Source organism: Petromyzon marinus, chromosome 22 (assembly GCF_048934315.1).
Source record: "Petromyzon marinus isolate PM22_M1 ecotype Great Lakes invasive population chromosome 22, UKy_Petmar_22M1.pri1.0, whole genome shotgun sequence".
In the NCBI taxonomy this organism is placed as follows: domain Eukaryota; kingdom Metazoa; phylum Chordata; class Hyperoartia; order Petromyzontiformes; family Petromyzontidae; genus Petromyzon; species Petromyzon marinus.
The window spans coordinates 11248638-11309585 of NC_133688.1; the positions used below are offsets into that span (position 1 = coordinate 11248638).

The 60948-nt window shown below is 44.2% G+C and overlaps 1 protein-coding gene across 1 annotated transcript; it reads left to right on the top strand.

The window, feature by feature from the left end:
* Nucleotides 1-9396: 9396 nt before the first annotated feature.
* On the top strand, nucleotides 9397-60037 carry LOC116945012 (ER degradation-enhancing alpha-mannosidase-like protein 3). Its single transcript, XM_032959062.2, has 20 exons — nucleotides 9397-9738; nucleotides 20384-20429; nucleotides 28097-28197; nucleotides 32716-32755; nucleotides 34127-34239; nucleotides 35842-35995; nucleotides 37038-37172; nucleotides 38039-38144; nucleotides 39744-39841; nucleotides 41121-41246; nucleotides 41860-41943; nucleotides 42655-42738; nucleotides 43972-44096; nucleotides 45359-45524; nucleotides 45991-46145; nucleotides 48520-48685; nucleotides 49471-49659; nucleotides 50406-50571; nucleotides 53050-53232; nucleotides 53350-60037. Exons 1-20 carry the CDS (start codon nucleotides 9632-9634, stop codon nucleotides 53874-53876), a joined length of 2871 nt encoding a protein of 956 aa, XP_032814953.1. The 5' UTR covers nucleotides 9397-9631; the 3' UTR covers nucleotides 53877-60037.
* Nucleotides 60038-60948: the final 911 nt, after the last annotated feature.

Consider the following 60948-nt stretch of genomic DNA (forward strand, 5'->3'; position numbering starts at 1 on the left):
AGATGTATGTAAAATTAATCTCAAAATTACGAAGTAACTAAAGGCTGAATATATGTTGCAGATGTATGTATGTTCAAATTATTTCACACCATTCGTAGCTAACCAAGCTTATCGGAGGTGTGATTCACACGGCAGCTGTCGCGTGTACGGCATTAGCAAAATACCAAACAAGTATATCATCCTGAATGATCAATTGTATATCTTTTTGGTGTAAATCTAGAAATTGCTTGACTTACTTCATTGAAAGCTGTACATTCAATCTCATTCATGTGTTAATTTTAGCATATCACTGTTTCCGGATGTATAAAATGAGTACCATTATATGGAAAATCAATAGCGGTTGTTGTTGGATCAACATTGTCCCCGATGAAGGATTGTGCCATTTCCACCACTGGCAAGGACTGCCGAAAGGGATGAGCACTTTGTGTTTTATGAAATAGCTTCCATGCATCTCCCCACATTAAAAAAATAATAATAATTTATAGTCCATCAGCTGCAAGGTTTTGCCAGACTAAAAAATATCCAAAGCCTTTGTTTCAGCACGCTAGAGGGAAAGCATTCTCGACTTTTCGGATATTTATTTTATTATCGGTAATGCTCCTTTAATTAATGCAGAATGCACCCGATCTCGTGAGATTTCGGAAACTAAGCAAGGTCGAACCTGGATAGTGCCTGGATGTGTGACCACCAAGTACACACAAGTCGTCGTTATAGGCTGTAGGGCTGGGGGTACGTGGTGGTGACGGGGGTGCAGCAAAATCTAAGATTCTGACTTTATACGTGTTTGTACGTATGTATATGTATGTTGAACTTCTTTCGCACCGTACGTATCAAAACCGTGCTGAATCGGAGGTGCGGGGGAAGGACAACAAACTATATTACAAAAAAACAGTTCTAAATAAATCAGTTGTCAATTTAGGTTTAAAAGTGCATAGCTCCAGTGGCTTCCTAGTATCGCAAGGAAGAGTGTTCCAGACAGCCGCAAGAAGCGCATTATGAAAGTGCGCGACGCAGTGACCGTCTTTGTTCGATGTTTATCCAAAACCCGGCTGCAAGTGTCATCGGCACAACTGACAAACAACTTCCACGACTGACACGGCGTCACGAGGCCCTTATGAAGCAGTGAATTGACAAACACGGCTGCGCGTACGCGTACAATCCTTCAGAAAAGCGCGTAATAATGACTTTCCAACTTCGAGCTGTCTGCTATTTACCCTGCTGTCCCACCACTCTCTCCAGCAGCAAAGTGCCCCAAGATGATCTTGCAGAGCGTGGCCGTACTGCCACCCACAGCAGCGCCGCAGGGCAGCCTTCCACTATTGGAGCCACACGCACATCTCCCGAGCGAGGGCCCGTCCAGCCAGCCCCTGAAAGGCCCTGAGCCAGGTCGCGCGTGGACCGTGGCCCCCGGAGGGAACCAGGGCATGGCCGGGTGGGGCCCCTTTGCCGTTGTCTCTACGCTGCTGCTGCTGCTTTTGTTCGTCGTCCTCGCCGTGGTCGTATTGATCGCAGTGTCGTGTTCCAGGAGTGGCACCTGCAGCAGGGACGTGAACGTGACATCTCTGGAAGGGGGGCCCTCCTTTGAGGCACAGCATTATGGCTTTGGTGTGTAATGAGATCAGTGCTGGGTTAAGGAATTTATATTTCACTGGCATAACATAGCGTTGAGCCCCCTGTGTGATGCTTGACTGGGAAAGTTTGATCGATGAGTAAACAACATTTGGCACAGGGCCTTAACCTTAACCCTAAGATATGGGTCACTAGGTTTCCATTTAGTTGAAGGAGAAAAAAAGTTCACCTTATGTGCATCAAAATTACTCTACATTTATTTTAATAAGTTCAGCAGCTTGTGCTTTTCCACAACATAATTATTTAAACACAATACTGTTTATGATGGGATAGAATGTATGACGTGTGCCTTTCATTTGAGATTTGTTCACTGCGTGCTAAATGCATTTATTTGGCGACTATATTTTATTATATATTTTAGTTTGTTTGGAGGATAACTTTTTTTAGAGGCCCGCTTTATACATTCTATTTTCTGGACGGACATGTTAAACATTTGATCGATTTTCCAGACAACTGAATTCGAATGAATGGCAAATTCGAGAGTATTTTTTTTAAATTGAAAATCCATTTGATGCCTGCAATATCCTGCATACCTGAACATAAAACTGCCAATAGAGGGCCCTCTTGAAGCTGTAACCTCTTAGCAGCTGTATCAATTACACTTCTGTTAACTCAGCATTGAACGTGATCAATATTTAATTTTCCATTAAAGAAAAGCAATGTTCAAAGCGTGGCCTTTTATACATACATCTGGGGATAACTGTCAGCTTCAGTAAAGCCACGCTGTTTGCACCCATCGTTTCATCGGGATGGGAAATGTAAATTGTGTAAATCCAGAATTATGCTGAAATGTTGTATATTGCATAACAGTTGCCATCAACGTGAAATCAAATGCGGCTCATATATATGTAAGACAGACCGACAGTGTGCATTTCATTCCTTCGAAAACGTAATGTATTTGTTGCCCCAATAAAAACTATATTTCGTATGTTATCCACTAATTGCCCATGACAAGCACCATACTTATGTTATTAAAGGTACTGTATAGTGTATACAACAGGTCAAGTATTCAATTATGTAATACGCTTTGAGTCAATTGAGGCAGCATTTATGGATATTGCATAGGGATTTTCAGAAATAAAATATGTCGTGATGCAAGTTAAAGTAAACTTTTAGGGCCAGATTCAGATGTATTTTGATTATATATTTTTTTTATTGCGTATCACTTTTGTAACACTTGAATGGGAAAGGTTCCAATGGCACCGTGATAGGGTAATTTAAAAAAAGATATTGTTGTGTTAATTGCAGAGATGGTACGGCCTACACTGTAATTTATTTTTGACATCGCTATAATAATAGGTTCAAAAAAGATTAGGCTGCTCAACCATTAGTGGTACTGTTTCATCATAATGCCACAGTCTTAAAAAAATGTTTTAAATATATATAATTTAGGGTTAAGGCTTCAACGGTATTCCAATCATCCTATTATCCCTCCTGACTTAACAAATTAAATATGACCTGTAAAAATATACACAGGAAAGACAATGGTGTCTGTACTATGAAAAGACCCGGCTCTGCCTTTGCAATGTCGAGTTTCCACCACTGGCTTATGACCAGGATCGCAAATGAGCATCACCCAGTAATCACCATCCCTGCTTCCCCCAACGATTTTGCAAATTGCCACAATTTGCTGTCGTTTTTTTTGTCACTTTCATATTGTTTAATACGTTCTAAACAGCAATACTTGTTTTATTGACCCATTGTGACATGATGGGCTGAATCAACTGTAATGTAATGCCACGGCCATGGAGCTGCCTTGAAAAATAACAACCGTCGTTCGTCACTACGTGGCGGCGACGTCACCATGGCGTTTATGCTCAAAGGCTACCTGGGAGGAGGTCACGGGGCAATCCCAGGTGCCATGCGTTGACTGGCATGGCTGACAGATGCACCACCTGTACTCACTCCCCACTGTGCCAACTTGCTGTGTTTAATCCTGCCGGCGCTCCGCTCTTTGTGAGCGTCGCTCCTCTGCCCTCGGTTGCTGCTGAAGGGCGACTGCCTCTAACTGCCCAGTAGCGTCCTTCACGAGCCTCTTCCACAGAGGCCGATCTTGACACCGCTGGTACCAGTCATCGGCAAGTCCACTCAGCTCCACATCCTCCTGTACCACATCACTCCGTTTCTTCTCTAGCCCGTGCCGCGCATGTTTAGCCCCCTCTATCCGGCCAAAGAGATGCTGAGAAAGAATCAGAATATTTATTTATACTGGAGGAAATCCGATGCGCTAAGAAGCTCTTTTTTTCAAATGTCTCTCACCACACACACAGGGGATTAACCCCGAGGTTTTCTTCTCAGTCAGCTTCGCGTGCAAACTCAGCCAAGGGTTTTCAAGAGGGGAGAGAGTTGGCCAAAGTCCGATGTGAGTCAGGGAGCCCACAGCCATGTGCTTGATATGTGCGTTTTGAGCGAGATCACCTACAAGAGATTCCGGATGACAGTAAATAGAATACGCAGCACGAGCAGATAGCGACTACGGAGATAGAAACGCAACATTCCCGACCCAACTCTTTCTATGCAAGTGGTGAGGAATAGAATATGTAGTGAGACAGGAGATGGCTTCAGCCATGAGCTTGTGCCAACCCAGACCGGCTTGGCAATAACAACACCAAACACCGTCCACCAATCAGAATCCGCAGGTGGCGGCAGTTATGACGAAATCTGAAAGGATTTAACGGGCAGCAGTGGAAAAGGGGGATCGGTTTAGTTTGATACAAGAGCTGTATTCAGTCTGCCCTCGAGGCTTGAGCGGGTAATCTCGTATTGTGTTCTCTCTCGCTCTCGCCTGCCCGTCCATGTCCGCGAGGGCCGGTCGTGACCCCAGTGTTTCATTTCAGACGCGACACCTCGTAAGCGAAGAGGAGGAAATCGCTCGTATTGTCCGTGGGGTTCATAGGCATTTCGTGTGCCTTGTAGTGCCTGTGACTGTGCCAATACAAACATTCAAAGCGCACGAGCGAGTGGTGTCTTTGTTATTTTAGTTCGAATCCCGCTTACGGCTAACGCCAGCGACGATTTATTTGAACCGGTTCTGGACCTCGCCTAGGTCGACTCAGCCTTAAATGAGCACTCGGGTGTGTCAGCATCGCCACTCGGGAGACAAATGCAGTAGGGCGTGGTGCTGGCCAAGCACACCCTCGTGTGCCGCGCCGGCCCTTATAGGTGCTCTCTAACAGCAGTCTGTTAAGGCTGTACGGGGGATCTTTGTTCGTGGAGCAAGGGCCTGTCGGCTTGGCCACGTGTGGTCATCAAAGCCGCGGATGCCAAGGTCCACCATGTGTATAGGACACGCGATTGGGGCGACGTGCCACGAATACAGGACGCAGTGGGGGGGTTGCATAGACTGTCATTGTGCGCGCGGCAGTGAGATCCGTCAAGAGGAGGAACATTGTTGTTATTTGATTTGGAGCTTTCGTGACTGCAGGAATTATTTCGATAAAGTCACGTAGGTATAAAATAAAATAAATTCAATCACGACGTTTCGGAAGCAACACAAGCGCCCGTCATCAGGTGGAAACAGCCACAGCAAGAAACAAATGGCTGTAGTGGGCAGGGATTCATTTTTGGTTCTTTCGGTAAAGTCACGTAGAAAGAAATTAAATTAAATAATAGAATACGACGTTTCGATTGCAACTCAAGCAATCGTCATCAGGTACGAAGGAATGTGAAAACAAACCTAGTAAACTTAGAAATATAATGCGATACAACACGGAGAGTCGGCTAACATAACAGTCAACACCCTACGTGGTTGATAACGTTCTTCCAAAGATTGCTACATTTTAGAGAAAGACAAAACACAGACACGGAGACACATAGACAGACACATAAGCAGAGAGACAACCAGGTATGGTGTTGATTGTTATGTTAGCCGACTCTCTGTGTTGTATTGCATAACATTTCTAAGTTTACTAGGTTTGTTTTCTCATTCATTCGTACCTGATGACGATTGCTTGTGTTGCAATCGAAACGTCGTATTCTACGATTTAATTTTTTCTACGTGACTTTACCGAAAGAACCAAAAAGTAATTGTTGTTACTGTTGTTGCTGGAGCAGGCACTTTGCATTCTGGGAAAGAGCGCGCTGTATCTTGGGTTGGAGACACACTGAATTGTGGGGTGGTGACTGCATGGCTGGGTAAAACCCGGGGTGAGCGCGGACTGCAATGCCACTTTAACAGCTGTGGGGCAATAACCCCGCTTGGTGCGGAGACGTGGCATCCCAATACCAGGCCGGTCCATTTGTGTCAGTCAGAATCATCATTAGACTGGAGTAATCCGATGAGCTATAAAGCTCTTTTTTCCACAGATTTCCAGGAGGCCCGGGTCAGAAAGTTACAACAAACAATACAAAAATACATCTTGACTTAAAGCTTTCTTTGGGTATTTCGGTAAAGTCACGTAGATAGGTTCAAATTTATAAAAGTAAAATAAACAAAAAACTACGACTTTTCGATCACAACACAAGCGATCGTCATCACGAGGAAAAAAGATGATGACGATCGCTTGTGTTGTGATCGAAACGTCGCAGTTTTTTGTTGATTTTATTTTTATTAATTTGAACCAATCTACGTGACTTTACTCAAAGACTCAAAGAATACAAAAATACGATAGGAGTGAAAAGTACGGTCTAGGAAAGGTAAGCAAATCACAAACAAAAAGAAAGTTAAACTAAATATTTTTTTTATTTTACCATGTAAAGCCCACTGAGCTGTTAGATTATTTTTCAAACGCGACCTGGCCTCAAATGGGAGCTCATTGAAGTGGCTACAGAAGCCAAATAATATAAACGTAAGTTGATTCAAAATGTGGAGGGAAAACCCGGAGGACCCGAAGGAAAATCCACACGACCACGGAATATACACCAGGCGTCTGGATTAGGATCGATTACACGACCTCCTGTATACCAGGCGAGGTAGTTAACATTTCGTCACCATAAGTCGGTGGAACGAGACGTTCCGAACCCCCATCCCGCTCGGGAGTTATGTGATAAACTCACCCAAAATATCATTAATAATAAAACATGTCTTTAATAAACATAAGTTCACCTTTGTGCGTGTGGGATACATTTTAGGCTTACAATTTTAAACCTATAAAAAATGTCTTTGGCCATTATCCCCCCGGGGTCGATAAAATAATTTGCACTTTGTCCTTTTAATAGACTCGCCCATGGGCATAGGAATGTGAAATGTCCACCAGTGGCACGTGGCTGTAGCCATGAGATGATCACCAAATGTCTCAATGGCATTTGAGTCGAAAATCACATTGGCTTTGACTATTTCAGAGCATTTAAAACGTCGGAGGGTGAGAAAGTGCTTAATCCTCAGCGACCGAATATAAGCGCACGTTTCCTCCTCTGGCAAAACCTAAGAATTGTAAAGCAGTGGCGAAGTCCCCGGTTCAGAAACCTCGGACGTGGCCAATTCAAGAAGAGATATTCACCTTCGAGAAGATAGCTTCTCCTTTCGGAAAGAGAATGTCTTCCTCTTCCAGAAGGTTCAAAACAAAAACTTCAACACATTCGTCAATGAACGTTGGTGGTGTGGTCTTGCAATAACAACACAAATACAGCTTGTCCGAACATTAATATACCAAAAATAACGTTGAATAGTGTTTTTATTCGAGATACTGACATACATTTTATATGAAAATATGTAATAGACTTATACGGGGGTTTATTTTTTTAATTTAAATGTGTTATGGTATTACTCTTTGGTTCTTTCGGTAAAGTCACGTAGAAAGGAATTAAATAAAATAATAATAGTATACGACGTTTCGATTGCAACACAAGCAACCATCGTCAGGTACAAATGAATGAGAAAACAAACAGTAAGCATGGAAATACAATGCAATATAACACAGACAGTCGGCCAACACAACAGTCAACACCCCACCTGGTTGATTACGTTCCTCCAAAGATTGCTAAATTTGAGACAAAACAGTTTATGCTTTCGCATAAACTGCGTTGCGACGTCATTTTATGTCTGTTGAAGGCGAACGACACGGCAATCTGTTTCTCTCGACGAGCTCTACACGATGCGCCAATCGAAGTTTAAAAGTTGTGTTTCTTCTGCGCATTTGTCCTCGCTGCTGCGCTTGGACATGACAACAGAACGATCCGCGCCAGGCGGGTCCCGGCGTTTATGTGCGCGGTGGGACGGAGTCGCCAAAAATAAATTAATTTATTACGATTTTGACCTCCGTTTATTTGTGACCCCGGGGTCCCACCATAAGGTTCATGTGGTCCATCATTCACTATAATTAATCTAATTCGGCATTCAAACTCTGAGAACAAATTGTCCAAGATTGCTGTAGGGATGGATGATGACACAGCATCAACAACAATACGATGCTGAAGTTCTTCAATGTCTGTTGGTTTGTTAGTGTAAGACTTTAACTTATTTAAAAACCCAGAGATGAAAAAATATAAATTGGTATTCAGTCGGGTGAACGGGCGGACTTGTCATATCGGAAAAAATGGGGTTACTCCTGAAACCTTAAAGTCTACTGCATATATTAATATCAAATGTATGTCACTATATTTAATAACAATACATCTATTCACTTTTTTGATATATTCATTTTCGTACACCGTGTACAGTACAGTGATTCGCTTAGCGCTCACTTATCCAGGAGCGCATCTTGAGCACAAAGAGAGAGAGAGGTCTGCCCGTATCACCAAATAAATGTTTTGAATGATCCAGAAGAGAACGTTCTCCATCCAAATGCACATCAATAAAGGTCGTTTCCCAAAACGTCGCCTATCATATATTTCCTCCTTTTTTTAAGGCCACAGCGTTAATGACGAATCCGTTGTACGTTCTTTTTGTGTGATTTGTGATTGTGCACCCCGCTGATGATGCAGTGGCATCATCAACTTAACCAAATTAAATAAACTCAAACTCAAAAAGCTACCATCGCCGTACAACCTTCCTCTAGGGTTGTTAAAACGACGACCGTTAAACCGTTAACCGATTTCAGAATTAATAACCGGTTCCCAAAGTCAGAAACCGGTAATCGTTTCCAGTGGAATGTTCAACGTACGAAAAAATCCGTTACGTTTATTGAAAAGTTCCTCGATATGTGTACAAAAAACCGGTAACCCGTTTTTACCGGGGTTACCAGTAATGCAAAGGAACAATTTTAACAAACCTCATTTCCCCCCATAAAGAGGTTTTTGGGTTAGATCCCGTAAATACAAATGTGTCGTCAAACCCACCACCACCTGACAGCCATTTACTAAGGTTTGCCACGTCAACACAAAGTACCAATTCGTGACTAGTTCAATACACGGTTGTGTTGGAGAGTAAACTCTCAACAATTCGAGTACGACGTTTCGCCGGTAATTGCAACCAGCATCATCAGGCGACAGACAGAATTGTTAAATAAATCCTCCTGTTTCGGTCTTAAATAGAGGTAGGGGATAAATGTTATGTCGTCACTTGTGAGCCAATGAGGTGCGAAGAGAATAGGTGCAAGTGGGGTAATGTATTAACGTAAAATTACAATTAGTCTCTAAAATTTGTGTTTAACTATTTGTCGTCCCCCTTCTCAAAGACAACTTCCAGAAGAAACCTTCCTCTTCCAGAAGACATCTTCCTTCTTCCAGGGAAGAAACTTTAATATTCAAGAAGACACCTTTCTTCATCTTCCAGAAGATACCTTTCGTCGTCTTCTTCCAGAAGACAACTTTCTCTTCCAGAAGACATCTTCCTTCTTCCAGGGAAGAAACTTCCATCTTCCAGAAGACACTTTACATCTTCCCGAAGACAACTTCTGCCATCAAGAAAACGCGCTCGACGTCACCGGCAGCGATGGCGCCTCGGTGGCAGGAGTGGCCCTAAAGCCCTCTCCAATCGCCTTTTCAGTTTTTTTTAATATACGTCGGGGCGTGTGCTATCTTTGTTGTCGTTTGTAAATAGCCGCGTGTAAGACAACTCTCTGTAAATACGCGCCGATTTATATTCGCACGACTCGTCGAGTGCGCTCCCGATTTTTTGTTTTAAATGGGAGGCCTTTCCTTCTTGAGAGTCGCTCTACTGCCGCTACTGCTCGCCATCGTCACGTCGGCGGCCGGTGCCACCCTGCAGAGACACGAGCGGCGCCTCCTCAGGTACCAACGTGGAACTCGTTGCTATCGCCGCCGTTTCACGACCACAACAAGCAACCACTCGCAACACACACCACCACCACCCCGCTCTCCTCCTCCTTCTCTTGGCAGGTGCCACTTTTTGACGAGCCGAGTCGCTCGGTCTCCTTGCAGCACCGGCAAGCGAGCGGTGGTGGTGGTGGTGTTCAGTCTCGGGCGATGATGTCGTTCGCCGTTGCGATCCGACCGTGCCGGGTGTGTGCCACCGTGCAGTAACACACGGCGATACGGTTATAGGTGAAGCAAAAGGTGCGGCCCTGCCACGGTGGCTAGGAGATGTTAACTTCCTCGCCTGGTATACAGGAGGTGGTGGGCTCGATCCCGACCCTGGCGCCTGCTGCTGCTGTATATTTGGAGTTTGCGTGTCTCTCTCTCATCATCATCATCACGGTGGCTAGGAGATGTTAACTGCCTCGCCGGGTATACAGGAGGTGGTGGGCTCGATACCGACCCTGGCGCCTGCTGCTGCTGTATATGGCTAGGAGATGTTAACTGCCTCGCCGGGTATACAGGAGGTGGTGGGCTCGATACCGACCCTGGCGCCTGCTGCTGTATATTTGGAGTTTGCGGCGTCTCTATCATCACGGTGGCTAGGAGATGTTAACTGCCTCGCCTGGTATACAGGAGGTGGTGGGTTCGATCCCGACCCTGGCGCCTGCTGCAGCTGCTGTATATTTGGAGTTTGCGTGTCTATCATCATCATCACGGTGGCTAGGAGATGTTAACTACCTCGCCTGGTATACTGGAGGTGGTGGGTTCGATCCCGACCCTGGCGCCTGCTGCTGTATATTTGGAGTTTGCGGCGTCTCTCGCCCCGTGGTCGCGTGGACTTTTCTCCGGGTCCTCCGGTTTTTCCCCTCCGCATTTAGAATGAACATCACCACGCGTTTAAGAGTATTCGGCTGCTATACATTTCCGCACGATACGCCCCTTCGTTGAGCTATTAATTGTGGCCAGGTCGCTTCTGAAATAGAGTGATGAAGCTCAGTGGGCCTTACCTGGTAAAATAAATAAAAAGTTTAGTTTCTCACGCCACTGCTGTGGCGAAAGGACATCCTTCACGCGAGCGAAGTGGAGACGGTATTTTTGGCCCGCACTTCCACGTTGAGCAGAGACGCGTCTGAAGATACAGTATTGGCTTACCCACGCTTTATGCCATCACCAGCAAATTGCCAATCTGTTGGTGTTAAACATTTCTGCTGCTGATGAGGCTGGGTGAACAGAGGTGCGTGAATTTTTGTTAGAACCTTGCCCCGTTTCCACTGCCGCTCTGAGGAGATCGAATGGAATCGGAGACCCTGTGTATTGCAAGTTCAGTATGATAACCATTAACACCATGAATATACACATTTAACAGTTGTCCAACTAAAATAATAGGAATCCATTGTGGAGAAAAAACAACAAGTCTCCCACAAATCTCAAAACTTTGTTGAAAAAAAATTACCTAGCGAGTTACATCAGAATCGGTCTTGAACCTTCCCTTCATCAACTTCCACTTACCAGCGTGATGACATTTGTTCCATAATTCACCGTCACCGAAACAAGACGTGGCGATGACTTCATCCAGCTGTACGTAATGTCATTCAATTCATTAATGCTATTGCCACTCACCACCAACACCTTAACTGCACTACCACAGTTGTCACCATTATATCACCATATCGCCAAGTACATCGTCCACACCGCCATGAACATTACAGGACCAGCACTGTACGACCTTTAACATGTCATAATGCCACCACCATCGTCGTCGTCATCGTACTTATGACACCACCACAATACGGTTAATGTTGCCACAACGACCATCGACGACTGGCAGCTGTCGTCACCATGAAGACAATTGTCACCGAGCCCATAACTATTGTGTTCTGACATGTCATGTGTGATCTTTGTAGATCATGTATGATCTCTTGTACTTTAATTGTGTTATGTCTAAACGTGTTTGCGACTCACCGTGTATTACATGTTTGCGTTGTGCTTTAGAATATGTACCCAAAGATGTAGATAATCCGGTGCCTATAACCACACTGTTCCCAACTTTCGCGGAAGGTACTACACATTGGTATTATTAATACAATGTTGCCACTGCCTTCAAATCTTTAGACATTTTTGAAAGCAAATTTTAGTTCTCTTGTGTCGAGCAGGGTCTGTACGTGTTTCATTCCATCAGCGGTCTTATGCCAATACGCCAGTCTATTCTCAATTCTCTTTCATTGGAAGAGTATGCAGGTGTCATGGTAACATTTTCTGCCTGCATTAACTGCTATAGATCCACATCTAAACAAAGGTGACCTCTTAAGTACCGTGTTGCACGAGAACCTCACGCCTGTAGCGTAACGTATTGAGCGACCGAAATATGAAATTGATTCTCCATGAGTATAGTTATTACCAGTGTAGCTCCTGGTCTTTGGGGTTAATGTGACTGCGTTATGTTAGTACTAAGCTTGGAAATGATTGGGGAGCACCGTTCATTTTAATTAAAGTAATGTGTATAATATTTACTTAAAAGTTAACGTTTTCTCACTGTAACATACGTATGCAAATGAAATAGACAGATGATGTGTGAAATTTCCAACAAAGGCACTTGATGATTTACTATTGGCACAACGTAGCTAAATGGAATGTATTTTAGAAAACAAATAATTAACTTACTTTTTCTTTAACTCCAATTAAATATATTTTATTATAATTATAAAGCCAACAAATCCAGAAATGTAACCACAGTGATGATAAAATAATGTGATAACTACAGTATAACTGCTTTACAATATGGTTATGTGATTTTATTTATATTTTATTCATCATATACTGTACTGATGACTGAGATTAAATATCCGCATTTAGTTAATCAACTGGTAGGATAAGCATCACCTGAGCTTTCAAGACAATGATAGAAGCCTACATTAGTGTTTAGAGTTCACACAATTGTTTCGGCAGCGGCTTAAGAAATGTTGCCATAAGAGGTGTGAATGGAATCCAAAGTGCTGTAAAAAAGAGACAAACCTGGAGTATAATAGTTAGCACAGTGTAGTCTTTAACTAGGAGCACTAAATTTTGATTTAAAGCTTTTGTGACTGCAGAAATTCATATTCTTAGCTCTTTCGGTAAAGTCACGTTGAAGGGAAACAAAATAATAAAAAAATATATAAAACGTCGTGAGAATTTTTATTGTTTTATATTTTATTATTTTATTGTTTCCCTTCAACGTGACTTTACCGAAAGAGCTAAGAATAGGAGCACTAAGTTTGATTCCTAGTCGAGGAAGTCTGCCAACTCGAACAGTATTATTTATCCACTGTTGTCTTTAAATATACTGTTGGTTAGCGGGTATAAAGTACTGATTGCAAGCGGGAATAATGTGCATGTCCCCTCTTTGGATATTTTTATATGAAAGACTTGGCTGAATGTTGTATAAGTTAGTGATGCCCGATGATTATAGTTGTGTGAGGAACGCGTCTTAAGCCTTCAGCAATAACATTGAGATCCGAGCAAATGTGTTCAAGCAAGCCTGTTGCAATGCATAAGCAAATTCTTATTTTGCTTGGCGTTGGTTCATTCAGCAGCGCATATCGATGCCAAGTGAGAACATGATGGCCAATTTTCCACCTTAAGCCGTTTTGGGGAAAAAAAGATTTGCTCACAAAATATCACATGCATATGATAACACACATCACACACTCATCACATACCGTGTGTGTACTACAGTACATGCCACGCATACGCCACACACAACACATTCCAGCTCTCAACAAGACCCCACTACAGTATGGACTTGACCACATTGCGACGCTTGGCGTTTGGTTACAAAAAAAATCAATACGGCCGAGAGAAGTAATGCAAGGTAGTGATATCAACATACTTTAACTATTTAGCTAAGGTGTCATTCATCACATAGCCAACCCAAACGAATACATGTAGTGTCGTAGGTCACTTCTTCCTTCTCGAGGCTTGTGTGTGTTTGTGGGTGGCGTGCGGCGCACACACACTCAGTCGGAGCTGAGGTAGTCGCAGGGGGCACTGTCCTTCTTTATTGTCTCTTGTTCACGCCACCAACTCCAGCCGCCTCTCTCTTTCTCACGACCACGCTGCCGTACGACCCGGCCCAGACATGAACCTGTCCGCGTTGCACCGACAGCTTCGACCGAGACAGCCAACTACTGTCCGGCCGCGCAATGATCGGGTGAAGGCGGCAGCGGCGAAGGCGGTGACGACGACGGCAACGACGAGACGAGTCTACTCCCAGAACCGGCAGCCCGGATCTCTCACTCTCCCTTCTCGAACCCACCAGAGGGCTCCAGGGGCCTCCCCACGAGGTCTACCCTGACCCTTGCCCCAGTTCCTCCACCTTGCCGGCACACCCGTTTATATGCTCAACGGCGTGTCTACCTGCAGTTGCAGCTGCTGTACAGCAGTATGCGTTGTGTCACTACACATACAAGAGGAGAATGGGATGTACATGTCTTAAGTAGTGTGTGTGTTCCAGGTTTGAAGTGATGCATGAACTTGACTCTTATGCCCATGATACATACATTCAATAAAACGTAAAAGTATGCATTACATATTCTTTGGGTCTTTCGGTCAAGGCACGTTGATAGGTTCAAAGAAAATAGCAAAATAACCTATCTATGTGACTTTACCGAAAGACCCAAAGAATATGAATTTCTGCAGTCACTAAAGCTTTAAGTCAAGTATGCATTACAGTTCAGGTATTTATTGATTTATGAACGTTTAGTTTATGAAACTTTCCCGTGAACGCAATGAACAAATGCACACGTTTCGGTGAACAGGGAAATCGCATTTCCACGTTTAACGAAATTTCTTGTGGCATTCGCCATGACATAAAAAAATTGAAGCACCCCGGAGGCTGCGTCATCCATCCGCGACAGCGTCGCGGTGTCCCAACAGTGCAACAGTCACGCTGCCACATCACCGTTACTGTCGTTCCAACATGCAGCAGATCTTTTGGCGAGTTCCCTGAATTTTGTTTTGCTTAAAATTGATTATTATTACATATTTTTTAAAAATATTTGTTCTTTATTGGTTTTTTTTGTAATGTTTAACGTGATATCGGTGTTTATTTTTAGGTTAGGAGTAGAATTGGAATTATTGTCCAAAGCACATGCCTGGTTTTTTAAATAAAATTAATGGGAAAAAGCCATTCCGATTTACGAAATTTTATTTCACTCGTGTTTTTGAAGAACGCATCCCTTTCGTACATTGAGGGGCACCTGCATTGTAATGGTATGCGAATGCGCCTCGTGGAAAATAGAACAAACAATGTAATATACAAGGCAGATGATACAAATGACGCCTTGTGGAAAATTTTACTTTGATTCTTGATGTTTTATGAACGAATCACCTGCGAGGTGGGGGAGATCACGTCCTTGTGGTGCTTGTGTCTTGTGCTTGCACTGCAACCCTGAGGTTAGGATGCCAGGCTCTGCTGCAGCATGAGAGGCTGCCAAGTTACTCTGCAATGAACGTGGTATGTGCCACGTATGTTTTGCCACGTAAATAACTTGAGCTTCAGGAAGTTGCGCATTGAGAGTTTGTTTTGACTCGGGCCGGTACGCAGTACCTTTGACCCGCCCATACTGAACGTCTGTGAAAAAGAGCTTCCTAGCTAATCATATTCCTCCTGCAGTCTAATTAAAGATTCTCAATCTGAAAATAAAATTCAATGCAGTGAATATATGAACCTTATGGCGGGACCCCGGGGTCCCATAAACCCCCGGCTCTCGCATAAACTGCTTTGCGACGTCATTTTATGTCTGTTGAAGGCGAACGATACGGCAATCTATTCCTCTCGACGAGCTCTACACGATGCGGTAATCAAAGTTTCAAAGTTTTGTTTCTTCTGCGCATTCGTCCTCGCTGCGCTTGGACGACATGACAACAGAACGATCCGCACCAGGTGGGTCGCGGTGCTTATGTGCGCGGTAGGACGGACTCGCCAAAAATAAGTAAATAAATTGCTATTTTGACTTCCGTTTATTCGGGACCTGTGGGGATCCCGCCATGAAGTTCATATCTCTGCCAGAAAGTGACTCCCCTGCCATATTTACACTTAGTGTTTTCTTCTGTCTCAAATGAGCCCCCAGAGTTTATCCCCCATCTTTGTTGGCAGCCCTAAATCAGTAATGGAATTCCACATTCTTATAAGTGGGGCCTAGGTATATCCTAGGGTGACCACTGTAGGCTTTCCACAGAGTGTTGCTTATGTTGTTGACTCCAGAGCGATAATGAATCAAGTTTCCCTTCAACTGGTATTTGAACAGCAACTTTTCGAGTTGGGCGGCAATGGAATGTCAACACATATGAAAATGGCTAAACATCCCAGTGCAGGACGCCACTGATAAAGCCCATTGAGACTCATTGATGCTTTACTCACTGAGGAAAGCCTCTCTTTTATCTGCATACAGTTTGTCGTTTATACTTTTCACATTGCCTGCATTTGATACCTTATTCAGTCCGCCTCAGTTAATGGATACGCGTCTCAACAGTTGTGACACAGTGCCTGTGCCGGATTGATGATGCATGATTGTGGTGTCTAGTGACGAGGAGACCAAGAGTGTGATGCTTAAACCCTACTCCTCGTAGGGGTCGAGAAAAAAACAAAACCTCCCTTTGATTTACAACTGATGGCACGTGAGTGTGAATGTTTGAATGATTTTAAACATAGTCAGGCTTGACCTTGGTTGAACCAAGGCTCGCTGTAAATACTAAATCCTCCATGAGTTTGTAAGCTGTTATCAGCTGTATATTTACTTGCTTTTTTGACAGTGAATGCGAAATGAGTAGCGTGCATTTTCAGTTGTCTGAAGTGTCCACGATCTACAGAACTACACTATTAATTTGTGGTCATGCTATCTACACCAATGCAAAGTATTGAAAAACCCCTATAAAACACTTATTAATGTCTCACTGATATTTTGAGGTATTTATTGTATAATGTGCCATGTCTTACGCTTGTTTATGTTCGATAAATAACAACCAATGCGAAAATGCTCATGGAAAAATCACAACTTCTGCATTTTAATTATAAGTGAGGGTTTCTGGTATGGTAAGTACTGATCAATTTTATGTGAACACTATCAGATGACAATGCACTTTTTCAATATATCTAAACTGTTAGTGGATTATTTTATACTGAACAAGAGAAGCGGTGCTTGCTCGTGTAGTGTAATAACACCGGCTGGTGACCAGCCGGTGTTATTAGCGGCAACTATGGTGTACAAAAAGTGCACATGCCTGTGAGCATATACACGGGTGTGTTGGCAGGGCGGAGGAACTGGGGCACGGGCCATAGAGGGCCCCATTTGGGAGCCCCTGCAACCTGCTAGTGTGTTCGAGAAGGGAGGCACGGCCATGGCGGAGCCAGGCCACGCTGGTAGGATGCTGGTTTGGGATTGGATCATCTCCGTTGTTGCTGTTGTCTCGTCGCCGTTTTCGCTCGACATTGCAATGCTAGATAGCCTGTTAACTGTCTCATTGCCGCCGATGCAAGACAGCTAGTGTTGTGTCATAGGCTAGCGAGTACAGAGTGTGTACAAGCGAGATTGTGTGTTAATAAAAAAAGGTGCCTCTACAAATATCGTCTCTGAAGTCGTGCACTACAACTGGTGTCAGAAGTGTTGAACCGTCATGTCGAAATCGTCAAAGAAAAGAAATCCACCTGTAGTGTCGTCGGAGGACAAGGACGACGAGGTGATCATCCCTCTGACAGCCCTGGGATCCGGGACCCGAGTTATAAGTCCCGCGGGCGCAGGAGTGGTGGCTGCCGAACTGTGAGAGTGTGGCGCCGATCCTCCGCAGTCACGCGCCGAGGATGGGTGGCGAGAGGTGGCCAGCAGCCTCGACCTGCTCCTCGTCACTGTCACCCAGCTGGTCACGCAGCTCTCCGCGTTCATGCCTGCCGGCCAAGAGATGGCACGGGAGTCGCGGGGCTCGACGGAGTGGCCGCCTGCAGTAGCGGTTCCTGCCTGTCATTTCGCCTGCTGAGGGCGCAGCGCGGCCGACACCCACCATTTTTAGTGCGGCGCGGGACGACAAAAAAGGCGCACCGCCTCTGGCAGCGCTCAAAGGAGCCACATACCTACCCCGGCGACTACCTCCCGTCCAGGAATTTGTGGCGGCGGGAGGGGATTGGACTGCTTGTTGGGGATTGGACTGCTTTTTGACGCCGCTTCGAGGCGGTTTGGTTGTCCGTCGGTTGGACGGAAGAGGAGGCCCTGCGGGCCCTACTGACGGCCCTCGATGATAATGAATTTGCGGCATTCCGGGCCATCCCGGGAAGTGATCGGGCTACCCTCCAGCGGGCATACGCCCAGATAGCGGCTGTCTTCGACCCGCCGTACAACGCCCACAGAAGGTTCTTGCAGCGGGGGCGAGGGGAGGCCGAGACGACTCTCGCTTTTCGCAGCGCACTGTTGACGGCGGATCCTCATATGGACCGGCCGGCACCTGACTCGTTGGCAGTGGAAAGATTGCTGTCGTTGGCGCAGGAGTTGGGTGTCGTCCTAACGATTACTGAGGGCAAGGTGCTGACATCCTTGAGGGTGGCCCGGTGGATTCAAGCGCATTAGAACATGCAACAATGGCCCAAGGTGGCGGCTTGGACGGTGGACGCCGAAGGGGCAGAGGGGCCCACGTGGCGGGATCTGGAGCTGGCGATGGCGTTGTGGGGCCAGGACCTGAGCGGAAGGGACGTCAGGGTACGGCCTCCGGATTGGAGTTTGGGAGAGGTAGTGTCTCCTCCGTCTTGGAGGCCAGCGGGCACCTGTTTTAGATGTGGCTGGCCAGGCCATGCCGCAAGAGGATGCTGGGGTGTCATCAGCATGTCGGTGACACCTCCGATGCCCTCCACCCTACCGGCAACCGCTCCCCAAGCCCCACAGGTTCGGAGCCTCTAATGCCCAGAAAATCTTCCGAGGCCGCCTCATGCGAGGGACCAGAGGCTGGAGCCTGGTCGAGCTTTTCTGTTGAATCCAGGGAGGGGCCGCGCCGTTTAGGACATTTGTGCTAATCCCCGGAGCCCCATGAAATGCAAGATCCTGCCAAAGGCGGGGGACCGGCGTCAAGGACCCGGCCCAAGTGAGGTTCGTTCCGGTGAACGGACTCTCCCTTGTGCTGTGCATTTTAAGTCAAAATCGTGATGAGGATAATAGGCGCCGAGAGGGGGTCGTATAATGTTGTGGTTGTTGTCCGACGGTTTTGTCTGCGCCACGCACCGAGTTGTGCTCTGGTGGATCGGCCACTGCTGCTTGTCTGTTTGCGGGGGGCGTCGCGACTGCATTGTTGTTCACACGTTCGTCGGTTCTGGGATTTTGCTCTTCCTGTCCACCCCGTTGATGTTGCTGTATATCAGCCGGGATGGCTGTTTTTTTAACAAGGGGGGGGGGGAGGGGGTGATGTAATGTAATAGCGCCGGCTGGTGACCAGCAGCGGCAACTGCCGAGTACAAACAGTACACACGCCGGTGAGCATATGCACGAGTGTGTCGGCAGGGCGGAGGAACTGAGGCAAGAGCCATGGAGGGCCCCATTTGGGAGCCCCTAGAACGTGCTAGTGGGTTCGAGAAGGGAGGCGCAGCCATGGCGGATCCAGGCCACGCTGGTAGGATAAAAGGAGCCAATAGCGGGAGCTCGAGGCTGCAGGTTTGGGATTGGATAGTCTCGTCGTTGCTGTTGTCTTCGCTTGACATTGCGCTGCTAGATAGCCTGTTAACTGTCTCAGTCAGCGCCTCCGATGCTAGATGGCTAGTGTTGTGTCATAGGCAAGGGAGTACAGTGTGTGCAGGCGAGATCGTGTGTGTTAATAAAGAAGGTGCCTCTACAAATATTGTCTCTGAAGTCGTGCACTACACTCGTGTAGTGAAGTTGAGGAAGTGCTGACAAACTGCCTTCAGTAACAGTTAACCTGGCTGATAGTTTGCATATTTGTCTATCGTGGGTACGGGCACACTGAATGTGTTACCTGTGTAAATTGTGACAATAAATTAGTTGATTAACATGAAGCCAACTATTTGTCTAGATTATTGTTTGTAATTATATTTTGAGTTTGTATTATTTTGTTTCTAGGTTAAAATAGCAGTGGTGTTAAACTTGACAAGAATTATAAAAAAATAATTCAGTTTTATTTGTGAATGTAAAAGCTATTGTGCAGGCGTTACAGGCACACCTTTCATTACTTGGAGCATCTTATGTATGTATGTTGAACTTATTTTGCATCATTCTTAGCCAACCATGCTAATCGGAGGTGCGCATCAATCGATTGATCACATATGTGTTGTGATGGCGTGGGTTCCCTTGCCGTATTAAAGCTGCGTGGGTGTGTTGGTTGAATGCTGCTTGAAAGAGGAAAGCTGCCACATTCGTAATATAATCAAGCACCGTGCACACGTCTTGTGTGTTTTAAACAACTTTACGCAGACTTGCAAATGCTTGCACATAGAGTTTGTAAGCTGGTGGGCTTGTAGCAGGATAAGCAAATGTAGCAAAATGAGGTGTACTACACTTGCTGAATTTTCACGAGTGGCTTCCTTGAAAGTGTTTTGTTGGAGTGTTTTTGTTAACCATTTATTTACTTGTTTGTTTTAATTATGTTGCAGGGACCAAGTTTTGGAGATGTTTGACCATGCCTATGGCAGCTACATGGTAAGACGCCACAACTATAATGTACTACTATAATGATCCAAGAATGTCTGTGTGCCACGCGTGACGTCACTCCACGTCGACCAGCCCCCCTCATTAATAATCATGAACAGGTGACGTCTTCCAAATGGACACCCCCCTCCATTAATAATAATTAGCGGATGACGTCACTCCACTAGGGGGGGCGAGGCGCCTCCCCCCTCCTCGGCGTCAACTTACAACCCTCACTACAAAGGCAGAACTCTCACGTCACGTGACCTCCGTAACGCTATTGAGACGTAGAAGTAAAAAGGACATCATGATGAACAAGGGATTATAACCTTTACATGAAATAAGTCTGTGTCACCGCAGCCTTACATATTGCACACGCATGGATGCAATGAATATCACGTCGCGATCTGCTTTTCGCTTGCAAGTTTCAGATTTACTGCAATATACACCCGTCCGGGCAAAAGGCTAGTAAACATTTACATGTATAAGACCATAAGCACTAGCAGGCAGGTCATACGTACGTATTCTTAATTCTTATTTTACAGAATATGAAATCGGCGTTGTGCATTTTCAATGTGTCTTGAGGCAAATTTAATGACAACCTATTTGGCCTTTATTATCTGCTTTTACCAGAGAATAAAAAAAGATTAAAGTTTTATGAAATCTAAATTAAATGGATAAGTTATTTGTAAACATGTTATTTTAAAATCCATGGTAATTGTTTTTTTCTCTGCAAGATAACCTCGCATGAAGACCACGTTATAATCTGTGGTTAATGTGTAACCCCCTAGATTTTGAACACAATGTCATCGTTATGGTTAAGTTAGAATTTCTGTCTTTGCTTTGGTCCTTTTCCCCATTGTGTTGTGTTCCCTTTTGAAACTGTAACAACCTTACTTGCTGCCGGTTCCTTTATGATTGTTGAATGCATCATGAGTATCGAACGTGCATGCAATTTTTTTCAGGCACATTCCATTCTATGCAATAATATATGCCAAGGTGAACTAATTTGAGTTCCTTAGTATGATGTGAAAATACACAACCTTTTAGAGTGCAGCAGATGGCTTGTAACTTATATGCACAGCAGCTTGATTTAACCACTAGCTAGGCCTTTACACAGTATTTACAATTCTGTGCATTTGTATACAATTTAAACGTTTTTTCAAATATAATGAAATTCATAGATAATCTGTGCTCCATTGAGCAATGGACCAGTATTTACATTCATTGTTGACACTCGGGTGGTAGTGGAAATTCTTATTTGTCCATCGGGACAACCAACGTGGACTTCCCACGGAGTAGTGTTCGTCTTTTTTGACCCCTAAGGAAAGATAAGGTTATTCGACATCACACTGGGATTTTCAGCATAGGAATAGTATTTCTGCCAAAGTGCATTGGGGCTAATATGAGGGACAACACTCTTTTGAAAAGCTGAATATCATCTCTGGATCATGAAGTTGGTCCTCTTTTGTTTTACTTGTACCGATGGTTAATCAAATTTTACACAGAAGATGCGATGCATGTATTGTGAGCATGAGAATCGATGTTAAGCTGAACTGATACATCGTTACGTGCCCACTCGTAAATACTGTTGCTTATTTTATTGACACTTCAGGAATGATAGGCTTAGTCGACAACAGGCTGAGAATTTTACATCTGCCTGCAAGTGGAAAGGACTGAACATCTGTTGAAATTGAATCTCCAACTCGGATCATTTAAATGGCTCACTCGCAAGTCTAGTGACCGCCCTCGCTGTCCAATCACAGAGGAACCAGAATTTAAAAAATAATGAAAACCTATTTTGGTGTTCATGCAGAAGTCACGCGTTCCGGTTTGACTTGTTGCTGCGGCGGTGGCTGCACACGTGTGCTTGCGTCAATTGTATTTCAAAGTGCACATGTCTTGTCATGCTGCCCGCGTGTGCACCGGTTTTTTGTACGCGATCTGTTTTACAACGCGAGCCTCTGGCACGTGACTCCGCAACCCACGGGGAACACGGACGAACGCGCAGCGCCTATCGCAGTCGACAAAAGCCACCAAAACCGTATAGCTCGCTAATATTACCTTTTAATAACAACATGCTCGCATTTTACATTGCAGTATTCCTAACTCATTGTCAGAACCAAATGCATTCAAATGGGATCTTTGTCTTTGCTATCGCTGCGTTGATATAAGATGTTGTCGTTTAGAGGCTGAATTTGCTTCCCAGGATGTGTTTGCTCCTTTGCATTATAACAAAGTGGAAGCTAATGTCATGCTGCCTGACTCACTTATAGTTAGGACAACAGCCGTCTTCTTTTTTTTTTATATAGGAGCCCTTGAGAGCAGGTACAACAATAGATATTTCAATATCGCACCGCTAGAATCCAGAAAGTGAAAGTCTCCCTGCTCGATTACACAACAAACAGGTATTCACTTATTTTAGTGGTTCTGTGCCAGGTTTTGAAATTCCGCATTTCCATGGTGGGGGCAATCCCTTATTTGGACAGTTATTCTTGCTTGTCAAATAGACTGTGGTGTGCATTTTGATTACCCTAGGATGATTATAGGTTTAGTCGACCCCTGGCCATCGTGAACTCTTTACCTTTTGACAGTGCCACCGAGTATAGTCTTAAGATAAATATTTGTCTTGACATGTCAAGTATGTCAGCTGAAAAATAATCTTACATGTGCAATGATGCCATCCTTCTCAGATAAACTAACATAACTAACATAAAGCATTAATAGTTTTTTTTTGGTATTGCGGCAATGTGGGTAGAGCGCTCAACTGGGAAATGGAAATTCGCAAGTTAAAGTCTCAGGGTTGATAACTTGGTAACGTGAATAGTGGTTGGCCCATGTAGTGAATGGTTCCCACCATAGGAATGTGGAATGTCCACGTCTGGTTTCCAATAGAAGATGGGCAAAGGCGCGTTGGTTATTTGAGCAAAGATACAATTTTAATTTACTTTTTGCGTGACAGACCAACACATGGGAATTGTGGTCATTAAGATGAGCCACTTTGGCAATTAACTTGCACAGTTCATTGATCATGATCTGCATGGTGAGTGCTGTATTAAGGGGGTGGCTGGACTATTGCCAACCCCCCCCCCCCCCGTTTGTCTCCACCCACGTGCCTCCATTTAACTTTATGCCAATTCTTTAATCACGTGATGTAACAGAAAAATTGCAGCTGTCGCTGCTGCAGATGGAAGCATAAATATAAAATTTGGCCTTGACAGCAGTTGAAATGACGGGAAGATTTAATGGCAGGGAGCACTTAGTTGGCACTGTTGAGCTCCTTGGTTCAAATGCAGAGTTGCTCATGATTTAACGAGGTTTCAGGTGTTGGGAATTTATGGTTTCAGCCCAATAGTAAAATACTACAAAAAAAGTAAAAACTTTTAAAATTTTAATCTAGTTTTTTCCATTTAATATGGCCTACTCAAACTCTGGATCCAAAAAAATATATTTTGGTGGAATTGACGTGCAACGAGAGCACGTTTTAGTAGAGCATACAGACAGCCGTGTTCCATGTGCGGGAGGCCTCTCGACCGACTGAAGTATTTCTTGTCAATGTCGTTCAAGGCGCTGCTTTCTCCAAAGATTTCCGCAATTGAAATGTCTTCCCGTGACAGCGCTTTGATATTATGACTGGAATATTATTGAGTCTAAATAAAGATATTGTTTTATGGCAGAATGACTACTTACCTTTTTATGGCATCGCCACAGCTTTTACTTAGGCATTCAACCTCGGTGACTGTTCTCCATGGTTCAGGGGCTCCATCCACCCTTGATTTTCGCTGCTGCCTATCAAATAGATGAATAAGTTGTGTGCCTGGAGAATGTGTTGAGAACAAGTCTGAGTACTACAGTTTTTTGTAAAGATGGTCTGATTTAGGGTAGGCTTTTTTAAGGTTTTTGAGGCAAGAGTGCGTGTCTTTGACAATCGTTTTTGGGTTTTTTTTTAATCTCCACTCGGAGGAGTTTGTGTAATGTGTGAGTACGTGCATGACCTTCAGGAATAGCTCTAAAGAATGGAACAGTGCGCTTTGTTTGCCTAATGTGTGACTGCCTTGTTGGCAGTGCCACATCATCGTAAAATACCCGCGCACTGTAACCATTGCACATAGTTGCGCATAGATTACACGTGTGCACTATTATGACATCTTAACGATTGCAAATTAACTTTATTGCCATACTGTTATAATGTACTGTATATTTAAAAGAGAGGACATGACCCTTAAAACACAAATGTCTCTCATCTCGTAGATGCTTACGTGAACTGTGTCCCGAGGCTTTCTTGGCGCAAGTTTGAATTTTTGTGAATGAGGAAAAAAAGGTCACGATCACGTGCTCATCGAGTCAGCGCCAGCACAACAAACGGTGGACCACAATCGTGAACTCGTGTCCACTGGGCGTTCGTTGTCTCCGAGGGCACGGATGGGGGGCGCATTCTCTTGTTGAGCTCTTGAAGCCGGCAACTTGTACATCCATTTTGCAGTTAATGCTCAATTCATATTTGCAAGGACTAAAGCGTGTATTGACGTTTGTTTAAAGCAATTTTTTTACATATTAGAATTTTTTTTGCTGTATACAAGAACGAAGGCCCGTTAAAACGTTGGGTGACAAAACACAACCGTGTGCGAATATCTGACAGGCCTCTGTGCGCAACGCGTTTTGATTGATATGGGGGAACGGTCAGCCCAGGGAGAAACCAATATTTATTTTAGTGATCCAATAGGCAGGAGTGTGTTTGTTATTCTTATACTTTAGTCATTATCGCACAGACTAATACTGTAAAACCTTTTCCACCGAGGCAGGCCTATGACAACAAAAATCCAGTAATAAATATCCGATTGTTTATTATTAAAAATATAGAGCTGCACCTCAGCTGCTGTAAAAAAAAAACGATAACTGAGTTATCAGCTCGTGTAAATACTTTTTAGCTCATGCTTCTCAAGCACTACCAACGCTGTTCCCTAAACCTTATTAGAAGTTACATCATTATTACCCACCCACCAGTTAAAGCGTTGTTGAACGTTCCCCCAGATGGATCGATACTCCCAGCTGCAGATGTTGCCCTTCACTCCTATAATTATCGAATGACAATCTTTGTTAACTAGCCATTTGTAGTTGATACAATGTCACAAAGCTGTGCTTAAGGCATTTGAGTCCTGTATTTTCCAAAAATTATCTGAACAACATTTAAAAATCAATTGTATGGCTTGGTGGCCCATTTGTTAGTGCTCCACCTGTAACCAAAAGGCCATGAGCTCAAAGCAGTGTCAGAAGTTGACTGGGCCTGTCATCCTTCTGAGGTCAATACATTAAGCACTGTTTCTGAGAAGTAATGCGTAATCGCCCTATGGATAGAATTATCCCTGTCATAGGAGCTTGGAATTCTTCAATCTGATCATGGTTTTAAATCATGCCCAGTCTGAATGTGGAGGGGATGAATCGTGGCATTCCTACCTGTTACCTTAACTATATCATGGCTGTGGAAAAGACTGGAGCAGTTTCATGGAAGAGGTTACATCTGGCACAACGGTGATCGAGGTTGGGATGACCCTTTGTCTCTCCGGCTTGACGGTTTTCTCGTCATTGCATTTGATGTGTCTCAGCTGGCCAATGCTTCTCCCACATTGTCAAACCGTACACTGTGAGCATGGTGTTGCATCTTTTGTACATCAGCAATGCGTTATAGATACATTCACGATGTGGCAGGTCATTAACCCCATGAGCAATGGTGTGTTTAATCTTGGCAGAAGTTCCCATTATGCCTTTAGATTAATTTGAATTTACGCTATGTGAATTAAAATTCATCCTTACGCAATTCGTAAAGGTAAAGGATATTAAACAAATGTTAAACAGAATGCCGATTTTATATTCATGTAGCTTAGCATTTACCGTTTAATTGTTTATGAGAGCAGCTGCTCTCTGAAAACATTGAATTTCATTGGCGTAAATGCATAATACAACGCAAGACAGATTCAACAGCCAGTCTGTTTTTAGGAGCAAATTATACATGTGTATCACTGCTCAATGGGCGCCGCAGTGGCGAGATGTTAACTACCTTGCCTTGGTATGCAGGAGGTCGTTGGTTAGATCCGATCCTGACACCTGTATATTTGCAGTTTGCGTGTCTCTCTCCCCGTGGTCGCGTGGATTTTTCTCTGGTTCCTCCGTTTTTTCCCTCCACATTTAGAAACATACGTTTAGAGTATTTGGCTGCTATAAATTTCCACACGATAAGCCACTTAATTGAGCAATAATTTATGGCCAGGTCGCTTCTGAAAAAGAACTGTGGGCCTTACCTGTTAAAATAAAAAAGTTTAGGTCAGAATGAGCAGTGTGCAGAGTTCATTTAATTTGAGGTAGAAATTCAACTTTGCAACAGTGCCCCATCTTATATTCAAACTGCACACTGTTCATCCAGCAGAGCTGAATGAACACGAGTCTCTTTTTAGTGCTTTTTTTTTTAGTTCCGCATCAGCACAGACCAGCGAATAAGCTGATCTGTGCTGATCTGATTTTTTTCGTAGAAAATAGTTTTGCATCTTTTTAGACTCGGATATCAAGTAAAAAAAAATCCTTTCACGTAGACCAGGGGTCGGGCAACCAAAATAACAAGAAGAGCAATTTTTGTTTCTAATTCGGTGAAAAGAAATAGCTCAGTATTTCAAAAGCCGCAATGCCATGTGAATAACGTCACGAAGCAGCAGTCCTTAAAGAGCCGCATGCGGCTCCGGAGCCACCGCAGGTTTCTGACTCCTCACATAGAATGATCCCTGTCATAGGAGCTTGGAATTCAGATTTGCACCATCTTAGAAAAATCCATACCCATTTGCCCGTTACTTCCCCTGCAATCTGCAACTGTCTTTTGTGGATTAATGGAATCACTCGGGACTCTCCTCCCACAATCTGTCACACACCGCGCCGTCGTGAACATTGTTTTTTTGTTCGCGATTTACGGGACTAACCCCCACGATGCACTGCGGATTACGGGAACCGTAATATGGTCCTCTCCACCCCTCCCCCCCCATATCACCGTGAGTTTTATCAGTCCAGCTGTATCCACGTTTGGTGTTCTGAGAAGTGCAGGTGAGGCATACCTTTGTATGGTGACCCATTTAGTCACCGTATGTACCTCATTGTAATGCATTGGTCTCAGAGTACAGTTGCTATTGTATACAGCTCATTTAAAATAACAATGGCCACCATTCTTGCGACTCACCAATCCACCCAACACCTGCACACGAGCTGATTTAATCACTGCATCAACATCTTCTTCATTACGATCATCCTAACGATGATTACTCGTTTGACAATTCAAAACTATTTGTGAACGTTCTTAACATTGCTTACTATTATCTGTCCCATAGACTAGTCAATGTTTGTTACAATTGCCCAAAACATTGGCCTACTATATGTTGTCCATTACTTTGCAGTGTTCATTAATGATGTGGTCATTGTTTTTATTGATCTGTGATGGCTCGATTGATTAACATGCACACTCTGACCCAGCACACAGTGGGTGCAAATTTGCAAATGCAGTCTTGGGGTCTTTAACACCCCGAATTATTGGGACATTTCTCACCACTCAAGGTAAGGTGCGTTGAATAGAGAGTGACGGGAGTTGAGTCGTCATTTCGACTCCCGAGGCGTGCGTGCAATTTAACGTGTCGTCTGGTGTGCAGAGGTACGCGTACCCGGCCGACGAGCTGATGCCCCTCAGCTGTCGCGGCCGCGAGAGGGGCAAGGAGCCCAGCCGGGGGGATGTGGACGACGCCCTGGGGAAGTACGTGCCTCAGTGTCGTCGTTGTTCTCTGTGCATTTTGGTTTTTAGGTTCCAAGATTTGTGTAAATGGATTAGATGCTATTTACTTGGTAGCAAACATCTGCGTTTGTCCGTTGACATGCTAAAAATGTGTCCATGTCTGGGGCTGCTCCATGTGCCTGCAGAGTGCACCTTGCCCTGGTACAAGTGCCGTCATGACATCACTGCCACTTTGTGCCAAATAGCAGCTGCTGTTATGTTTGTGCAGGGAGTGGCTGGCATAATGGTTATCAAAGTTCCAGCCACCTGTGTTAGATTCTCAGCAGTGCACATCACCTGTGCGGTCTGAACCTGGTTTAGTCAGTTTATTTTGGGTAAGTTCCATAGAGCTAAGCAGCTTTCTATGGTGACCTTCCCACAGTTAACTCAGCCTTGTTTGAGTGCTTGCCATGGTGTGTAAATGTCACCATTGAGTTGCTAGTGTCACCAGCCCTTCGTGTGCCATGCTGGCCCTAGACGATAGGCACTCATGGCACGTGACGCTTGAGTGTTGTCTGCCGAACAGGTATCTTTAATTTGTGCATTGAGCTAACATGGAGATATCAATTTGAATTGTTGTAGTTTTATTGGAACTTGGTGTGTGTGCTTGCTTTGATATAGATGGGTCCATGGCCTTGGTTAAGGCTAGAGGCATGGAGAACAGAGGGCATCTGTGGGGGGCAGGGGCGGAGCCACAGGGGGGCCTGCGGGGGGCTTAGCCCCCCCTGAAATTTTGGGAAAGTCGGTAATCGGGATAACCGTATAGCCGGCTGCTGCAAAATGCTGCAGGCTGCCACCTTGTGCTGCCCTGCAGGCTGCTTGAGCGGCAGCCTTTTGAACTTATCGAACTTATTAGCCACATCAGCGGCTCCGACCTTTTAATAAACTCCGCGTTCAAGTCCAATAAAATTAGTTTTATACATTTGTGGCGCCCATTGGAAAATATGAACATACTGAGATATCTCAGAATATTGAAGTCAGCCCCCCAAAGTCCAAAATCCTGGCTCCTGCCCCTGGTGGGGGGTGGAGATAGGGGCACGGAAGATAGGCAGACAAGTGTGAATTACATCTTAAAAGAAAGACAGAAAACCCCGTAGACTGTTGAAGCAGTAATATAATCGTACGCTAAGCATCAATTATCGTTATTTTAAGCCACTAAAGTGTGCAATATACAGTGAGGGAAAAAAGTATTTGATCCCCTGCTGATTTTGTACGTTTGCCCACTGACAAAGAAATGATCAGTCTATAATTTTAATGATAGGTTTATTTGAACAGTGAGAGACAGAATAACAACAAAAAAATCCAGAAAAACGCATGTCAAAAATGTTATAAATTAATTTGCATTTTAATGAGGGAAATATGTATTTGACTCCCTCTCAATCAGACAGATTTCTGGCTCCCAGGTGTCTTTTATACAGGTAACGAGCTGAGATTAGGAGCACACTCTTAAAGCGAGTGCTCCTAATCTCAGCTTGTTACCTGTATAAAAGACACCTGTCCACAGAAGCAATCAATCAATCAGATTCCAAACTCTCCACCATGGCCAAGACCAAAGAGCTCTCCAAGGATGTCAGGGACAAGATTGTGGACCTACACAAGGCTGGAATTGGCTACAAGACCATTGCCAAGCATCTTGGTGAGAAGGTGACAACAGTTGGTGCGATTATTCGCAAATGGAAGAAACACAAAAGAACTGTCAATCTCCCTCGGCTTGGGGCTCCATGCAAGATCTCACCTCGTGGAGTTGCAATGATCATCAGAACGGTGAGGAATCAGCCGAGAACTACACGGGATGATCTTGTCAATGATCTCAAGGCAGCTGGGACCATAGTCACCAAGAAAACAATTGGTAACACACTACGCCGTGAAGGACTGAAATCCTGCAGCGCCCGCAAGGTCCCCCTGCTCAAGAAAGCACATATACATGCCCGTCTGAAGTTTGCCAATGAACATCTGAATGATTCAGAGGATAACTGGGTGAAAGTGTTGTGGTCAGATGAGACCAAAATGGAGCTCTTTGGCATCAACTCAACTTGCCGTGTTTGGAGGTGGAGGAATGCTGCCTATGACCCCAAGAACACCATCCCCACCGTCAAACATGGAGGTGGAAACATTATGGTTTGGGGGTGTTTTTCTGCTAAGGGGACAGGACAACTTCACCGCATCAAAGGGACGATGGACGGGACCATGTACAGTCAAATCTTGGGTGAGAACTTCCTTCCCTCAGCCAGGGCATTGAAAATGGGTCGTGGATGGGTATTCCAGCATGACAATGACCCAAAACACACGGCCAAGGCAACAAAGCAGTGGCTCAAGAAAAAAGCACATTAAGGTCCTGGAGTGGCCTAGCCAGTCTCCAGACTTTAATCCCATAGCAAATCTGTGGAGGGAGCTGAAGGTTCGAGTTGCCAAACGTCAGCCTCAAAACCTTAATGACTTGGAGAAGATCTGCAAAGAGGAATGGGACAAAATCCCTCCTGAGATGTGTGCAAACCTGGTGGCCAACTACAAGAAACGTCTGACCTCTGATTGCCAACAAGGGTTTTGCCACCAAGTACTAAGTCATGTTTTGCAGGGGGGTCAAATACTTATTTCCCTCATTAAAATGCAAATCAATGTATAACATTTTTGACATGCGTTTTTCTGGATTTTTTTGTTGTTATTCTGTCTCTCACTGTTCAACTAAACCTACCATTAAAATGATAAACTGATCATTTCTTTATCAGTGGGCAAACGTAATTAAGTGATTATTTTAAGCACAGAACTGCAAGTGAACGTGCTTTTTGGCGAGACGTGCATTCTCGAATCCTCACAAGTATTTACGTGCAGTGCAGTTGTGACAAGACTGCAGTTCAATGCTTGGAATTACCAAAAATCCTGTCAAAGGTGTAGTGGTATGAGTTTTTTTAAATGTTTATATTGGGCAGATTTAGTTGTCTGACTGTTGTATCGATGTAATTACACATTCATCAGTGATGCAATGCATTTCCTATTGTGCCAGGACTGTTATTCAATGAATTGGAAAACCTAAGGATCAGACAATTTGTTCAATTTGTTGCAAAAAACGGATGTGAAATTGGCCAAACAACCTGATGCAAGACCTTCCAGAATAAAGGCTTTAGACTCCGTAAGGATAACTAAATAGACAGATACAACAATGACATTACAATTGGGCAGGAATTTATGCAATAAAAATATTCATTTATCATTCATCCATAACCCCGGGAGGTTGACGTTTCTTCCGTAATGTGTCCTCGTGAAGTTCTCAGAATGCCATACGTGTCACGCTGGCTCGAGAGGTAAAGACATTGCACGAGACAAGTTAATGATCCTCCATGAGCAAGTCCTCATTGTCAATCTTTAAACATTGTCGTGTTCTAGATTAACCCCGAACGTGCATGTCTCTGAACCCTTGTCGGAAGGCCAGACGACAGCGGTTAATTTACATTCGTGTGGTCATCTGACCCAATCAGCACTTTAGGTGTATGTATACGTAGCCAACCATGCTAATCGGAGGTGCGGGGGAAGGACAACAAACTAAACAGAAAAAAAGTCTTTATAAAGAAATGAGTTTTCAATCTAGATTAAAAAAAGTGCCATCGCTCCATTGGCTTCCTAATATCGGAAGGAAGAGAGTTCCAGATGGACGCAGAATTGCATCTGAATGCGCACGATGCAGTGACCATCTTTTTTCGATGGCGAGCCAAAAGCCGCTGCGAGGATGACCAGAGTACGCGTGATTGTTTGTTCTTTGACGAGATCAAAAAAGTATTGTGATTCATTTGTGGCAAGCACTTTGTGTTATGAGTGCTACCTTATAATGACTTTGTTTGGCAAACCGGACGCTGTCGGGTCTTTGTATCTCTTTGTTTGCTCTTTCATCATCATCATCATCATACATTTTCTATCCCCTGCTCGATGAAGGCCTCTGCACACAGTTGCCTTGCCCGCATTCATGCAATGTGAACATCCGTGTCACTCATGTTTGTCAATGTATCTTATAGGCATATTTAGAGCAGCCATTCGTCAGCAGTCACTGGCATCACAGAGTAGTTGCCAGGAGCCATGTCATATTTTGGACAATATTTTTTGTTTGCACTGACGGGACCCCCATATTTGGAGGGAGTGATCTTGCCAACAGCGCCTGGTAAACCATAAGTATTTGTTTAGCATGCCTGACTCAACAGAGACACAGAAGAGACAGAGTTTTCATGCTTATACAATTGCTTATTATATATTGGTCTTGAAGGACCATAAACATACATGTGATTTGTATGTGAAGATATAGAATGAAGGCTAATTGATTTATTGAGAAATTTTATATATATGATGTATAACAGTCCCATATCAATTGATATTCTACAGTTAAATTTATGATGTTGGACATGCATATTAAGTACAATAGTTGGAAGTAATGGAGGTGCATGACTTAAAAATCAATAGCTCAATTTTCACACTCTATTAACACTTTGTAATTGAATGGTATTTTCATCCCTGCAGGTTTTCCCTGACGCTTATTGACTCTTTGGATACCCTTGTGGTAGGTGAAATCAAATTTTTATACTCGCTGGGCGTTGTTTTTATTCGGTTATTTATTGCGTAGCTTCGTGCTTGTTGACAAAGCTGTAATCACTGCCGTGCACCTGTACATTTGCCTAATTAACCATGTGTGCATTGTCAAAAAAAAGAGATAATGCATTATATTGACACCAGATTAACATAAAACGTACTGTGGTGTGAGCTTTGTGCTTCATATCTACTATGTACACAGCTGAACTGAAGGTCTGATAAAACGTCTTTTTCATGCGTGTCTAAACAAACGTGTGTGTTGATTGTAGCATGCTCCTGTTTTATTCTGGGTTTGTTTGGCGCTATGCTTTCATCATAGCTCTTTGGAGACAGGTTTCGTGGATTTGCATGGTTATCTTTTCTGTGGATTCCTAATCCTCTGGGAGTGTGAGCAGAACGTAGGCTCGTGACTCGTCCGTGTGAAACTTTTAATTGTTTATGTATGGGTTTTTTTTCTGGGCACTCCACTTTCCTCCGACATGCAAAACGCTGAATTCACGAGGAATTGGCCAAATTTCATGTTGTGATACCCTCCTGAAAATGAGTGGACACTCAACGAGGCTTTTCAGTAGAGCTGGGCTATCCGATTATGGAAGTAAATTATCACTCTCCCAATGATCGGTTTGATTACCTGGCCGACATCATCACACATTGTCGTAAAAATAGCCTCACCTTTGTTCCCACCATGTCCCCACTGGATGGGAGGTGACGGGCGGTGGCTTGTGACGTCACTGGTATCATCAGCTCGTCACAGTGATGGGCGTGTCTTATAGGGGTTTCCTGCCTTCAGGAGGCATGATGCAGGGGTGTCTACCAACTTTAAGAGGCACAGAAACAGTAGTCTATTACAATCTTTAATTCATCAATCGACTTAACTGACCAATCGTCGCAGCTATACTTTCTCGGATAAATAACGCACCATTCAATTGTACATAAAGGTTTTTTGGATGAGATCCCGTAAATATAAATGTGTCGTTATACCTGCCACCACCCAACAAAACCGATTGGTAAGGTTTGTCACGTAAAGAAAACGTGACGAATAGTTACTAGTTCAGAAAACTGGTGTATTGGAGGGTAAACCCACAACATTTACAATTTTAGTATGACGTTTCACTGGTGAATACAACCAGATTTATCAGGCGATAGCCAGAATTTGAACGACACATTTATATTTACAGGATCTGACCCAACAAAATCTTTATCATGGATAATATTGGTTGCAAAAGCGTATGTGTTAAATATTTGTTTGTATTTCACCACACTGGAAGCCGTCCCAACAACGGCCCTGGCTTACGGATGTCAGTGCTTAGCGGTGGCGTGTTTCTGCGGCGCGACCCTGCAGGTGCTGAACCGTCTCGATGAGTTTGAGGACGCGGTGCGCATGGTCGTGCTGGACACGCGGCTCGACCACGACGTCGTCGTCTCCGTCTTCGAGACCAACATTCGCGTGCTCGGGTATGCTCTGCCCTCCCCGCCGACGCAAACGCGAAACAACATGTATATGCATGCGTCGCGAGAGCGACGGACAAAAGGGGGAAACAATCTTCCAATATGAACATCCCGTTCGTTTGCTTTTAGGTTGGACAACTGTTTGTGACACATTGTTTCTTTACTAAGAGTGTTTGTTTTGACAGCTTTGATTACTGGACATCTGTGAAAAAGAGCTTTATAGCACATCGGATTTCTCCAGTATAAATACATTTTCTGATTATTGTTATTTAAAAGTTTTTCTGGCATGGTGTGTGATTATTTTGGTTCCTGGATATTGTTTCGGGGGGTGGTTGGGCGATTAAACTCCTCAAACCTGCAGTATGTGCAATGTTCACTCGAGAACCCCACCCACAGTTACATCAACCACCCATTTTTCAAATATTCATCCCTGTTGTGACAGTTTTGAGTATCATATCAGAAACAACACTCGAGGTGACATTACTGAGCGGTCATACGGCCTAGCGGTAGCGGGCTTGCTGCTTGTTGCAGAGGTTCATGGTTCGAATCCAGTGGCCGCCCTGGTTATTACTGCGGGTGTAAATTAACAAAAAAATATGCACTGTCTGTATATCTGCTTCACAGTGCGTGTCAAAGTTCCCCTGGTGTCATTCGCAGGTGTGGGCTATTGTGTGCTAGCGTCAAGGGTCCGAATTTTCCAAATTCTGCAAATTGCCTCAAATTACGCAATTGGGATTATTATATGGAACAATCATCTTCCCCTACTAGCAGACTAATGCCCAGGTCACTTTTACAAAATGAGAGCATTTTTTTTTTTTAGAAATTAGTTTCCAAACCATTTCTACGTTCATTTTTATAAGCAGGCTATCTTCTCGATAGGACAACCACAATGTCACGAGATGTGTTTCTGTTGAATTTAATTATAGTGATTTGAATGTATGAAGTAGTTAATTAATTTGTCATTCAAGATCGTGATTTTGACACTTCTAATTCAGCGTCGTCATGGAGGCAGGATTGGTGAATAGCAGAGAGCATCGTGTTTGTGTGCACCATGCTAGATCACGGTGCACTATGTGGCATTCTGTCCTGTTTATGCTTAAGTTTCACACTATACTCTTCTGTGTGTATGGCTCTTCAGATCCGTCAGTTTTCTCTGACATGCAAAACACTTATTAGGAATTGGACAAACATCCCAATGCAAGACCGTATTAAAGAGTGTTGCATTTTTGCTCGGTGAGGCTTTCCTAGATTAAGTGCTATCATACAGGGTGATTAATTTATAAACACCCTTCAAAAATAATTGGAAGAAATTACTGATTAAATAATATTTACATTTCTCCTGGAATAGATGTTATATGTACCAAAGATCCGCGAATCTTCATCACTACGACTGCCGTTGAACTTCTTTCGCACCTCCGATTCGCAGAGTTGCCTACGTACTGTGCGAAAGAAATTCAACAAGCATACATGATACATATGGAGCCGTTGCTTTCACGACATTCAATCACCTGTTGAGAAGGAAGCAGTGACGTTTGAAATACGGGGTGGGGGGGGTATCTATAAATGGATCGCCCTGAATTGCTATTTACGTTTTGTGTTGTGCGCCAGCGGGCTGCTGGGCGGGCATGTGATGGCTATGATGCTGCAGGAGAAGGGCGAGCGCATGCAGTGGTATAGCGGGGAGCTGCTGCACATGGCAAAGGAGGTTGGCTACCGCCTGCTGCCGGCTTTCAACACCTCTAGTGGCCTGCCCTACCCACGAGTGAGTACTTCTTCGCCCCCCCCTCCGCGCCACCTCCCCCGCACCCCCACAACTTTCCTCTGCCTACTCACTTGATGCCTCGGCCACACCATCTGACCGTTTGCTCCACTGCTGAAGACAGCACCCTCTAGTGGTCATGTCGGTAGACCATTCAAAATCGGGGACGTTACATCACTTGCTTGTACTCAAACTGTAAGTGTTGTGGATTCACTCTTCAACACACCGGTGGGCTAAAGTAGTGAATTATTTGTCTTTTGTCAACGTGACACTTTTTTTTTTGCTGATTGGCCGTGTCGGGTGGTGGAGGGTTGCGAAACATTTATAAATAAACGCGATCTAACCCAAAAACCTTTATTATGTATTATTACTTGCTATGTATTTAGATTTTATTTATTTCAGCAGGAAGGGCCCAATAAGCGTCCTGTATATGCAGACTTAGAGATGCGATTCCCTACTGCAGTAGACTCGCACGTCTGTAACTCAGTCTTTTGAGGATTTATTTTGCGCAACTAATTGGCTTATTCTTACACGTTTTGTCCAGTTCCTGGTAAAAGTGAGTGTCGTCATGCTTAAAGACCCCAACCCAAAGCACAAGCAGCCCTGATGTTGAAGCTGCGTACCTAGGCTGCACGTGCTGGTATGTCCGACATTAATTTGCAGCTTCGTACATAATAAAACAACAGTTAATCTTATCACGGGTGCTCCATTACAGCACTCCAATTATATTGCTGTAGCGTTATGAAGGAGCACCTGACTGATTTTAAAGCTTCGTGAACACAGGAGCTCAGTGGTGGGATTCACTCGGTGCACTTACATGAGCTCAGCATAACAACCCCCCAAGCCACAACAACAATAGCTGGCAGTCGTAGTCGGCGAGGCCAAATTTTACACGTTGACTAAACAGCCGATGACATCTTCATCATCTCAGCGAGTCTGCGGCATTTGCATCGTGCATCTCTCCCGAGGTCTCCATTTACCCTTTGATGCCTCCGTCCACCTGCGCGGTCGCCTTCACCCCCACCTGTGCCGCTGCCCCTGGCAGGTGAACCTCAAGCACGGCATGGTGCGGCCGCAGTCCAGGACGGGCGTGGAGGTGGACACGTGCACGGCGTGCGCGGGCACCATGCTGCTGGAGTTTGCCGCTCTCAGCCGCCTCACAGGGGACTCCGTGTTTGAGGTTACCTTGCGAATGCTTTTACACGTGACTGTCGTACGGTTAAAGAGCACCAGACGTGCAAGAAAAATAAGTATGAAACGCACGATTCTCAATGTTATATGTGAGCGGACGTCAGCCCACGTAGCCACAGAGCCATGCGGCAGCCTCCTCATCCAGCACGTGCAGGGCAACCAGTCCGCCCGGCACGCCTTGACGCACTTCACCGGTGGAGACGATGTGCACCACGGTCTCCTGCTCCCCCGCATGCACGTAGCGGGTTGTCACGTAGTACGCCCATCATTTCCATTTAATAAGAGGTTCTAAAAATTTAAATGGAGAGTGAGAATTACAGAAAACAATGGGAATGCAATTCTGCAATTTGAGGTACTGCAAAGCATTTATGAATAACCTTGTGCTGTGGATAGATTCATGTAGGTTGAATAAAACAGCAGTATTTTTTGGGATGGAGTAGATGAACAAATTGGAGTAGTTGAGATAACAGACAATTAAAATCCATGAAGGGTTGCTCTTCCGTCCTATGTGATGTGTGTACTTAAACTATCTGTAATCTTGTGTGTCGCTATCGCTGTTTATAATTCGTGTATATTCGTCAGCATGTGTGTGTTTTTTGCTTTATAGCTCTACCAGTGTGCTTCCCGCTTTTTAAAGTACCTCCTTTAAAGTTGTATGGACAAGGGAATCTTGTTTGTATGGCACTGGAACATTCTAACGTTCAATGGCCGACTTGGTCAGGACACTGCAATGCTTCTTTCCTGAAAGGTGATGGCATTAAAACCCAGTGCACTAACAGGATAGTAAAAAAAGAAATTGTGCATCGCTGTGCTGTACGAGTGAAATGACATTCCCCATCGCTGTGCGTTGTGCAGGATCATGCACGCAGGGCCATGGATTTTCTGTGGGACAAGAGGCAGAGAGGCAGCAACCTGGTGGGCACAGTCATCAACATCCACACGGGTGACTGGGTGCGGCGAGGTGAGTTAATGGTGCCGCAATTTGATTTAGCGAATGCTTTTACATGTGGCTTTCACACGGTTAGAGCACCAGACACACGAGAGAAAACAGGTCCCTGCAGGGTGGGCTGGTAGGAACATTGGAATTTTGCGCAATTTTATTTTTACACCCCGACAGCACGAGATTTCACTTCGTTAAAGTATTGAAAGGGGACGGACGGACGGACAGACGGACAGACGGACGGACGCATTAATCTATTGCAGGCTGGTACACTCAGTTTACAACTTCGTTCCTACCAGTATAAAGTGTTCATTATATATATGGCAATGCTTTGTGAGTGGAAGTCAGCCCACGTAGCCACAGAGCCATGTGACAGCCTCCTCCTCCAGCACATGCAGGGTAACCAAGTCCGCCCGGTATGCCCTGACGCACTTCACAGGTGGAGACGATGTGCCCCACGGTCTCCTGCTCCTCCGCATTCACACAGTGGGCTGTCACGTAGTTCGCGCCATCGATGTTCGGAAGCGGCACACACGCTGCCCTTGTCACACCGGAAGCGGTTCAACTGAACCCACCGGCGTCTTGGGAGGTCGTGGTGCAATGCTAGTGACGCTCATTTTGTTGTGGTGCCGGTCAGGGCGTCATCGTCATCATCAGCCATGGTCAATCCACCGCTGGATGAAGGCCTCCCCAGGCAGTCGCCACCTCTCTCGATCCTGCGTTGCAACAATCCACCCAGCAGCTGCACACTATAACAGACTTGGTGGAGCATGCTTTAATCCAGCATTTGTGGAGGCCGTGTTTATCGGTCATGAAATATTAATTTTCTGGGAGTCTCCCAGCCTTTATGGATCTGATATAGCCAATTGGGGGCAGTGCAGAAAGCACGTTGCTGATCTATCTATGAATGTTGGAGATTTCTCATGTGTCTGCTTTCCCTTGGTATTCATGTTTTTCTTCACACGGAACTTTATTGAATGGACTGAACATCCCAGTGGAATTTATGCCACTGGCCGAGGGCTTCTTGACTCATCTTGACTTATTTGCACGTGTAAAAATACAAATAAAGACCACATTTGTAGCAGGAACGTCAAACTCTGTCACCATACGTGACATTCTATAGTTCAAGTAAACATTCACCCCAAAGCACGCCATCTCCCCTTGTGATGCCCTAGGCTACAAATGGAACAAATGAGAATGAGAAACCACTCCAGTTCCTCTTCCTTGAATTGTTCCTCTGGTGTGTGCTCTTCAGAAAACTGTACTTTAGAGTGCTGCATTCTTTTTTAGAAACAATTAGTGCACAGTACCACTTTCCAAGTGTTAACAATAATGGTTTTGTCTTGCTATACCTCACGTGGTATCTTGGGTGTGATTCCCAGCCGACTCTAACGTTAATCAAGGACAATTTTTTTCTGAACTGTCCCAAGTCAACTCAGCCCTTGAACGAGTTACCAATGTGTGGCGGTGTGTAAACATTCGCACAGGAGAGACGAACGGCGGTGGGTTGTCCCGATGCTGGCCACGCCACCCTTTCCGCACCACTGGCCCCAGCTGTCTGTGTGGCTATTGAGAGGGGGGGCTGTGGTTCTTTGCCTGTCTTGTTTGTGTTTGGTGCAGACAGTGGCGTAGGAGCGGGCATTGACTCGTACTACGAGTACCTGTTCAAGGCTTACATCTTACTGGGTGATGACACCTTCCTGGAACGATTCAACATTGTAAGTGGTGCATTTCACAGGGGTAAAGCAGGTTTCTTTAATTTGGCTTTGTTCACGTGGCCCTGAGATCCAGCCTCCTGCGCTTAAACTAAACTTTGTTTTATTTTTACCATGTAAGGCCCACAGAGCTTTCTAGCTCTTTTTCAGAAGTTACCTGGCCACAAATGATAGCTCAACGAAGTGCTTATCATGATGTGGAAATTTACAGCAGCCAAATACTCTAAACGCATGTTTCAAAATGTGGAGGGAAAACTGGAGGACCCGGAGAAAAATCCACGCGGCCATTGGGAGAACACGCAAACTCCAAATATACAGGCATCAGAGTCGGGATCAAACCCACTGCAGCGCAACTGGGATAAACATAAAATATGTTGTTCCTTCCAGAAGCGCTGTTTTTAAAATGTAATTATGCAAAGGGTTTTAAAATGCTTGCAGGCTTGACCCAACGTGGGATGGATCGTAGGTATGTGCAGTCAACCCTTATTTTGTGTACGCATGAGTGATTGGAATAGACGCATTAACGAATTGCACGTAATTCGTTGGGCCCACAAGTCATGAAGATTAACGCCTCATATGGTCTAATACGTGTGCATTGTTAACTGGTGCGTGCAGCACAGATAGTGTAATGAGTATAATGGGGCAACATTATTACTGAGCATGGTAGTCCTTTAATAAACTTAGCTTTGCACTGAGGCCTCAATTTTTTAAGGTTGTATCAATCTATTTGAAATTTTATTAAAATGTCAACATTCATAAAAGTATTTTGCTTTAGTTTTATTTTACGTGCTTCTCTTTCAATCCCAAAACCTTATTATTCTTTGTTTTTTCCTCAGTCTCCTTATCACTAGAGGCATTGTTTCCCTAGGTTCTCACCCGTCAAAAAAAGTTGCAATTGTCTGAGTAATCACCAACATTTCAGAGCCTCACATGAACCTTGTAAGAAGAGACTTGTTGCAATGTCTATCCTGTTTTTTTCAGCTGTATCACACTGACCCCTTCTGAGCCTTGTGCAACTGCTACTGTAATGAGATACCGGATAATAATTGCGGCAACAGCTTTATGTTAATCTTCAATGTTTTATGGTTTCTGTATCAGTATGTGACAAGTTTGGGTCCGATTGCTCACGCCAATTAACAGCACAATGTGACTGAGGGCTGGGAAACGAGAGTCGCGGTTTAAATTTTCTGTTCATTTTACAGTGCAGGCAATGCATTTTTTAACACGATTTTTATTGGACATTGAGCGACCTGTGCTTGACTTGTGCCCTGAATGCCTCCAGCACTACGAAGCCATCATGAAGTACATCAGCCAGCCGCCACTCCTTCTAGATGTCCATATGCACAAGCCGACGCTGAATGCCAAGACGTGGATGGACGCCCTACTCGCGTTCTTCCCTGGTCTGCAGGTGAGACTGGACACTTTGCTGAGCATATGATTTGAGAGTCCTTTATCTAAATGCTGCTCCTTGTCTCGTGAATTATGTCATTGTCAAGGTGAATGCGTCTCCTTGCTTAACCGAGCATGGGGTGGAGGTTGTCTTTGTCAGTAGCTCTGAGCCAGTGGGGGAAATGTCCTATGGCTGGAGCCAGTCTCCGCATGACAACCAATGTTGATTTCCCTCAGTGGTGCTCGTAATATTGATCCAAGAATCATCATTATGAATGAATTCATTATGTATGTATGTTGAACTTCTTTCGCACCGTACGTGGTCAACCTTCAAATATTGCTTTCTCTATTTGTATGCATACAATATCAGCACTAAGTCAAAGTGAAAAAAAATCCTTATTATGCATTTCGTTTTTTTGTGCTGTCGCCCGTGCCTCGGATAATACCCTCAACTTGTTACATTTGAGACCTTTACAGCCTTGGTTTTTGACACATGCTCTCAGTAGAATTGGCTCAGTTCCCTGACACTGATATAACACTATCTGCCTTTGACAGTGATCTACTAAGCAGAAGCGCATTCCTGATACAGTCCTCTCGCACTTATTTGCTCTCTTGGGCCTGTGTGTATTCAGGTGCTCAAAGGGGACATCAGGCCGGCCATCGAGACCCATGAGATGCTGTACCAGGTGACACGGCGACACAACTTCCTCCCGGAGGTGCGGACATAAATATAACCTACTCCCTCCCCTACTGCGGTTTAGATGCCACGTGGCAGCTCCGACGTGATTGCGCTATTGCAGGTGCCAGTCTCTTTGTTGCATTTGCGCGTGTCATCCTTTTACGAATGCGTAAACACTTCAGGTGATGTCGGTGAATGTGTTGTGCTGAGCTTGAGGGAGCCAATGAAGCTCAGTGGCGATTATTATAATCTTTATTTAGACTGGAGGAATCCGATGAGCTATGAAGCTGTTTTCTAGTAGGACATCACTATAGCAAAGAATACCAGGCGTTTATTATTTAGTCAGCTTGCGGTATTTCACATTGCATGCCTTGGCCATATCCCGAATGTACATACATTTTAATGTATTGACAAATTAGTTTAGCATTTACCCATGTTTGAAAATTTAATGTTAATTCTCTGTTATACGCTTGAACAATTTCTCTTTATTCAACTAAATGAAATAAATCTGTTTTTCTGAATACACCTTTATGATTTTGCAGTTTATTTTTTAGGCATACTGTAAACGTGAGGTTCCCTAAAAATCTGTTAATGATGATGGTGCATACGAAATCACCTTTACAAGGGACCGTGAAGAAAATGTTTCCCACATTGCATTGGGAGTGGGCGCGACTGTTAAGTACATTCACGTTCTGGTCTCAGGAGCAAAGGCACGACTGCAGGACTTGTTGTTTGTGTCCCGACACAGGCCTTCACCACCGACTTCCGCGTTCACTGGGGCCAGCACCCACTGAGGCCGGAGTTTGCCGAGAGCACTTACTTCCTGTTCAAGGTGGGAGAGAGCGTGATCATAACCGTGGGGTTTTACAGAAATGTACCCTGACCCTTTTTCGTTTCAGTTGGGTACCAACTACAAAAAATGTGGACGTTTAATATTTAGCTACGGTGAAGTTTATTATGCAGTTTAAGTTAAAATTTAGCTTACGCTTTTTAGCAGTGTGAGGTGGTGCGGTGGTGCAGTGTTTAGCGCACTGGGCTATGAACCCGACGAACTGAGTTTGATTCTCAGCCACAGCTAACTTGAGTGTCGAGTGATGTCTGAATGGATCCTGGGTACCCCCCTTTCATCAACCCCCACCGACCATTGTGGTGAAATATGGTTAAACAACCCATTGGCCCGACAGCACGGGGAAGGCAATCATCCAGCACTGGATTGACAAAGGGTTGAATTTGTTTAAATGAATCAGTCATGTAACGATGCACTGATTAATTGATTCATATCTATTATAATGCTCACCACACATGCCATGCATCGTGCGTGTGAAAATTGATATATATTTTTGTATGTAATAGGGTCACTTGACCCCTGAAGACTCTTTAAGAGGTGCTACGTTCACCACAATGTAAAACAAAATGTTTTGGAATAGAATTGTGACCCCCCTGCCTATTACAAGTAGATGCATTGTTAAATGTGTCATCGCCCAGTATATATCCACTGCTGGATAAAAGACAACCCATTCCATTCCCACCTTTCACAGTCCTGCAATAGTACAGTCCATATCACTCCAACACATGATGGTAGCTGATTTATTATTTTATTATTGATAATGATCCACTGCAGCACATTGAGTATTTACATAATATTGCAGTTGATGCAGCTCAGTTGGTAGAACAGTGGGCCTCAGGAATGAGATTATAACTTCAAATCCAGGCCAAGCTTGACTGGTATTATCACTATGGGGTTGATATAATGAGCTGTACCTGGTCAGTCTGAAAGTTCATATTTCCATTGCAGGGGTCAGTCTCTTGATGTGACAACCAATGTTATCTTTAAACAAATTGGTACTCATTTTATCAGTTCCCAAACGATGATGGGCTGAGACAACCCAAGACCAAGATTTGAACTTATAACCATCTGATTGAGACAGACATACTAAACACAGCACCACCTGGTCAAATACAACAATGATAATATTATTAGAGTTATCCTTGTCTATAAATATAATCATAATGTTGTCACCATATCAGGTCATGCTAACTTTCAATATATATTGTTTATGTGTAGGCAACAGGTGATCCCTATTACCTGGAAGTTGGCAAGTCCATCGTGGAGAACTTGAACAAGCTAGCACGCGTGCCGTGTGGATTTGCCGCGATGAAGGACGTCCGGACCAGTAGCCATGAGGACCGGTGAATAAATAACGTCACATTCGTTTATTCATCAGTGTGTACTTGATCTTGATAACGATGTACGAGAACCTCGTTTAGAAACGGGTCTTGTTGAGATGGTAATTGAGTTTTAAGCTAGAAAAGTATAGTCACTGACATAACGTACGGCAAAGCTGTACAAATTGAGATTAAGAGATGTGGCTTTATAGTTAAACCGTTTAACGAACGGTCTGTCAGAGAGGCGTGTGGATATTAATCAAATGCTTATGACATAGTGATCATTTAAAAATGTAACAAGAACACTTTTTTTTCTAAAAGGACACCTTTTACCCCTATAATATAAACGTCATTTAGGCAGTTTTAGAAATGCGAGTGTGTTAAACGGTTATTGTCGTCAGACGCCTATAATCCATAGACTTTGTGGTGACGGTGGATTAAACTGAGAGGGTTTGTGCGAGATGGCCACTTTGAGGACAGTGAGACGCGCCCGTAAGGAAAGCAGTACAGAAAGTAAAGGGGTGCTGCTGCCCCGTTGTAATGGGTTGGCACAGACTCTCACGTTCTTTGATTCCATCTGCCGGCACTGCAGTTGAAACAATGGTGCAAGTTTCTTAAATTCCCCCCCCCACCCCCCCGCGTCTGTCCACCCAGAAATATAAATGGGTGTGCACCACAGTTAATTTTTAACGGCAGCTTGCTTGTAGTTGGATAAAGTGTGGGCACCTTCTCCGTGAAGTCTGGCCAGCATGGAAGAGTAGGCCAAATACTCTCTAGAGGGGCATCTCTTGAGCTCTCTTTCGTGGAGTTCCTTTCTGCCGCCAGTGGCATGAGGAAGTGATTCCATTGTTGCACCTTTATCTTTTCAGATAAACTTTGCTGCTCACATATCCGTGTGAAGCTTGAGTTATCCGGTTGTATGCATTGGGTTTTCATGGCACTTCATTTTCCGCGCGCACAAAATGCGTGAAGAGCAATTGGCACAACATCCCAAGCGCACTGGTTGCTCCAGGAAAACGAGGCTTTTGTGCACATCATTAACTGTAGCACACATTGTAGTGGTACCCAGATGTCAATGATCAAGATCGAAGAGCATATGGTGGGATAATGACAGCAAGACTTTGGAGTTTGTGTATAGACTACATCAGTTAGGTCTACCAAAAGGGAAGGGGTTATGGCAAGCTGTGGTGGCATAAACAACCTTGATTGGGATGACACCATGACCGTACCTACTTTTAATATTTAAATCTCTCTCAATGTTTGCTTTTGCTGCGCGATCCCCACAGTATGGACTCGTTTTTCCTGGCCGAGATGTTCAAGTACTTGTACCTGCTGTTTGCGGAGAAAGAAGACCTGGTGTTTGACATCGAGGCCTACGTGTTCACCACAGAGGCTCACCTGCTACCCCTCTCACTGTCCGTCAGCAACGCCAACAACAGCCGCAACAGCACGGTGAGGCCCCGGTTAGTCTTATAGCTTCCCCAGCTATTACGCCTACAATGTGAATTTACATAGTGGCTTCAGATGGATAATGGGCCAGCATCTCAGGCTGGATTATTTGTAACACGTTTATTATGGTTGGTCAGGTATTCTTTCTTGGATAAAGAATGTTTTATTATATCTGACTTAATGGGACTATTTGCAACACACACTTTGCTATTCAAAGGCTACAAATAAAAATGCTGATCATTGGTTGGCTCACCACAGCATTTCTGTGTGGTAATAGCTGTGGGAAAATTCACTGTCCATATGGAATTGTAGATTTTTCCATCACCGGCACAGGGCCGCCAACAGAGATTTTCTGCACCCCATAATTTATTCGAGCATTGACCCGCTTTAGACTTTTGTTAGAATCTTATTTGTTGACAGCCTCGCCGTCGCCTGACACTCTTACCGCCCCCGGAATCTCCCTCTGCAGGGCAATGCGTTCGCCAATTCGGACGATGGAAGCTCCGACTGGGCTTGCCCCAACTCGCAGGTGCTCTTCCCAAATGACCCCACCTTTGCCCAGACGCTCCGCGAGCCGTTCAAGAACGTCGTGGATGAAGTTTGCCCAAAGCCAAAGCAGCAACAGTAAGGACCGTCATCCCCTCTCTCTGTGGTTACAACACGAAATATTGCCCAGTTTTGGAAAGTTTCCTGGGGAGATTGAGACATTTTATTCGGGAACTTCACTATGCTCAGCTACAAAGTTGCACTTAATCGGTCCATGGTGATGAACAGACTCGTGTCATTAGCATAAGTGGATTGACAGAGGGTTCTAGATACGATATTTTGATCATTTGCTAAGGGGTTAATTATCACTCGGCATGACTCAATTTTCTGATTGTCTGATTGAAATACCACAGTCTCTATTATAATTTTTGAAATGCAAATACTGTATTGTGTAGTCAAATCGAAAATATTGTCAATGAGTGAGTGACAGCGCTCATCTATGTTAGTTGAGCTGAACTAGGATTGTAGATTTCACATTCCTGTGGTAGGGACAGGTCTCCCAACAGTTGAACTACTCTTATATAGCATTTTATCACTATCGTGATTTTCTAATGCAGGATAACTCAAATTGCAATAGATGCCCTTATAAAGCACACCATTAAACAGCAACCCATCATACATTTTAACAAGGAACCCAGGATGATTATTTGAGGCATTGTTAGCACATTTAAACCTCTTAAAGCCAGACTAATTGGGGAGATGGCTTCCCAGTTACGTGTAATGTCTAGCATTCTATAAGTAATGATTGTCTGTACAGTTAAATTATATTCAGATGCGATGAACAACTAACATCTTTAATTTACACTAAATAAGTGTTATCTATTTTTAAAAAAATCTCACGTTATAAAACTAAAAGTACACGATTCTACAGTTTAATCTGAGCCACCATCACTGTGCAGTAGAGGTGAAAGGCTCAGGTTCACTGGCTGTGGAAGGCTTAAGAGCTTGATGGGTTGGAGAGTTTTTTTGTGTCTATCAAATCAGAATCTATCAGAATCTTTATTTGGACTGGAGGAATCTCAAGAGCTATGAAGCTCTTAATCACAAATGTCGAGTATGGGCGGGTCAACGAGTCACAATCTGTAAACGGTGAGCGAAGAGAGAGCCCGAACAAAGCACGTGGACGACCGAGGCGTCCAAGCGAACGGGTTCACCGAATTGCACGTGTGGGGGAGTCCACAAGAGTGGAGATAAGTGTATTTTGTAGCTTTAGACCGCTGGTGTACAAAACATGTGTCAATTGTAATTGTTACAATTGTTGGGGATAGTATCATGCATTTCCTAGTGGTGATAAGTTCATTTAGAATTTCCTATATAGGGTTAGCATAGAGCTTTATGAATGGATGCCATTAGATTGAATTCAAAAACCTTGTCTGACCACATACATCTTAAATAGTTTGAAAGTGGTGCATTCGTTGGAGTTTTTTTTTTCCTTTTGAGTAAGCTGGAATTCTTACCGTGCATTCCAGCTTACTCAAGTCCAAATCAGGAGGTCTTACTGCAATGTGAACATTTCAAATAGACTATAAGAGAAAGAGGTTACATGGATGATGAGCTGAAGGGGGATAAGGAGCAGATTGGTAAGAGGTTTAAGACTGTTGCGGTGGCTTGGCTACAAGGTGCCGCCTCCAAAACAGGTAATGCATCGAACGTGTCAGCCCCTAAATTAACCTTGCACCGTGGGTCACATTGTCGTACGACGCTTGGCAAGTTCCCTGCCCGGGGGCGCTTGGTACGGGCCATGACACATCCGCACCGCTGCCTGGACCCTCCGCGAGCCATGCCCGAGCAGGGCACACGCGCCAGGTAGCGAGGCGATGCTCTGCTCAAGTTGCCCGTACCCGTAGCCCCACAGGGAAGTCATTGCAAGTGTTTGTTTTGTCGTCGTCATCATCATCATCGGCTGGCAACCTTTCCCTATTGCTGCATCAGATCGGTCACCATTAGATATACAGCGGGATTAAGCACACCGCGGTGTTCAATTCTCAGCCATGGTTAACGTGAATGGTGAGTGATATCTTGACCGGGTGCTGCCCCCAATCTGCTTCGTCATCCTGCTCTAACTAGCTTTGTTAAGTATGGTCACACAACTCCCACGACCTACGTGGTGTGCGGAGACATTTATGCAGCAGTGGATTGACAAAGGGCTGTAAAATTATTATAATTTCCCTACAATCGTCGTGCTTCTCTGGCTTATTAATCTCTCTAGCATTTCATCTTTGCTTTAGGTTCTTCTCCACTCGCATTTTCCATATTTCCCTTTGGCCTATTCTGGGTCTCATTAACTTATTTTGTTAATGTGTGTTTTGTTGTAGAGGAGAACCACCTCGTTGATCAGGGCTAATTCAGTGTAGCTATCTTGTGACAATCCACTCGGGCCATTTATTCGGTTACTGCCATATTTGTCCGACTGTGGGAGGTCGTCGGTCTGAGCGGTGGTCGTGTGGCGCAGGGATTCTCCGTCCCTGCCGGCAGCCAGCCCTGGGACTGAACCTCCTCTCCGGGCGCGAGACTTCCTGGCCACCAACCAGGAGCACGTGGACCTCCTCAAGAAGATGGGCATCAACATCATTCAGCTGCCGGACGGGAGGGTGCAGCTCGTGCATCACGCTTCTCAGGTTGGGTTGTGCGCTCTGCGGGGCTCGGGGAGCCCGGGGTCCTTCAGTCATCTTCAACAAAGCTCGCTTGTTTAGCATGCAGGCTTGCACCCCGCTTACGTCAAACAGTCGGTCGGTCAGATCGACGTTTTGACAAACCTGATGAAACACATCGGCCTCGACGATTTGTCCAATTGTTGGTAATAGAGAAGAAGCTGTGTTTCGCCAAAAATCTGACGCAAAGGAACGACTTGTAACAGTCGAATTGGGCTCCAAGTATGTCCGTGCTCAAATGAGAAGTTGGCCGTTACTCATCATTGGTGATGTCAAGTCCGTGATGTAAATTCCAAATTATTGTGGCAGAGCCCTCTCTCTCTCCCAGAGAATGATGACTGGTGACTTCTCACAATGGTACTAATTTAAATGTTCCTCCCATTTAGTAACAGTGTTATATGTATGTTATGTATATTTAAAGATTATTTATTACGTAGAAAACAGGATCCTGTGCCAATCAGTAGGTTTATAAACACTATACAGGTGTATGTATTCAACGCTTCTCAATGTGTTGCGGCAGACTTGGATTTATTGTAGAAATCCTATATGCCTCTAAAACAGTCTTGTCAAAGGTCCAATTTTTTGCTCTGTGAGAATACCTTTTTGTATACTTTAAGTTTCTATACATCATGTATGAACTCGTACGTATTTCTGTATACCGTAGTGTGTTGATTTGATTGTGACCTTCGGGATTGGAATGCGTTGAGTAATAATAAACGAACGAATGCGCGTCGTCTGTGCTCAATCTACAGGCCGCAAACTCGCGGGACGCGGCGGACGGCCTCCGCTTCATGCAGGAGATGATGGACCTGTCCAACCAGCAGAAGGAGGACCTGCCGCCCCGCGTCGTGCAGATCATGTCTCCCCCGTTCCTCGGGCGGATGGTTTTGACTGCTGGGCCTGCGCAGTTCGGAGTGGACCTTGCCATTGTGGAAAAAGGGGTGAGCGGCATGACCTTTGTTCTTGCTTTTTTGTTTGCTTTGCCGACCGGCTTATATTGTTCTGACTTTTGGAATGTGTGTACACTGAACCGAGCATCATCGGAGTTCATATATATATCGTCATCGTAATAATTTTCATTATTAGTTATATATTTTGATATGTATATGCAGTAATCCAGATGAGCGGTGCTGTGGTCTGAGTACTGGACTCACAATTTGAAGTCCTTGTTATAAGTTAACTTGGCCCATCATCTTGTCCTGGTTAAGAAAATGGATACCACTTTTTGGAAAATCAACGAATAGTGTTTATCATGTAAAGAGACTGGCCCATCATAGGAATGTGATATTACTACCAGGGCCTTCAATGCAGATGAGATGAGTTTGCTTCTGAAGTCAACTCGTGAGCTATGCCACTCCAAACTAAACTAGTACCGCTTTCCACACAAAACCTTGGCTTTTTATTAGGAAGCCACTGGAGATATGCACTTTTAAATTGAAAATTAATTTCTGTAGAACCTGCTTTCTATGTTTAGTTTGTTTTCCTTCCCCCGCACCTCTGATAAGCACGGTTGGCGCCATACGGTGCGAAAGAATTTCAAAATACATACAACACATTACCTTCATGCTCTTTGAGTTCCTTCACAAAGTCATCGGGACAATAATCCTTAAACCCTAGCGAACTTTACATCTCACACTCTCCCGCCTCTCCCGTTGCTCCCTCGCGACGCGCGCTCCTCCATCACAAGGTGCAAGCACTGGTGGCAGTGGGGGAGCCCTTAAGCGGGTGCTCGGAGTTGGTGAACGGCGACGCTGTCGTAGGAAAGATCGCGCTGCTGCAGCGGGGCCAGTGCATGTTCGCGGAGAAGGCGCGCAACGTGCAGCTCGCGGGCGGCGTCGGAACCATTATCATTGGTGAGTCGCAGCCACGTTCGCCAACTGTTCGCTCGTGCGCCTCCGATGGGCACGGCTGGCTTCGTACGGTGTGAAATAAGTTAAATGTACTACAGTGACGTTTCGCTAATCAGCATGACCGCGATCAGTCGATCGTGATTTTAGAATCCAGTTTGAAATGTTCTCTGCCTTACCAAAGACGATGCACCGTTTTATGTCTCTTGGCTTATTTGGCCGAGTGCCACTGCAATAACAGAACGAAAATATCACAACGTGATGTGACAACGTCCATCCGTGGGAATGGCTTTGTGGCAATATTTCTCACATTTGAGGTCACACTTGTGAGACGTTCACGTTTAAAGCAGGAAGGTAGTATAGCAAGTAGGTGGTTGAGTGTTACCCCCTCTTGTGCATAAGTTTCCTCTGGGCAATTGCAGTTTTATTCACACACGGCAGTATTTAAAACATAATTAGCCGAACATCTTGAGCAATACCTCTTGTATAAGAATCTTGAGGCTCATTGAGGCATTTCTGGGCAAATAAGTACGGTATTATTCTTGACTGTTATAAGATAGGTGGCTGAGACTCGAGTAACATTTGTGTCACTGTATGGGTGAAAAAGCTGGATTTAACAAAGTAACCAAGAAAGAGGCTCCTGGCCCTTGCATTCTGAGCATCCTAAGAATGTCATGGCAACTCTGAAGGTCAGAATAGAGCTTGACAGGACATCGCTGTACATGTGAGTATGAAGAGTTGATTGCAATGTGTGGGTCACGGTGCTGAGATGTGAGCTCCCTCACCTGCTATGCAGGAGGTCGTTGGTTCGATCGTGTCCCTGATGCCTGTATATTTGGAATTTGCGTGGTCTTTCTCCCCACGGTGTCACGTGGATTTTTCTCCAGGTCCTCCGGTTTTTCCCTCCAAATTTAGAAAATTGTGTTTGTGAGAGCATTTGGCTGCTATACATTTCCATATGATAAGCCACTTCGCTGAGCTATCATTTATGGCCAGGTCGCTTCTGAAAAAGAGCTCTCTAGCTCAGTGGGCCTTACCTGGTTAAATACAAATAGGTAATTTCTGACCGAATTCGCGAGCACAAATCAGATTTGAAACACGGCAGAACAAATTCTTCGGCCGTGGCTGATCATTGTCTCAACACAGCGGGTTCTCATGACATTGTTTTCTCCGATACCAAAGTACTATGCAAACCTCCCGGTTATTACCAAAGATTTGCCCATGAGGCCATCCAGATATACAAACATAGACACAAATTCAACCGAGAGGATGGTTTTAAATTAAGCAACCACTGGAAAGATGTCATAAACCAAGTTAAAACTTCAGCTACCTTATAAGTGCACAGCCTTTTTTTTTTAACCATTTTTCATTGCCCCCGTGCAGTGAACCACCGCTTCCCCCGAACCCTCAACATAACAAAAGACGGATTAACTTAGCCTCGTCGTGGCTCCTCGCTTGGCTCCTCCCCCCCACCTTAACCATAGCCCCGCAACGCCGTCGTGGCTCCTTGCTTGGCTCCTCCCCCCACCTTAACCTTAGCCCCGCACGCCGTCGTGGCTCCTTGCTTGGCTCCTCCCCCCCCACCTTAATCTTAGCCCCGCACCCCATCAATGTCCCCTGCTTGGCTCCTCCCCCCCACCTTAACCTTAGCCCCGCACCCCATCAATGTCCCCTGCTTGGCTCCTCCCCCCCACCTTAACCTGTATATAAGCTCGAGGGTCTCAGAGCTCACCACTTGATGCAGCTACCTTGCTGTGACTGTTCCACCTGAAGACGGAAGCTTGTGTTGCCTCCGAAACGTCGTGATTTGATTTAGTTGTTTTCTTTTATTTAGATTTTGTTTTATCTACGTGACTTTACCGAAAAAACCAAAGCGTATGAATCCTTGCAGTCACGAAAGCTTCAAATCTAGAACAAATAGGTAAATTAAGTAGATACATGTGAAGATGACGGAGGGCACGTCACTAAGATAAGCACCTAATGATGAAACCTAAATCAGACACAGCCTTGAAAAGTTAATTCTTATGCTCATGATATGTCAACTCAGTATTAAATCCTGTCTTTGAGAATCATATACTCCGATTATCACAGTTGGCTACGTACGGTGCGAAAGAAGTTCTACATAATACTCTTTTTGCAAATTATAGGTATGTTTTACCTGTAGGCGAATACAATGAACTAAGCAACGAGACTAACATTACAAGTGATGGTACTAATGAGACAAATAAATATGATTTAATATAATCATTACATTCATTGCATTGTGGTGGGCGGGTGAATTGTTAAATGTCTAGTAAAAGCAGACCTAAGTCTCGTGTTGACCGTGTGACAGTTCCATGGTCTGGTGGACAAAAATGAAACAACTATTAATTTTCACATTGTCAACAATACTGACCATGATCTCTTGACCTTGTCCGATCAATTCCACGCCATTGCTGCTGCTGCTAACCCTGACCCGTAATCTCTCACCCCTGCCCCACACAGATGACACAGAGGGCAGCAGCAGCGACACGGCACCGTTCTTCCAGATGGCGGGTGACGGCAAGAGCACGGACGATGTGGGCGTTCCTCTGCTCTTCCTCTTCCACAAGGAGGGACGCATCCTGCTTGAGGCCCTGGCCCGGGGCCCCCTCGAGGTTCTCTTGGCAAGCCGTGCCCAGCCTCTCGGTGAGAATGCGCACCACCCACCCACCAACCCACCAACCCACTCACGAAATATGAAACTTTCCTTTGACTTTTGACTGTGTCATGTGAAAGTGGCTGCCATGCATGCATTCCTTGCAGGTGGCAGCAAGGAAAATCAGCAAGGGGAAAGTGCCGAGCAGTCCGGAGAGATTTTGGCGCAGTGTGAAAACCACCAACTCTCGCGAACTCTGGACCTTGCCCATGCGGCCAATGCAGCGGCCAACCCCAGCGATGATGGTGCGCGGTCTGGCCAGCAAGATCAGGAATTACCCGCAGAGGACGCAGGGAGGCCCAGGAGAGAGTCCGAGGAAGGCGATGGTGAAAATGACTCTTCTGTGATAACCTGTGACGAGAGGCACGCGGCTTGTGATACCGACACAGATGGCGATGGCACAAACGAAGGAGTAGGTGGTGGCGGTGGTGGCAGCTGTGACGGTGGAGATTGTGGCGGTGATCGTGGTGATGCTGACGGTTCGGCAGAAGAGGTTGATAGGATAGAATCATCGAGTGAGGAGCTGGACTCAGACTCTGAGAAAGATCCCACCGAGAATTCAAGCGATTCCGTGGGCAGTGACTGGACAGAGGAGTTAGAAGCTTTCGCGGAGTATGCAAGAGACGAATTATGACACCCGCAAGGAACGTCGCGGTTTGCACAGGACCTTGTTTCCTATAATACTTACAACTGTTCCAAATAATGGTTTACCATTGTATCTCAGGGCTGTCTTAGGATTTAAGGCTGGATGCAATGTTGCCACTGATTGGTGGTAGAGGAAAAAAAAAATAGAGGAGATATTTTCTTTCTCATCGGTGGTGACTTTGTAAGTATTATCTTCCAATCCGAATTAAGAGGTAACCGCGTGATTTCCCCCCCCCCACCCCGAAAGCATTGTGTATAATATTGTACAGTGCTCTTTGTAGCATCGCAAATGTGATAAAATAAAACGTGTAAATAGAGTTTTTTGTTCCAGATGAAAGATGCATTGAAAAGTTAAATTTTTAAGTAATGAGATTTGATTTCAAATGCATTCTCAGCAATTTTGTCTCATTTACATTGGAATGATTCTGTGCCTTTAAACACCTGTCGTATGTATGCGAGTGCTGCACACGTGCGTTTGTGCCTCGCGGTGTTGTGTTGTCACACAGGTACTGTGCGGTTCATGAGCGAGCAACGTGATGCGGTGGAGACACGTGTACGTGCGTTCGCTTTGTATTGAGCTCAATGAACTCCTTGCTGTGCCATGCCAATATGAATGCACGGAAATGCTGTTGGGATGTGACGAAACGCCTCCATTGTCAGTGGTGACCGGATGGCCTAATGGTCAGTGTATGCTTCTCACACTGAGCCAGCTTGCAAGGTGTCTAATGTTGCTTGTGAAAGGATCACTCCACAAACAAGCATTGTGGTGGCACTTATGCCAACAGATGGCCCTCAGCCAGCAGTGATAATTTCAACTATTACTAAATTATTAAAACAACTATTTTTATTTTACCAGGTAAGGCCCACTGAGTTGTACTTTATTAGATAAAGCACACTGAGATATTTAGCTATTTTTCAGAAGCCACAAATGGCTTATCATCACATGGAAATGTATAGCAGCCAAACTCTAAACACATGTTTGTAAATGTGGAGGGAACAACCGCAGGACATGGAGAAAAATCCACGTGACCACGGGGAGAGAACGCGCAAACTCTAAATATACAGGCGTTGAGGTCAATCAAACCCACAACCTGCATACCAGGCGCGGCAGGTAACATCTCGCCACTTTGACGCATAATTTCATATTCTTATGGCAGAGGCCAGTCCTTCCATACAACAACCAATGTTAACTGAATCGACCTTGTAGAGATGATGACCTAAGTTCACTCTTGATAGGGATGCAGCTAGCAACCCAGCAATTTCTTCAGAGTGATGAGAGGACTCTGTCTAATATGTACGATGAAGACCCGATCACATTTCTAATGGCTCACCAGTCAATGCTGTCATGGTCCAATTCCCATGGTGCAGATGACTAATATTACTCGTTTCACGTGTGGGTGTTTGCTACCTGCCACAGATGACCAACCCCACAGCCAAGTTTGCCACCGTGCTTTTAGACTGTACTGTGAATTATGGTCTATATATATATTAATTGAATATATATTTATGAGATTTGATGTCGTATTACTTGGCAAAAGGCATGAAATTAATTGAAATTAAATACTTCACCTGCTGGATTGAAATACACTGAGGAAGTTTATTGATTTTCTTTTTCAGTGTTTCCGTGAATTTATATTGTCTTGGTTCACTGCCAGCTGGGGCCAACAAAGCATACGTTTGTTTCCTCTGGCAGTTAAACAAGTGACTTGGTCCCTTGCATGTGGTTCAGTTCACGTCGTGCAGTGTGTAAGAGGCATTACGTTAACATTACACCGAGAGCTGATTGAGTGTTGTAGTCGGCACTATTAAAATTGGAAAATCACATTTTGGCAGAGAAACGATATGACACTTCGGTGAGTGGTTTGGGACTGACCGCCTAAGTTAAGGTCACTGCCCTCCCAATATTATCGAGTCTTGAATCGAATTTTGAAGCCCGTTTATGAGTCTTGTTTGAGCTCTTGTTACTCTTTTAAGAGCCGAGAGGTCAAAGACGACGCGGGATTTGCAGGTGCTTGCTTTGCTGCTGCTGCTGCTGCCACCAACACTATCATTGAAATACAATATGCAAGTGAACGAGCCTGCATTTGTATTAACCCTTTCCTTATGGCGTCCTTTGGGCTTCACTTTTACACACGTCCGCGAAATAGGAATGTGGATTTACTAAATGCCAGTAGGCACTGCACCGCATTAACTTTTGTAATGACGTTCCTTCTTAAATGATTGTCACAGTTGTGAAATATATTTCTGCGCAGCAACTGTTTTTCTCCATTGTAAAATGTGATGATTGGGTCTATGGAGTCTCAAGTGGGTTTTTATACGCGGAAATCATTACGGAGAGTCACAAAGTTTTCAGTGCAATTTGTATTTCTCTTCAAATTCATGTAACCAATTTAGAACCTTGTTCAAAAGCTTAACTATTTCCTTCAAACCTACAATGCAATACTGATGTCAAAATCAGTAGTCGGGAGGGGAAAACTAATTTTGAGATGCATGATAAAAATGTCAATTCCATAAAGCCAAATTGTACATTCTTTAAAAGAGATGACTGGTGTTTTAATGGACAGGTGTGTGATCAGTGCAACATTTCAAGTAAAAAAATCACTTGTTCAATTCGAAGTTTGAAAACAGCTGCATTGGCATGCGTTCTTATTTACATATGAATGGGGGCCAGGAATCTTAAAAGATGTTCCATGGTGACGCCAGCTTTCGAAGAATGGTGAATGAACGTGTAGATACATTATTTCAAGTCAACGATGTGAGGGTTTTCTGCTTAAAGACGGAGCTTATTTGTTGAATGTTGGAAATGATCCGTCAACCCTAAGTTACGCGGAGCCTGCAAAATTGCACAAAAATTTACCCCAGTTTAAAACTAGTGATTTCAGAGAATTCATAGAGGAGCATTTTTAGGTCTGGGTTATTTTTCGTTAACTTGTGTATACTATGATTAAATTAACTAAAGTATAGCACTTGCCACTATTTGGACCAACTTTTTTAATCGTAGCTAGGGACCAGTGTAAAATGGTTTGAAACAACTCATTAAGGGTTAGGTTTTGTAAGCACTACATTAGCCAGGAATTGACCTTGATCCCATTGCTGTTATCCACACTTCATATAGACTTAGCTTTAAAGTTGCATGTACATTTTAACATGAATTGTTACATATATGTAGAAATTTGCCTGACAGCACTTCTCACACGTATCAATAATTTAAACACATGAGATTTTAACTATTTAAGTATTCTTAATTTAGGAGTATGTGGTGTTGTAAATATGCAGGCTTTACTAAATGCTGACCTTCAACCCCGCCGACCTGTTCATCAACCAGTGTAACGTAATAATACCACATGCAAAATATCTCTAAAATTTGTTCATCCTGGTGTTGTAATTGTATCTGTTACAAATGGCAAACGGACAACTATCGCCAGTGTTTTAATCACAATTAAAAAAATTTACTTTTTTATGCCTATGCTGAAGAATGAAAGCTCACGTTTGCAAGTTTCAAATCACGTTGGTATCCTACATGTTCTATTTTAAATTGGTATGCGTTAAATTTGCTGACCCAACTATGCTGATGCATGTCTTTCTCCATCGTGAATATAAAATCATGATAAATGGAGACTTCCAAGACAAACTGTGTAGGAGGTAAAACGTCTCAATGGTCATGTCTGGCTGTACTCCAGACTCGTCCCAGCCAATCATGAAAGAAGGACGGTTCAGAATCAGAATATTAAATTATAATGGAGGAATCCTATGATCTATAAAGCTCTTTTCCACATGTCCAGTTGGGCCAGAGTAGAACGTTACAACATCGAACAAATACAGTTTTTCCTCGATGTGTTTTTAAAAAAACATGTGTTTATAGTTTGACTTAACTGATAGAATTGTCTGGTTATTCTTTTATCAAATGTCAAAACGTAAAATGATGAAAATGCCAAATATGTTTTTGTGTTTATTAATTTGATGTTTCTGTTATGTAACTACGAGGAATAGCTACGTGTTGCGGAACGTTCAGAGGTGTTAGTGCCATAATTGTTTCTAATTATTTATCAGGTGCATTAATGAACAACTGTTAATACGCACAATTGATACGTGCTTGATAACTCCAGCCTATGCTTAATTAGTAAATCAACAGGGTTGCATGCGGTAATCGGTGTGTGACAGAGGACTCAAGATTCCCTTTTAACATGGTACACCCCTAAATGCCTTTATTGCACATGTTACTAATATGTGGAATGTACCATTTGTGGGGAAGTCTCATCTCCGCCTGTCCATCCGTTGCATGCCCTGTTGGTTTTCCTCCACTTTGGTAAAATAATAACATTAAGCAAGAGTGCAATATATAATATCGTTATTGAACATTTTGTTGCTTATGAATTGCTTTCAATAGTCAGTTTGAGCTACTGGTGACGATAATGAGCTGCATTGTATGGGCTCGCATGCTTGAAAGTCTTGCCGCATCAACTCGGTGTGTTAACACAATGCTGATTTCATTTGAAAAGCACACCGATCCATTGATCTGTATTTTCTACAGATATCAGATCTACTCAACCATTCATGCAGTCAATGCAATGTGATTGTGGTATATTTGTGTAGCAGAAAAAAAGATGTTAATGTGGCTTTTGAGTGATGCTTTGGCTTCTGTATAAGTTGTTTTAAAAATGAAAACAAGAAAATGTGTTTATATTCCATGTATATTTTCTTTGGTTGATTTATCTCCCTTTTAATTGGGAATTATAACAAAGTGTGATATATGGTATTTAAGAGTTTATGTATATGGGTGTCTGCTTTACGTAAACAAAACTTTGTACATGACGTAGCTCAGTGTAATATGCAAGGCCTATCTGTTGTAGGCTTTACATATACTAAGAGTGATAACTTCTCGGATTACCATTGAAGCCCTTCTCTACGGTTTAGCTTGCCAAGGGTACCAAATATTGATTGCTGGAAATGATCGTTATCATAAGCCATACTGCCATAAATCGGTGCTGTGTCGATGCATTCCGTCGCACCCTCATACATCCCGATTACATCTGTTTAAAAAAATGCATATTTACATAACAGACTCCCAAGTCTGTGTATATATGTGTGTGATTGGAAGATGCTGTTCACGGTCCCGTAAGGGGGATGTGACTCATACACATTGCTTATGAAACTTCCTACCTGTTCAGATGAGTGGCTGGATGTAGCCTAAGGTACACAGCCTAAACATTCGTGTAATAACTGGCTAGGTGGCGCTGTGCTTAGCGCGCGCGACTTGTAAACAGAAGGTTGCTACTTCAAATCCTGGTCCGGGGTTGCGGGGTGGGTTAACTCATCCATTGGATTTTAAAATGAGTACTTCTTTGTGGGAAGTCAGCAGTGGTTGTCCTGTGGGATGACTGGTCCCCCCACCAAATAAATGCATCATTGTTCCACAATGCTCACGACCACAGGGTTTGGACACTGCTTGTTAAAATGGGGGCAAAATCATTGCCATTGTTTCCAGTGGCCAGCAAGCTCATCATTGAGCCAGTTTGCATTCACATTGCCGAGTCATGAGTGGGGAATTACCAACATGCCGTGGGAGTTTAAGACTCACAACTTTCAATAGTAGACCATTGTGTGCCCCCATATTGCAGGCAGATATTGGCCGTTGTAAAATTAGAAGCAAAAATATGACAGTAATATGCAACACTTCAAATGAATGAAACTTCTAATAGGGTACATTTTTGTTGCAGCAGTCAATTGATCGAGGTGGAGAGCTGGACCGTTGTGGGAAAAGTAAAGAGCACCTTAGTGCAAGTAGCTGTGTGCCCCACTGTCCATTGCATTTAAAGGGTGATCAATGAATACTGGTGGGAATTGTCTGACTCTGCTGGCAGTTAATGATGCAGCTGCATTTTGCAGTGTGTTATGGACGGGGCTTTTTCTCACATGGACTGGAAACGTAGTTTTATTGCCATATGTGTCTACAATTGCTGGGTTCCATTGCTTCCTTTACCACTTTATTTCGTGGCATATGACCTTCCCGCCTGGGATTGACTGTTTACTGTATTAATAACATACAATTAAAGTGTATTATAGTATATAATATGTACAGCTACTGTTTGTCTGGGATGTATTTTTTTCCCCAATGACTTGCAGCTTTAATAAACAAAAAATTACAACAAAGCATTTCAAAATTGTCATACAATGTGTGCGTGTATTGCTTCATGATGTGTCGAACAGAAAATATAACGTTGCTGTAAAGATTGTATTTAAACTGTAAAAAAACATTTTACCAGGTAAGGCCCACTAAGCTATTAAGCTTTTTTCAGAAGCGAGCTGTCCACAAATGATAGCTCATTGTGTGGCAATGTATAGCAGTCAAATACTCTAAACGCACGTTTCTAAATGTGGAGGGAAAACCCGGAGGACACGGAGAAATAGCCACGCGACCAAATATACAATCGTCAGGATCGGGATCGAACCCATGATCGACTTGTGCTCCACATGGCGAGGTAAATGGGCGCCCACAGTGGCAAGATGTTAACGACCTCGATGACGAAGACACGTAACCGAGTTGAAGCCACCATGATAAAAGGTCACTTATCGTCTCCCACCTCCGAGACACAAATCATCACATCTCCTGGCTTTGGCACGGTGGCGAGATGCTAACTCGCATGGTATACATGAGGTCGTGGGTTCGATCCCGATCCTGACGCCCGTGGTCGCGTGTATTTTTCTCCGAGTTTTCCGATTTTTTTTCTCCATTTAGAAACATGCGTTTAGAGTATTTGATAACCTGCCACTTCGTTGAGCTATCATTTGTGGCCAGGTCGCTTCTGAAAAAGAGCTATATAGCTCAGTGGGCCTTACCTGGTAAAATAAAAAAAATAGTTTAGTTTTAATAGTTTAGTAATAATTTAAATTGTCACTGCTGGCTAAGGACCATTTGTTGGCACAAGTGCCACTACAATGCCTGTTTGTGGAGTGATCCTTTCACAAGCAACATTCGACACCTTCCAAGCTGACTTAGCGTGAGAAGCATACACTGACCATTAGGCCATCCGATCACCACTGACAATGGAGGTGTTTCGACA

What these genes read in the sequence shown, in the direction of transcription:
- LOC116945012 (XM_032959062.2), top strand. Translation starts at nt 9,632, where the DNA reads ATGGGAGGCCTTTCCTTCTTGAGAGTCGCTCTACTGCCGCTACTGCTC. An exon ending in CACGAGCGGCGCCTCCTCAG is followed by an intron (nt 9,739 to 20,383) that starts GTACCAACGTGG and finishes ATTATGTTGCAG; the next exon opens with GGACCAAGTTTTGGAGATGT. An exon ending in CCAAAGCCAAAGCAGCAACA is followed by an intron (nt 46,146 to 48,519) that starts GTAAGGACCGTC and finishes CGTGTGGCGCAG; the next exon opens with GGATTCTCCGTCCCTGCCGG.